At 37.8% G+C, this 72,089-nt stretch overlaps 2 protein-coding genes and 2 pseudogenes across 3 annotated transcripts in view; 2 read left to right on the top strand and 2 right to left on the bottom strand.

Annotated features, from left to right (window-relative positions):
- LOC143573948 (magnesium dechelatase SGRL, chloroplastic pseudogene) overlaps positions 1-931 on the top strand; it is a 1,033-nt pseudogene extending 102 nt beyond the window's left edge. The window contains exons 1-3 of the transcript XR_013142502.1: positions 1-157; positions 252-398; positions 508-931. The exon at positions 1-157 is cut by the window's left edge and continues 102 nt beyond it. The product of XR_013142502.1 is annotated as a magnesium dechelatase SGRL, chloroplastic pseudogene (transcript). The remainder of the gene's footprint in view (positions 158-251; positions 399-507) is intronic.
- Positions 932-19,011: 18,080 nt separating this feature from the next.
- LOC143573947 (secreted RxLR effector protein 161 pseudogene) lies at positions 19,012-19,734 on the bottom strand (annotated as a pseudogene).
- A 33,217-nt stretch (positions 19,735-52,951) lies between these two features.
- On the top strand, positions 52,952-54,119 carry LOC143573946 (uncharacterized). Its single transcript, XM_077058704.1, has 3 exons — positions 52,952-53,044; positions 53,180-53,592; positions 53,675-54,119. The coding sequence occupies exons 1-3, from the start codon at positions 52,952-52,954 to the stop codon at positions 54,117-54,119; spliced, it is 951 nt and encodes a 316-aa protein (XP_076914819.1).
- Positions 54,120-54,152: 33 nt separating this feature from the next.
- LOC143573949 (aldehyde dehydrogenase family 3 member H1-like) lies at positions 54,153-71,190 on the bottom strand. Its single transcript, XM_077058706.1, has 10 exons — positions 70,960-71,190; positions 57,106-57,174; positions 56,902-56,998; positions 56,599-56,805; positions 56,317-56,432; positions 55,798-55,902; positions 55,545-55,717; positions 54,737-54,827; positions 54,514-54,663; positions 54,153-54,430 (listed from the first exon to the last, which is right to left on the bottom strand). Exons 1-10 carry the CDS (start codon positions 71,173-71,175, stop codon positions 54,197-54,199), a joined length of 1,458 nt encoding a protein of 485 aa, XP_076914821.1. The 5' UTR covers positions 71,176-71,190; the 3' UTR covers positions 54,153-54,196.
- Positions 71,191-72,089: the final 899 nt, after the last annotated feature.

Below are 72,089 nucleotides of genomic sequence, written 5' to 3'. Positions count from 1 at the left end.
AAAGGGTGGTATAATAAGGATGATGTAGTGGGCTCAATGGGCTGAAGTAAAGGGCCACATGTGTCTTGATGTTCATTGTTATGTTAGTGGACCAAATTCATTGCTGGATATTGCTGCAGAGTTCAGATACTATATATTCTCAAAGGAGTTGCCTTTGGTAAATTAACTAACTCATTTCAATAACTATGCAAACATTAGTTTGATAACTTATAGCAGAAAAAATAATAATATTTTGGCCAATAATGGTGCAGGTGCTTGAAGCTGTCCTGTATGGAGATCGAATTCTGTTTAGTGAACGGAAAGAGCTGATGGATGCGTTTGTTCGGGTGTTTTTCCACTCTAGTTCAAGGAAATATAACCGCGTAGAGTGTTGGGGCCCGCTTAAAGATGCTGCTAAGGTATGATACACAATCTTGAACTTATGTATGAAAACAAGTTTCTTTTGTATGCAATTTGATGTTGAAATGCGAGCAACTGGTTTTAATATTTCTGAAATGAAATGTTTAGGGACGGTTCGGTGATCAGATACAAGGTTTATTGGCTGAAAATAGGGAACGGTCTGCGCCTCCAAAGAGCTGGGGAATACCGAAGTCTGTATTTCAAGTTCTTTGTACATTCCTTCTGTAATTAACCACACAAAGGTCCAGGGGCAATGATATAGTAAAGTCAACCTGTGGGAGTGTTGAAAGTCAACCGTTGACTTGCTGCGCCCGTAGAGGTTATGATTGAATTCATTTTGCTGTCTCATTGATTCTTTTTTGTACCATGTACTGCAAATCATGAATCACAAACCATGAGATCAAAATTCTTGATAATTGATAAAGATTTGCCTTTTGTTAATAAAATTTTTATTTTAAAAACTAAGAATGAACTTGGTTTTCAGAGAGCAGGATAAGGCTTGGTGAAAATTTGCTATAAGGTGCATTTTGTCAAATGAAGCTTTTTTTTATTTTTTTTAATTTTTTTTTTTATATATATAATGAAGCATGCTTAAAGTTTAATAAAGATAAAACAACGAGAAGATCAACTATGCAAAAGCACTACCTTTGTACAATGTACTTCCGCAAGCAATGAATAACACATATACAGTTGGTGGTAATACAATGATTGCGGGTAATTAGGTAAGGTCTCACCTAATAGTCTAATACCATACTCGGTCGGACATGTGAAATATATGCATGTTTAACCAAATTCATACCGAGTCTCATACCCAAATACCCATCCTGGATGTTTCCCATTGGGTTTAGGTGATTAAGAGGCTTTGTCTTTGTCATTGGACCACCATCCCCATAATTGTTAACAATTGTTTTGTGGAATATATGCGTAAAGGGGGTGAATACCTTGTTCATGTATAAATCTACGCATTAAAGATTATATTTTAATTAGAAAATAAATCTTTACAAACTAATCTTATTGTGTGGAATCCAACATGCCCATGGGATGACAAACTATTCTAAATTGATAAAATAAGAATAAATCAAATATTCCAAATTAGAACACTTATTACAAACACTACAAACAAAAAACTTGCAAAGAACTCTCCCGAACAATGTATATAAACTATATAATATGCTGCTTTGATGTATTCAGTAATGGTTGGTTAATATTGAAAAATCTTATTTGAAAATAAAATATCATAATTAAGGAAGGTCGATAGCTGTTTTTTTACCTTTTAGAGAACTAAGAAACCAAAATTATCTCTTTTGTATTTAAGGATTGCTTATTTTCACTAACTTATAACTTATAAATTTTTTGAAAAGTAATAAGATTTTTGGGATTGCTTATATTGTGAGGGAAAAAGTTTCATAAGTTACACTTTTGTAACTTATTAACTTAATGAAAAGTTTTAAGGAGACAAAACAAGGAATCCCAAACACCCCCTTAGTTATGTATCTGATTCGATAAGTTTTATGACTTTATCTTGACAGAATTACAAATTTTGTCATTTAGAAAAATCCAAATTATGGTTCATGTCATTTTTTTAGTTTTTTTGCAGGCGGTATCCTTTAAACATTTTTTTCCTACACGTTATGTCCTTTACGCTAACTGGGTTAGAAAATCTCAGTTAAATACCTTCACGTGAGACGCATGTGAGGGCATATTGGCCTTTTCAAAACAAATTTATATACTCATATTAATAATAATAACAATAAATTCACATACACAAAAACACACACACACACACACACACCACTCTCCCTATCCTTCTCTTCTTCACCCTTCTCTTCTTCACATCCAATCTACCAAACAACAACAACAACAATAATAATAATAATAGTAATCAACAGCAAGACAACAAGATGACCAGAAGAACAACAAAAATAATAATAATAATAATAATAATAATAATAATAATAATAATAATAATAATAATAATAATAATAATCGACCACCAATCGCCGGAGAAGATAACGCTAGAGAAGAACCCACAATCCCAGATCCAAACGGCTACGAACCCACAAACCCACAAACCCGGATCCGACGAACGGCTACGAACCCACAAACCTAGATCCAAACTCTGACGGCGGAATCCAGTTTTCCGGTCAAACTCGCCGGAGAAGACCGGGCAAAATCCGACGGCGGACACGATCGGCTGAAGAGTGGTGTGTGTGCGTGTGTGTGTTTGTGTATGGATAGGGAGAGTGGTGTTTGTGTGTGATGGAGTTAGGGTTTGGAAACCATAATTCGGAAACTGGTGGTGGACATTTTGGGGTTTTTGGTTTGGTCTGGAAGATGGAATTGGGTTTTGGAGGGGAGGTTGGTGGGCGGCGGTGGTGGTTGCTGGAGGTTGAATGGTGGTGTGAAGGTGGGTGTTGATGGTGGGTTTGGTGGTGGTGGATGAGTTCTGGAAGAAAGAGATAGTTTTATATAAAATTTTTGCAGGTGTAGACAAAAAGACCAATATGCCCTCACATGCGCCTCACGTGAGGGTATTTAACTGAGTTTTTCTAACCCAGTTAGCGTAAAGGACATAACGTGTAGGAAAAAAATGTTTTAAAGGACACCGCCTGCAAAGAAACTAAAAAAAGGACACGAACCGTAATTTGTTTTTTTTAAAGAACAAAATTTGTAATTCTATCCTTTATCTTTAATAATTGTAGAGGAATGGATTGGATCACCACGATAAAAGAAATATTTCGAATAAATAAATATAGACACACACGTGGGCGTGGTTCTCAAAGAGAAAAAAAATATTTATCATTATTAGCCAATAATAGAAGAGATGTCACAATCACAACCCGTTAGCGTTGTTACCACCCCGCCGGGGGGGGGGGGGGGGGAGGGGAGTCAAAGATGTCAACCCTATTCCATACCTCTGTATTAGTCTATAAATACCACAACAAGAAAATTAATGATAGGTATGGGATGCCACACCCCAACCTACGGTGAAAATGACGGGTGCGTGAGCTGATTGCTCACAGCTCTGAAGATACTATCATGCAATATTTAAAATGACCATGTCTGTTATTTAATTTCTAATAATCAACAAATTTCAAACAAACAAATTACATGATTCCATAAATAGAACAAATAAGGATAAAATAAAATTCAAGTTCTTGTTTCTTCTCTCTAGCATGCAATTCTAAGTTTCTTCAAACAAACTTGGTAATCATATCACACGATGACCTACACATGCGTTGAAAATACAAATAGGTTTTGTCAACACGAGGTTGAGTGAGAAAAACACCAGATTTTGTGAATATATAATAATAAATAAAAGTGCAAACTGTATCAAGTGAGATAAACAATTTAACCAAATAAGCAAGTATATAAGTTGTAGATACGTACGATGCCAGATGAACTAGGCGATGGCTACTACATAAAAAAGTAAATAAGTTGTAGATACGCACGATGCCAGATAAACTGGGTGATGGCTACTACATAAGCAAGTAAATAAGTTGTAGATACGCACGATGCCAGATAAACTGGGCGATGACTACTACATAAGCAAGTAAATAAGTTGTAGATACGTACGACGCCAGATAAACTGGGCGATGGCTACTACGACGATACAACCAAATAAGCAAATAAGGATATACCATGTTAGGCATATATTGTATACACACATGATTAACAGTTGCAGTTGAGTATTAAATAGTAATAAAATAATAAAAAATGCATATGTCCCCAAAATAGTAAAATTGAGTTAAACAGGGGGAACGAGATACTCAACTTAATAAATAAGCAAGAGATAAATGAACACGGTAGCAAAAAAGAGTCACACTCTTCGGGAAATTCAGATGAGATAGCCTAATTACAATACTTACGGAAATAAATATTGATTGATAACGAAGCTAAAACCAAATAGAGGTTTGGGATTTTATGATCGAGTGAAATCTTACAAAAGCTATTTATTTCATTAATTTAATATCAATTTTATTATCAAAGTGTTATGGTAATAATTATGATTTAATTATATAAAATACTTAAATAAATATTTATAAAACTTTATAGTTTATATAAAGAGATTTCAGGCTAAAAATACGTTAAATGTATTTATATACGTTCTTATTATAAATAAAGATTTTCTTTATGTTAATGTTGTAAATAATAGATAAAATATAATAAATAATAATATTTATACAAAATATGATCTTTTAATAAATACGTAAACTATTTTTTTTTAATACATGAATATACGAGATAAATTTTAAATATATATTTTAATTAAAACCCTTTAGCAATTTTAATAACTAAATATATATATACATATATATTGTTTTAACCAAACTTTGGGAAAAGTGATCGGTTAATAAGTCGGTTTATAAAAATATTGACTAGTTATTGTATTTATAATATTTATAATTTAGTTTAAATAATTAAATATATTAATAAAATTGGTTATGGGAATTAATACCAAAAACAACTAACCATTCCACCTTGGTGGAGTGGCTAGACTGATGAAGGATAAGAACCTAACCTCCTTGAGGTTTCAGGTTCGAATCTGGAGGCCGTCTCGAGTTTTCTATTACAATGTATTTACTCCAGAGGGCTTGCTCTTGTGGAGGGTACAAATCTGTAAAATGGCAGGTGGCTGGAAACTTTCTCAGGGAATGCCTAGCCAAACTCAGATGCCAAGCGTGGGCCGGTTAAGACAACATAGTCTTGGCCCGAGTGGGGCGGTTAGGGCTTCCTACTTGGGAGCTGCGGTCAACTTAACTGTGAAATTCGTTGTTCAAAAAAGAAAACCAAAAAACAACTAAAAAAACGTGTTGGCTGAGACTCGAACCCGCGCCAGTGGCCGGCTCAACGAAGAATACACACACACAGCAAAACATAATGATCTAAGATGATCAGTTGGTAAAACTCAAGAGCAAAAATATATACTCAGACAGATAAAGAACCAGACTAGCTCATGAACCCTAGAAATCCTAATCGGCCAATACGTTAAATGTTTGGCCGATTGAGCATAGGGCTATTGATCCTGGTATGACGAAGAGTTTAACCATATAATTTAATTACCTTAGCGAGGATTAAACGGGGGTTAGATTGGAACGAACACGACCGGCAAAGTAAGATGACGAACAGGGTGCCTCAAGATTGATTTAATCCAAATAATCATAGGGGTTAGATTGGCGCTACAATAAGGAGGGTGTGGGTAGGTTTAATTGTATTTTAATGATCTTTAGATGATCTAATTATAAACGGGTTGAAGACGGTGAGGTATATTAAGCAATTCGTATCGTCTATCATCGTTTTAGCTTAATTGCGAGCGTCGGTGAGCCGCGTATGGTAAGAACAACAAGATCCCTGATTCAATTTCCAAAATAACAATGAGAATTAAGGCACAAGTTATAATCGGGTTAAGGGTTCATGGCTTACGGATATAGGATATGGGTAAAAGGGTTAGGAATATAATATAAAATGCAGATTTTGCTAAATAGTCCCTGGAATTTAGAGATGGAAACAATAATAAGTTACATTATAGTTTAGGGTCAAAATGATATGTAAATCAAAGTTGTCTTACATATTAAATAAATATTTAAACAATATTAATAAAATAATATTATCTCGAATAACGCGCTATTTTCTTGGAAAAATTTCCCGAATATAAAAACAGGTCGGGTAATATATTTGGAAAAACTGAGTTGTTACAGTCTCCCATACTTTAGGGAATTTTGTCCCAAAATTAAATGATACCATAACAAAACCATCAGATTTTGAGGAAAGGAAAATTTTAAATATAAATTTTAAAATTAATCAAAATATAAAACTTTGAATAGTTAAAACAACGCTCCAAACAAAAATTCGATAAGGACACTTATACATAGGATGTACCAACGGCGTATTCACCATGTCCTTATCATCTTTACATTTGCACTGTTATCCTAACTACTTTCGATTTTATATTATGACATACAACTTTACACATCATGATTTCCATGCGAGGACTTCGATAATTATGTTCCGGACCATAATTAATTTTATGGTTGGATGGTCCACATGATTCGTTTAACCGTGTGGGTTTACAACCGTTTGAAATACATGATTTTGAAGAATCAAAAGTTTCAAGGAGTTTTAATTGTAAAACCAATGTATAAAACATTTCGAAAGTTGCGGTGGATTTTAATAAAGCAAAGAATTTTCTAAGACATTTTTTAACACAAAAGTATAAGTCGAGAAAGTTGAAAAAATGCAACTTATTAATAGTTGAGGTTAATAAAATGGGTTATAATGGATGAGGGTAGACAACTAAGATAAAGTAGATTTTAATAAACAATCTATTTAAATAAAAGAGACTTTATTCATGAGGTAAATCATGTAAAAGATAAATAGTTCAAATGAGAAATAATCCAAGGCCATAAAGAGGCGTTACAATTCATAATTATGAAAAAGACAAAATAGATTAAGATAAGATAAGGAAATCAACAAAAGTATTCGGGGTCCTTGAGTAACTTAATTGGCGTGACTTGAATCACCATGAGGAGTTGCATTCATAGAATTTGGAACAGTCAAGGTAGATTGGCTTGGCATTGCTTGAATAACTTGAGCTTGAACAATTTGCAAGAAGGTTGTTTGGTTGAAATATGTTCGGTAAACTTGAGCTTGCGGTTGTGGGGCTTAATAGAGTTGGGTTAAGTAAGGTTGACCTTGATTGATGGGAGGATCTTGAGGGATATAGGGTTGATGGGTTTGAGCTTGGTGAGTATGGGTTAAATAGTAGGGTGCAGTCATAGTTTGAGTTTTTTGAGCATGGATACGATGAGGACACGAATTACGGAGATGATTCGGGTCTCCACAAGGGTAGCAAACACGAGTATTAGGAACACCGGGTTGAGTAGATGGCATGGTACTGTTTCGAGAAATGGGCGCCTCAAATAGTTGTGGAGAAGTTGGTGCACTACGAACTTGACGACATAATTTAGCAAGGTGGCCATAACGGCTACAGTTGGTGCAAAGACGACAATTGGAGTTGATCGGGTGGTGACGGTTGCAGGTTTTGCAGATGGGGTTCTTACGTTTCTTGTAAGGTTTCTTTTTCGGAAAAGTTAAAGAGGCTGGTGGTTGGGTAGGATTGGTTGCATGGATGTTTTGAATTTGGGTCACTAACCTAGGGATCGCAACAGTTAACTCTCTAGCTATACACGCAACAGCTATACGGTGGTGATGAGAATCAGTTGATTGATGTCGAGGATGACAGTGGTTTCTTAGGGAAGACATTCTATTAAGATCAAAAATAAAGATTTATAAGAATAAGTTGAGGAAAATCATTTACACATAAAACGTTAATTGCTTAGATAACTTATAAAAATTTTGCTTTTAGAAGTGGGGAATTTGCGTCGTATCACGATGAATAAAAGTAAAAGATTACAAGATAAGGGGTACATTGCGTAAATAGTTATTAGATGATGTAGTCAATATGATTAATGTGTGATGACTAAACAAGGAGATGATGTCAGTTTAAAAGTTAATTTTTATTTGATTAAGTCAACTTAACAAACAACTAACGGAAAAAAGTTTGTGTGTTGGCCTCCTATGAGCTTTCCATGGCAGTTTGAATGGCTCAACGAAACTAACTAATAAAAGTAACTGAGTTGGACGACCCATGGGCGTTACATGACATTTTAACTGTCCCAACTAATTAACGATTAGCAATACAATAGAGTTTGTCAGCCCATGAGCGTTACATGGCGTTTTAACTGACCAAACTAAATAACGAATAAACGAGAGAAAACTATGAGTAGTTGGAGCATCCAGTGAACCACCACGTATGATGAACCCCAACAAAAACAACATTCAAAACAAGATGAGGAATGTATAGTAGGAGTGCCCATGGTGACCATGGATTTTTCACCCAACTAACCATTTAAATAACAAAACATAATAATCAGAATTTACCGAATTCAGCCACGAACCACCGTGAATTCGGTTTAAAGTCAATCTAAGGTGTCGGTCGCATGACACTTGTGTTCCACTTTGGCCTAGAGGAACTTGTCATACTACCTAGCCTTAAGGTTAATGAATAAAAACAAAACTAGGAAATTCTTAAGAAATTTACAAAAGATAAACGCAATCTACTTGATTTAAAATATTTAAGACAAATTTTCTTTGAAGGTTGAGGCATAGCCTCGGAGTTGTGTGTGTGTGTGTGTGTGCACAACAATATAATAGTAAACAATCATTAATTAATTATCTAATAAAGCTGTAAACAATTAATTTGAACACATAAGGCAAATATATAAGAACGTATGGGGCTCCTAAGCATGTTACTAAGGCACCACTAACGACCTATCTTAAACCTTAGGCTCTGATACCTATATGTCACACCCCAACCTACGACATTTCCACCGTAGGTTGGGGTGTGACAAGGGAGATCCACAAAACAGTTACCCCGTTTTTAAAATACTGGTTATTAACTGAACTGGTTTTCGTATCCTAAAAACCATAACCTATCAAACATATAAAAAACCCAAAAACCAGTAAAAACCGGTATTTTATTAACAAAAAATTTAAAAAACCTAAAAACCGGTTTTGATTAACCGGTTCAATTCTCAATACTCAAAACCAATTAGGAAATAGGAACCACCGGTTGAAACTGGTTTCAGTTAATAATAACCGGTTCCGGTTCGAAAATTGGTTTATTGTGCACCACTAGAGTTAGAGTAGGCTATCTCACTCATTCGTACGTAAGTCAATTGATCACCCTCTGAATTCTGGAGAACAGGGTGTACTGTGAGAGTATGCTAATCATGTCATCAAACCAATAATCATCGCAAATTGTCTAGGCCTGAAACAAACAGGGCTGTTCAAACCAATATCATAGCAAATATCATCAAATTCGGGATCGTTACTTGCATAGTTTTCGTTAATTAAAAAAGACGTGAATAAGACACGTATCTGGTTTAGTGTTCTCAACAAAAATCCATTGAGAAAAACACTATTGATTCCAAAGCTTTACCCTATCTTCGTTAACTTCTATTATTTTCCTCAATTCCTTCACACTTTTCCAATTAACTCTAGTGTGCAGATCAACCTAAATAGTTTTTAAAAACAACAATAAGTATAAATCAATAGTTTTAGAAACCCTATTACAAATCGACAAGTATAAATTGAATATGACAAATAGATTTAAGGGAGACTGAATACCAAGATCCACTAACCTTAAACAAAGCCATTGAAAAGGACAACAACATGTGCCTTCAGATCCGGTGGATAGTGGTCCCGACCAAGAACACTTTGGTCTCCTCCGGTTGAGACGAAACCTTTTACACGTGACTTTAGACTTGAAGGTAGGGTCCAATTGCGTCCCAAAATATATAAAGTCGGCCAGATGTTGAGAGAGAGAGAGAGAGAGAGAGAGAGAGAGAGAGAGAGAGAGAGAGAGAGAGAGAGAGAGAGAGAGAGAGAGAAGATGTTAGAGAGCCCATGGTTTTGGAACAATGTACTTTTCCCCAATTTTGAATTATAGAGTCTTCCATACTTTTATACAGGCTTCCTACTTTATTTAATTTAGAGACCATGGTTTTGGATAGTGTACTTTTCCCCAATTTTGAATTATAAAGTCTTCCATACTTTTATATAGGCTTCCTACTTTATTTAATATAGCACGTTTTAAATTTAAAGATTTTAAAATATATACTTTTCCTTCCTTTTAAACATGCATAGGTTAAAAACAAGGGAATCGAGGTGGCCTTTCGTGATGAACTTTTATTATTATTATTATCATTATTATTATTATTACATCAAAATATTTACCTATTATAAACAACTCAATACCAACTCATTTCACCTACAACCGACACACTCATTTACATGTAAAATGTATTCGGCCCCAAGTACTCCTTCGGAGGATGTGTTACAAATATATTGCTTTGCCATACCAAACAATCATCCGGTTGTAGGTCTTGCTAACCAGCCACCTGAACCTGCAAATCATCCGGTTGAAGTCCCTCATAACCAGTCACCTGAACCTGCTAATCGTATGGTTGAAGGTTCTGCTAACCAGCCACCTGAACCTGCTAATCATCCAATTGAAGGTCTTGCTAACCAGCCCCAGGAATCCACTACCCATTCGGCTGAAGTTCCTGCTAACCAACCATCCGACAACCATTTAATTGGAGCTCCTACAAAAAAGTCTCCAGTAGAGGAGTACCCATCAGAAGACGAGTATGATCCATGCAAAGATTATGACCCCGAGGTCTTAAAGAAGGCATGGGACTATGACACGCCCGAAGAGGACTGGTATGATGATCATGACCCGTACCCAGGCGAGCACAGTTCAGATTCCGAATGGTCAAACGATAATGCTCATTGGTAGTAATCGTGATGTAATTCTGGTTTTTTTTTATTATTGTACTTTTATTAACTAATTTAAGTAGACTTATTATTATGACTTTTTAGTTATGAATTTAGTTATTTTATATATTTGTTCTTGAGCTAACAAAATAAAGTAACCATATATATATACATATACATATATATATATATATATATATATATTTCGATAATAATTCGGCCTTCAATAATTTCAATACCAAAACACAAGCCGTTACACAACTAAAATAAGCATTACTACCATTCCACAACTAAAATATAATAAACACATACACCAAGAATAAAATCCCTAGTGCCAAATAGAGGAAGAAGATCAAGAAGTTCTTGTTGCGATTTTGAGCTTTCAATTTCTTAATTTCAGTTTGAAGCTTGTTTCTTGAGTTCAAAAGGCCTGGATAATAACTGTTGCTCGAGAACACATTGGTGGGTCGATCCATCCAAAAAATTGGCATTTGTTCCATAGGACAAGAAATTAGCTTTTAGTACAATGCGATCTATATTTTTCATTAATGAACAACTTACTTGTATAGGGCACGAGTAGAAGCGTCGACCGGGGTTTCGATCCGTCCATGTTGTTCGCACAACCGCGAATTTCCCGCAAAAGCAGACAACCATGGAGAAGAGGCTTTAAAGAACACGAATAAGGTAAAAAAGTGGTTTGTAGGGTTGGTCTCATTAAATAAAAGAGGCTTAAATAAAATGTATTTTTGAGATGAAAAGAAATATATTTATTTATATTTTAACTTAAACAAAAATATTAAATAGATGGATACATGTTATTTAGCTTATATATTGAATTAAGATAATATAGAATATATATAAAAACAAAATTTGATTACTTACAAAAGATTGGTCGCCGGAATATAAGGTTGGAAGCCGGAATATATAAGTTGCGACGCCGGAATATATGTTAGGACGCGGGAATAATATGTAGGGACGCCGGGATATATAAGCTGGGACGCCAGGATATATAAGCTAGGACACCGCAATATAAGTTGGATCGCCGGAATATATAAGGCAGGACGCCGGAATATAAGGTCGCCGGAATACATGAAAGGGGCGCTGGAAATACTGTTTTCGCTGGAATATCAAAACTTGCGGGTAGGTATTTATAAGCACGGTCGCCGAAAAACATGGAGGATCCGTGTCTTTTGCCATACCGTCGTTTCCGAAGCCGACACGAGCTCTGATCGTCGGAAACGACGGGAACATACGTATATAAATAAAGTCGCCGGCAAAATTATAGTTCAACTTACACTCGGATCCTCCTTTAAAAGTGACAGGTGGTGCTTGACAGTTGGTCGGAAAAAAGTTCGGGTGTCAGAGCATATGTAAGGATCCGCCGGTATTATGGATGGAAAATCTTGGAACTTTTCTTGGGTGTGGAAAAATCCTTGAGTTGAAGGAGATAAGTGGACATATTGAGGATTTTCCCTTTCCTTTTTCAGTAATTAATAATGTGACATATCTTCTTAGTTTTAGGTTTATCCTTCATATCTTTTTGAAATGTATATGGTTCTAAAATCTAACTTCGAATCTTTGTTGCGGTGACTATTTCCAAATAAAAATAAATTTCCACCGAGCTTGTTGTTGGAAATAGTGGACCGGTTCAGTTAATTTAACGCGGCCGACTGAGTTATGACCCGTAAGAGTTATACATTTGGTAACGAGCATAAAATCCTCTTAAATTGGTTAACCGGGCGAATAATCGGAATTATTATTTATACTAAATATAAAGAATAATATCTAAAAGTTTATTTATTAGACAAATAAAAGTTTATTTTTTTTGCTTAGTTGTTTGGTTTTTTATTTTGGCCATATGGATGGTTCAAAGTTGTATTTAATTTTCGGTTTTGTTTTATGGTTTTTGGCCACTTTGATAGTTCAAAAATGTAATAGATGGGGTTTGGTTATTCATTATATGTATTTTACAATATTGTAATGAAGAAGACCCGAAGTAAAACCGATAACGAGCTTAAGGAGTTCTTGAAGTCAGTGGGAGATGCCAAAAGATGACGGGATGCATCAAGAGTCCATCCTTGTGGTTGTTTTGTGTTGTGACCCCTTGACCCGATTGATCTTGCTAATAGGCTTTAGCAAGATCAATCACTTTCTTGGCCATTTAAGATTTACATATTCTTGTTTGCTACTATGGTTGCTTGCTTTATTATAATAGGTTATAATACCACCAACCTTATACCAAATATATTAAAATAAATTTTAAATTAACCAATTATGTTTTTACAAATTAAACGTTATTTAATTTCCAAAGACTTATAACTTAATAGATTTTCTAATTAACTTAAAATTGGTTAGATATATCGCGACAAACTTAGTTTTAATAGGTTATTTAAAACTAAGTGTCATGAGAGATGAAATGGTTCATCAAGTTGCCCCGATTAATACAGTAAAACTGGACCTTTATTCTATTCCATAAATTCTAAAATTAATCCCAATTTTAAAATCAATAGTCTATGACATCCTACTATAAGTCACACTTGAGGCATACTACAAAATTTCAAGTATTTGGAGCTACATCACCGCACTTGATTTTTAGCCTATCCCTTCAAGGTGAAAGGGTTTCGTTGACACATCTGGCCCTTTCACAAGTGACTGTACTAGGGAGACTATTACTTTACTCTTCTGTTACGTGCTACAACCGTATGAAGACTAAAGTGGTCATAGATGAGGCTAAATGTATCGTCTTTGGTAATTGTTGTCTTAATAGGCCTCATAACCGAGAGTTGTGCTTCATTCACAATTGGCAATCATTGCCAGTCTATCTAACCACTTACTAATGCTGTGTGCTACAACTGCCATTACTAATTGGAAGCCAGATTCTCAAGTTCCTATTTTATTAATGTTAATTGGGTCATTAATAATAGGATTAAAACATTGAATATACTAATTAAATTACTTTTGCTTATTTAACAGATGTCAACTGATAATAACTCCTCATTCACCCTTAAGACTATTCTTGAGAAAGAAAAACTGAATGTCACAAACTTTCTTGATTGGCACCGCAATTTAAGACTTGTTCTTATAATGGCGAAGAAGCACTATGTTCTCGATGGACCAGTTCCAACTGAGCCTGAAAAAATACTGCTGCTGTTAGAAAGGTTCTTGAAAAGCATAAGGATGAATCTACTGAATTCGCTTGCATTATGCTAGCCACCATGTCCTTCGAGCTTGCAAAGGGATTGGAAGATCTTGGTGCCTATGAAATTCTTGAGCAACTCAAGGGCATGTTCCAGAAGCAAGCCCGTCAAGAAGGTGTCGACACCATGAAACAGCTTATCAGCTGCAGAATGGAACAGGAATCTTCTGTAAGTGTGCATATCGTCAAAATGAAAGGGTTCATCGACTAGCTAAAGAAACTTGATTATCCTCTGTCGGATGAAATGGTAGCGCACTTCATTTTGAACTCTCTCCCCAGCTCTTATGACCAGTTCGTAATGAATTTCAATATGAATACCTGGGTGAAGACAGTGCCGGGGCTTCATGGTATGCTCAAAACGGCTGAGATGAATATTACAACTAAACAAATCAAGTTATGATGGTTCGATTTTCTAGTGTCAAGAAGCCTAAACCCAAGAACCGGGGTTATAATGGTAAAGGCAAGAAGAAGGCTGTTGTTGCTGCCAAACATGGCACCAACACTAACAAGGGTGTTGCAAATGTACGACCGCTGCCTCCAGAGGAGCGCCAATGCTACAAATGCAACAAGATGGGGAACTGGATGCGTAACTTCCCCGAGCATCTAGCTGAGCTGGCAAAGAAAGGGACAATGGTGAAGGCTCCTCTAAAAGTATTTCTATTTAAGTTATTGAACTTTTCACTATTTCCAGCAACACATGGGTATTTAATACCGGATGTGGTTACCACATCATTAATACCTAGCAGGAACCTGAAAACTGGAAGAAGCTGAAACAAGGCGACATGAAGCTACGTTAGTGATGGGAAGAGAGTCCCAGTTCTTGCAATTGGCAAATATTATTTTGCGTCTCCATCTGGCCTTGTAGTTACTTTAAATAACTGTTTGTTTGCACCTGGTTTGACCAGAAACAATATTTCAGTTTCTTTACTTTTTGAACAAGGATTTCAGTACGGTTTTAATGGTATTGCTATTTCTGCTTTCTTGAATGATGTATTTTATTTTGAGGCTAAATCTCTAAATGGTATTTATGAGATAAATGTTCATACATAGAATAATGTATATAATCTTTCTAAACGTACCAGATTTAGCATCAATGATACATTTCTATGGCATTGCCGACTTGGCTACATAAGTAAGGCACGAGTTAAAAGACTCCAATATGAAAGGATTCTCGAATCCACAGGTTCGGACTCCTTTGACGACTGCGAATCTTGCTTAGCTGGCGAACTCGCCAAGGACTCCTTCACCCATATTTGTAAACGAGCTAAGGATCTACTAGGACTCACACATACTGATGTTTGTGGCCCTTTTAGAACCATGTCTAGAAATCATGAAAGATACTTCGTTTCTTTTATTGATGATTATAGTCGATATGCGTATGTCTATCTTATGAAACACAAGCATGAAACTTTTGAAAAGTTAAAAGAGTTTCAAAACGAAGTGGAAAACCAACTAGGTAAAACGATTAAAACACTTCGATCAGATCGAAGTGGAGAATATCTCAGATTGGAATTCATCAATCATCTAAAAGAACGTGGAATTGTTTCACAACTCATTCCACCCGGCACACCCCAACATAATGGCATGAGCGAGAGGAGAAATCGAACCTTGCTGAACATGGCCCGATCGATGATGTGTAGAACTAACTTGCCTCACTCCTTTTGGAGTTTTGCCCTTATGACCGCAGCCCGCATTGTCAATTAGGCTTCAACTTAAAAAAGGTAAACAAAACCCCATTTGAGATATGGCATGGGCGTAAACCCAATTTGTCTTTCCTTAGAGTATGAGGATGCGATGCATGACAAAATCGATCCCCGCGGCGTAAAAGTTGTTTTCGTCGGGTACCATAACCAAAGTGGATATTATTTCTTCCACCTGATACAAATTTGATTTCTATTAAAAGGAAGGGCCACTTCCTCGAGAAAGAATTTTTCGATCGAGGAACTGGAAATAATATTGTCGATCTTGAAGAAATTCAAGAACCACAAACAACTGCTGAGGAAGTTGAAACGTCTGATCAACAAGATGTTGTTGCTGATACATCAGACATAAACACGAGTGTTCGCAAAAGTAGTAGGACTCTCGTACCAAATTCTAAATACCTATGACATCTAGATGGTCTCGAAGTCCTATTAGTAGCCGAGTCTAATGACAAACCTATTAACTACAAATCTGTTGTCTTAGATCCGAAATCTGAGAAATGGCAAGAAGCCAAGAATGCCGAGATGAAATCTATGCACGACAATCAGGTATGGAACTTGGTTGAGCTACCCCCGAAGGTCGGGCAGTAGGGAGCAAGTGGATTTTCAAAATAAAAACCGACATGCATGGAAATGTACAAACCTATAAAGCACGGCTAGTCGCGAAAGGTTTTACTCAAACTAAGGCTGTTGACTATGATGAAACCTTCTCGCCCGTTGCTATGACTATGTCAATAAGGATATTACTTGCTATAGCCGTGTATTATGACTACGAGATATGGCAGATGGATGTCAAAACCGCTTTTCTTAATGGACACCTTTCTGAAGATGTCTATATGGTACAGCTTGAAGGTTCTGTCGATCCAAATATCCTAATAGGGTGTGCAAACTGAATAAGTCTATTTATGGACTCAAACAAGCATCTCGTAGTCGGAATATTCACTTTGATGAGAAAAGTAAAGAGTTTGGTTTTATCAAAAACGAAGATGAGCCTTGTGTTTACATAAAGGCTAGTGGGAGCACTATATCATTCCTCATACTGTATGTGGATGATATACTGATCATTGGAAACGACATTCCTATTCTTAAGGATGTTAAGCACTGGTTGGGATCTTGTTTCGCAATGAAAGATCTTGGTGAAGCTGCTTATATTTTTGGAATCAAGATCTACCGAGATAGGTCTAAGCGGCTTCTAGGGCTAAGTCAAAGTACATACATAGACAAAGTCATGGAACGCTTCTCAATGGATAACTCCAAGAAAGGAGGTGTTCCCATTGCTAAAGGAACCGTGTTGAACAAATCGCAATCTCCGGCAACGGACATTGAAACTAACCACATGCAAGCAATTTCGTATGCTTCAGTTGGTTCTACCATGTACACTATGTTATGCACTAGACCTGACGTCTCGTATGTTTTAAGCATGACCAGTCGTTTTCAGCAAATTCCCGGCATTGCCCATTAGACTGTAGTAAAGAACATTCTAAGGTACCTGAAAGGACCAGGGATATGTTTTTAGTGTTTGTAGGAGTGGAAGAAGAGCTCACTGTAAGGTGTTACACTTATGCTAGCTTCCAAACTGACCGAGATGATTCTCGCTCACAATCAGGATTTGTATTCACTCTCAATGGAGGAGCTATTTACTGGAAAATCTCCAAGCAGAGTTTGGTGGAGGATTCCACCACTGAGGCTGAGTACATAGCTGCATCATATGCTGTTAAGGAAGCTACTTGGATGTAGAAGTTTATCACTGACCTCGATGTGGTTCCGAGTATTCATAAACTAATCGAGGTGTTCTGTGATAACACATGTGCTATTGCTCAGGCCAAAGAGCCCAGATCTCATCACAGAGCCAAATACATACTAAGGAAGTTCCACCATATAAGGGAAATACTGGAATAATGTGACATCATAATAAGCAAAGTAGACACAAATCAAAACCTAGTAGACCCGTTCACTAAGCCGATGACTCGGGACAAGCATGACCAACACAGGGATGCTATCGGTCTTAGATTAGCTAGTCAATTGTTTTGATTTAGTATTTGGATGTATGTTCATTTTAATATGTTTAATCCATGAATATTGTATTCTAAATTATCCTTAGTCGGTCAGACTTGTGGGAACGATTTTGAACTAGGACTATTCTGACTTTGGACTCAAGGACTTGACTTCCAAACTCACAGACCTCATTATGAATGACGTTGGATGTAACTCATGTTGGAGATTCTGCAATCGTAAATCTTTGGAAAATCTGAGAGTCATGAATCACTTTCAGATCAAACCTATTTGTTGGTTTCCAAATGTTTTGACCGGATAAAAATCAGATTGAGTGCAAGAATCAGTATGGAGAATGAGAGAGTTTATTGAACTAGTGAACGTATCATATGATCAAACTACGTCATATTAGGGTTTGAAAAACAGGGATGATAACAGTTATCTAACTAATAACTGAAAATATGCTCCTTTATTTTATTAAAGTTTGTAAAGAAAACTAATTAATTAATTAGTTAATTTTCTAATACGTTTCTAATAAAGAAACGTATGCCCGAAATAAAAATTTCCAAGCTGACCTGGCAGCTCGACCTAAGCCAGGGGTTCTGCCCTTTTGACCCTGCCAGGGGCTGCCGCCCCTCACACTCCGCTACCAGGGGCGCTGCCCCCTGACCCCCTCCAAAGGGGCGTTGCCCCCTTGGAACCCCCATGACTTAGGGGCTTATCCCCTAAGTACCAATAGGATAATCAATTATAATAAGATCAAATAAGTGTACACCCCGCACCCGACTTATTTAGATTCGTATTACAGTTAATTTGATCAACACGTTAATCCTTAATTACACTAAAATCACTAATAATCCTCCCCCATTTTGGTGTAATCCATGATTAACTTGTACAAACTCAAACAAACAACAAACTTATGCATAAATGAAATGTCCTGACGATTGAATTTCACATTAGCATATTACACATTCCAAATATTCGAATATAGGGGTATCGCTACGATTGAACCCTTTCTATTCATAATGAATAATCGAAGATAATATACACACAAGTTCACATACTCATATATACTCTTACATGACATTATATTACTAGCCTATGTCCTATACTTCAATGAACATATCAAAGCCAAGTCCCAGCTTCTTGAAGCGGCTAAACTTCATGCTCATATAGGTAGTTCTTTTACTCTCGCCCCTGCATATGCAATTTTTCGAAAGAACTATTAAGAAGTATAACTTCAACCTCCATAACTTGAAGGTCTAAACACATACCTTGGGACGTTGTAACTGATATGTTCCAATTTCTAGAGGTTAAGCTTTCCACATTGAATTCAGCACCTAATATCAAATTAGATAGGAACTGGGTATCTCAACATGAGAAATTTCAGGTGGACTTTAAACCCATCCCTACAGCAGACATGTGCACAAGATCTTTACTTAACGCTTTCGTTAAATGATCGGCTAAAGTCTGTTGATTTTTTACATACTCCACTGATATCACACCATTCACGATGAGCTCACGAATCATGCTGTGTCTAACACCTAAGTGTCTAGACTTCCCATTATCCATTTGACTATAAGCTTTAGCCAAAGTAGCGGTACTATCACACCTGATAGATATGGGTGATATCGGTTTAGGCCACAATGGAATCTCATAAATCAAGTTTCTTAGCCATTCAGCTTCTTTACCAGCTGCTGCTAATGCTACAAACTCAGATTCCATAGCCAAGTTAAAGATGCAAGTCTGTTTCTTAGATGCCCATGATACAGGACCTCCTCCAAGTAGAAAAGTCCATCCACTTGTAGAAGAATGATCTTCCATATTATTAATCCAACTTGCATCTGAATAACCTTCTATAGCCGAAGGAAATCCATTATAATTCAAACCATAATCCATGGTTCCTTTCAAGTACCTAAATAATCGATTTATAGCTTGCCAATGATTTGAACTTGGATTACTTGTATATCTACTAAGCTTTCCAACAACATAAGCTATATCCGGTCGAGTACTTATCATTGCATACATAAGAGATCCTATAGCTCTTGAATATTCAAGTTGATTCACTGCGTTACCTTTATTAGGTAAGAGCTTATAAGCAAGATCCATAAAAGTACTAACAGGAGAACAATTAAGAAAATTATTTTTTTTAAAATTTTTTTCAATATAGTGAGATTGAGTTTTCGAAATACCATTGTTCTCACCTTGATCCAAACCAAGGATCACTTCAGCCTCCCCCATATCTTTCATATCAAAACAAGATGATAAAAATTTCTTTGTTTTATCAACCTGATCTTGGTTTGTACCAAATATCAACATGTCATCTACGTATAAACAAATTATGACTCCTTTACCAGAAGCATCAAATTTTCTATATAAACACACTAGTCTGATTGGTTTAATAGAAAACCATTAGACAACACCATATCATCAAATTTTTGATGCCATTGTTTTGGTGCTTGCTTTAAACCATAAAGTGATTTATCAAGGTTACACACCTTATGCTCATTACCGGGCATAACAAAACCCTCTGGTTGTTTCATATATATCTCCTCATCCAATTCACCATTCAAGAATGCAGTTTTCACATCCATTTGATGAATCACAAGATTATGTATTGCTGCTAAAGCAATCAACAATCTTATTGTAGATATTCTTGCTACAGGAGCATATGTATCAACGTAGTCTATTCCTTCCTTTTGTCTAAAGCCTTGGACAACCAATCTGGCTTTAAATTTATCAATAGAACTATCAACTTTCATCTTCTTTTTGAAGATCCATTTACAACCAAGAGGTTTACAACCAAGGGGTAAGTCAGATAATTTCCAAGTGTTATTTTGCGTAATAGAATCCATATCATCATTAATTGCTTCTTTCCAGAAAGCAATATCCCGAGATGCCATAGCCTCACTATAGGTTTTAGGATCTTCCTCTATATTAAAACAATATTCATATTTCTTTTGAATCTCATTTCTAGATCCTTCAACCAAATATAGTTGAAAATCAGAACCATAGTTCTTAGGCTTTCTAACCCTATTACTTTTTCTTGGCTCAGTTGAAGTTGATGGAACATCATTTTCATGAATTGATTGAGAATTACTTGCACTCGAATCCCGTGAACATATAAAACATTCTTGTCAGGTCCCCGATTTGAGATAGATCTTTACAAAATCAAGTCATAACTCACACAGATAAATGTGTCGACAAGGGAGTTAATGACGGGTTGCTAATTTTAGAAAGATAACGGTTTGTTAAAGGCGGAATCAATAACAAACAGGGTAGTTGCTGAACAATAAATCAAAAGGTAACTAACACAATCAAGATTAACTCAAAAGATTTCCAATAGTATAATATAAAATCATACAAACGTTAATCGATTTAGGGTTTCTTGAAGGGAAAGCTATTTCCGTACAATTGTAAGAACGGCCGTCACTTGACAAATATTCTTTCTACTATCGTATTCAGCCGCCCTCCTTAGGTGTGCCATAAATATTCCTTTTATAGACCTTGCACCCAAGGATAGCTGTCATTCCCTCTAGAAACCCTAAATATATCATACATATCCAAATTACATATTCAAAATAATCCTAAGTGTAAAACAAGTCTTCCGGGTAGGCTTTATAGAAGTAAACTTCTCCGAGTAGACTTTGTGCTCTTCCTGCCTTGTTTAGACTTGGTAACCTTGAAGTGTGCCCGGGAACATTTTTTCGGGTATGTTTTACTTAGAGTATTTTCCAAGAGAAAATACTCACCGGGTAGACTTCAATCTTCCTGATTGTATCAGACTTTGCCTGACATAACCTTACTAGAAACCTTGTTCTTCAATGATCCTTTCAACTCTTTGCTTGGAAATAGCTTATTAGCAAAGTGTGCTTGGTAGCACTTTACCCTGCTTGAGTTGAATCTTGCCCGATGATACTTAAGATAATTCATTATACATCAAAGCATACTTGGACCACTGTATTATTAATGAATACCTTGCCCGGTCTTCCAATCACTTGGCTTCATGAGCTTGGTTAGCCAAGAGTTTACTCTGAAGTAAACCTTACTCGGCTATGAAGAACAAACCTGCTTGAAATAGTGTACCTTGCCCGTGTATGCACAAAGAGTGAACCCTGCCCGGCTATCCACTAAAGAAGACTTCTTGAAGATAACCTTGCCCGGAAGGCAAGATATCATGCCCGGCTAAGTAAAAGCTTGCTCGGAAGTCTAAGGTGTGCCCGTTTCCATACTTAGTCATTTCTGAGGTGGTTGAGAAGATTCCAATCTTCCATATGATCAGTTTTGTGTCAAATCTTCACTCAACAATCTCCCATAGATTGGAACACCTCAGCTGTCCCAAAACACCTCTACAGTTACTTACACAGGATTAAAATATATATTAAATTCAAAGTCAAATTACATAAACAAAAACATTATCAAATTACATATTCAAATGCTGTCCAAAGACATTACAAAGTAAAACCTAAGCTAAAAATTCTTCTGTAAGGCCCTAAACCCGGTAGCCCTACTTTAGCGTCGGATTTACTCATAAACACAGTTCTTACAAATCAGAGTTAATTAAAACTTTCGCGGAATATAAAAACTTTCATAAAACATTACAGAAATCCAAAACTTGCATTCATTAAACATTCTTGTCTTTCAAAATAAACGTCAATTAACATTAAAACATTTTGAGTCTTCAGATGCCAGTCTCCTATTCGCCCACCATGTGACCGCTCAAGCTAGCTGTCTCATTCCACTCACCTGCGTGCATACTAAAAGTCAGCTACGCTGAGTGAGTTCTAGTTAATCGGACGCCACACAATACATACACATACATACATATCCGAAGATACATAGCCATACTCAATCCGTTACCCTACTACCATACATACATACATATCCACAATCACTAACCTCAGTCTACCGAGAGTACATTCATAGTCCGCCGTCTATACCTGTACTCAGGGTCGTGAACACGTAAAAGGTCCGCAATCCTTACCTATGTTCACCATTCATGGTACGTGCAAGGTCCGCAGTCCTTCCCTATACCATCCTACATCCACAACACGTACAAGGTCCACAGTCCTTCCCTATGTTGCAACCTAATTCATAGCACGTACGAGGTCCACAGTCCTCCCCTATGCTACCACAATACAATTACAGCACGTATAAGGTCCGCGGTCCTTTCCTATGCTGATGCCTATCTATATACGTATAAGGTCCGCAGTCCTTAACTACGTTGTCGTCTATTATCTGTAACACGTATAAGGCCCACCGTCCCTATCTACGTTTACATCTATCACTTATATCATGTATAAGGCCCGCAGTCCTTAACTACGCCTTCACCTGCCAAGTCTATGTCCAACAGAAGCTAGAGGGATTTGCCATCCTAACTTACTATGTCGAACGTAGAACTCACATACCATTCGTGTACATGTATACACATACTTCATATATACAATAATTACATTATAACATAAGAACACTCTAGCCGTTCTTCACCTCATTCATTTATCGTACTTCTTGTCGGTCCGTGCAATATCCGAAGATCGTTCACGTCCCGACAAGCATTCTTTCAAAACGATCATACATCATCCATTTATAACATTCATATCTTTGTTTACAACCTGACAGTACGCGCAATATCCGAAGATCGTTCGCGTACCGACAATCAATCATTCATGTCTATCACATATATCATATATGGCATACACTTACCACTTAAGGTAAGTGTATTAACTAATCACATCGAGTATGCACACAGCCCCGAAAAACATAACAAGGAATGGGGCTAGAAACTCACCTGAATGCGGTTCCTTTCTCCGTTTATCGTGGTTCCTCTCTTTAACTGTGTTCTGCTAACTGTATATAGGTTACACGTATCAATTAACTACTACTACTCATGTTGTATTTCTATCTTTATATAACCCACAACGAACGAGGGTCTGGGGGCAGCGCCCCTGGCAGCGGGGTTCTAGGGGCGGCAGCCCCTAGCAGGGTCCAAGGGGCAGAGCCCCTGGCTGGGGTCGAGCACATTTTTCCATTAGGTTTTTAATTTATTTTCCAATTTGCTAACTCCAGCGAACTTATCATTAAGCGAACTTAACAGTAAGCGAACTTAACATTAAGCGAACTTACTGTAAGCGAACTTAGTGTTAAGCGAACTTAACATCAAGCGAACTTAAGCATAGGCGAAGTTCTCATCAGGCGAACTTAAGCATAGGCGAAGTTCTCATCAAGCGAACTTAAGCATAGGCGAAGTTCTCATCAGGCGAACTTAAGCATAGGCGAAGTTCTCATCAGGCGAACTTAGCATAGGCGAAGTTCTCATCAGGCGAACTTAGCTTAGGCGAAGTTCTCATCAGGCGAACTTAGCTTAGGCGAAGTTCTCATCAGGCGAACTTAGCTTAGGCGAAGTTCTCACAGCCGCCGCTGCTCGTCCTTAATCCCCAAAATCATCATCGTTTCTTAACCAAACAAATCGATTTAGGTATCAACGGAATCGTCTAAGCAGCGCCTACAAACCCTAACCATTCAATCGTTCAAAACATCGGGTTTACAGGCTGCGATTCATGTATATACATACGGGTTTTTCATGCTAACGATTAACCTATCAATCTGTAATCAATTTCAGTAAGTTTGGCCTCGTTGGATTCGTTTTTACCATACTAAGACAGATCTATGATTTCAAGATGAATCCGAACCTAATTAAATGATTTCCGATCCTAAACGTACCTTAAACGAGTCAAACACGAACACGAGCTGGTCTTTGATGTTGCTTTGGTCCGTCATGACGATCTAGCACCAACAAGCTCGGGTTCTCGTCTCCGGATCTTGGTTCGGGTTGTGTGTGTTTTGGGTGTGTGTAGGGATTATGGAAAGATGGAATGGGAAGTTAGGGTTTTAGGATGGTTTAAGGGGTATTTATGTCCCTTAAAGCCCATGGACCTAAGGCCCATCCCACCATCTTAATCCATGTAATTACCCAAGTCCATGATTCTTTCTATATTTAATATTAATTAAATATTAACACTCGTTTTTAAATCATGGACTTCTTTTATTTATTAATATAAAATTCGGGATGTTACATCTTCATTTTAGCCAGAGGTTCTTGTTTAGGCATGGAAAGTCCAACTTTTCTTGCTCTCTCAAGAATCTTAACAGTTCTGATTGCTTAGCACTTGTAGGCCTTTGCCTTTCTTTATAATCAGAGAGATGCAGTGCTGCAATCACCGTCAATTGCCATAGATTGAATTTTCTGAAGTCATTTTAGAGAAGATCTTCACAATCTCTCCATTTTTCATCATAACATTCAGATGTTCAGTCCTGGAGTCATAAAATACCCCATTTGGCATAACATTGTAGTTGACTGAAGGATTTTTGGCTTTTACTTCAGCCTTGATGAAAGGTTTATCCATCTTCAATTGTATATGCTTTGTTTTCTCTTGAGAAATTACTGACATTTTCCTTTTCTTTGTTAAGTTCTGTTTCAAAACAAAGGATGCTGTCATGTTGCAGATTGGCTTTACTTTGGATTTCCCTTTCATTGTCATTTTAGAAAGATCAATCATCTTTCTTGATATTCCCTTGTTCTTGCCATTTAGAGACTGAGCAGCTCCATTCTTTTTGTTCAACTGTAGTCCTTTCATTTTCTTGAAGTTACTCAAAATCTCTTTTCTTGTCATGACTTTGACTGAGTCAAAGGGAATTCCATTCTTCACTAAAAATTTTGGTTTTCCACCATAGTTGCTCAAGAACTTTTGAACTTTCATTTCTTGTTCCAAATCATCTTTCAATTTCAAACCTTTCAATTCATTTTCTTGAGCAATCTTTTCTTCACTTAAAGTTTTTGAGATTATGTCAATGATAGTATCTAGTTTCTTCTTTACCTCTGCCTCTGGTTCTTCTTGCTTAATCAAATTGAGGAGAGATTCCAGCACTTCATTTGGAATTTCTTTATCATTTAAGCACTTATCAATTACTTCTTGTGGGACTTCCTTCAGATTTTCATTTTTTATTTCATCCCTTGCCCTTTTCTCATCTTCAAACAGTTTCACCAAGCTTACATGTTCTTCAAAATCTTTATCAGTCAGTGTTTGGCTTAGAAATTGTCTGTCTTGAATTTCTGTCATTCTTTGCACATAGACCCTTTTGGCTTCTACTTCAGATTCATCAATTTCTAAGATTGTTGACTTTTCTTTTGGTGAATTGACAATTTGATATTCATCACCTTCTATAGCAATTTCCTTCCCTTTTAGTTTCTTTCTTTTTTTAAGATGTTTCTTTCATCTTCTGGAACTTTGTCAGTTTCAGCATTTGACCTAGCTTCTTCATAGATTGAGAGCAGCTTCAATGAATTCTCCCCCTGATTCAATGATTACTCCCCCTATTTTGGGGCAGCTGAGGTCTTCTCAACCTCATTCATTAGGGTTTGAACTCTTTGTAATGCCCTCTTTAGTTCTTCAAAAAGATGATGCTTGTAGGAATTGAGATTGCCTAGAGTTGGATCCATTTCTGATTTTCTGTTAACAGATGAACACACAATTGTCAGTTAGATCTAAAACGATGCATATATTTATGAGAAGAGTAAAATTAAGGGATAAAGAATATTTCAATTCAAACCGTTGTCTTGAATGATATTGAAACCTTCACACAAAGCAAATGTAAGTAATAGGAAGTTTCAATAACTGAAATATATAAAGACAAACTCTTTAATGAGAGTTAAGACAGACTTGAAGTACATATCTGCAGCTTTATCAGAAAAGAATTGTGAATAAAGGTCAGCTTAGTTTGCTTTTCTTTTGCATGTCATATAAAGGAAGAATCTTTAAAAGTGTTTTGTCTTTTATCTCATAAATTCTTTATCTGTTTCAGGAATGGTGTCCTTATCTATTTAAAAGTGTGTCAAAAAATGGTAAAGTATGTAAAGATAAAGTTATTTAGAAATAAATTTAAGTAAAATGAAGACAGCTTATTTGAAATACCAGATTTCTTGAGAACTTAATCACAAGCAACATTAATCAAGTATAACACATCAAGCAAGCAACCTTACTAGGAATCAGTTAAGATCCCCAAAGTAATTTTCATCTAATTTAACTACCTTACTCATTAAAACAATTAATCACAAACTTTACCCGTAGTACTAAACATTCACAATAATCAGTCAAGTATACTTTGAAGCAAAGTATGCTCGACAATATTTCAAGAGTACAAAAAACTAGAATTGAATTCATAGCACACAATGTACTTGGAAAGTTAAATTGAAATTACCGAAGTATTTTAAGGGAACATTTGAAAATTCAAAGTGCCCAAAGTATAGTGTGCCCGGAAACACTTGTAATTTCAAAGAAAAACATATTCACACAAATCACAAAGCTTACTTGGTGTACCAAAGAAGTTCACAAAGTTTGCTTGGTATAATATTCAGCATATAGGATGCAAAGCTTGCTCGGAACAGATAACTATTAAAATCTAGCTAGAACACATATTCATTTCAAGACTTCAAGCTTGCTCGGGAAATTAGTACAGTAGTGTACTCTGCCCGTAAAGTGTAAACACTTCAAAGCATGCCCGAAAATCATAAACTTTGTCCAAAATGACCAAGCTTACCCGGAAAGGTCATAAAGCATCAAACCTTACCCGAAAATGCATATTCAACCATATTCAACTGTTTTGTGCCCGGAAAGGTTAGAAAACATCAAACCTTACTCGAACTTACATATTCAACTGTTTTGTGCTCGGAAAGGTTAGAAAACATCAAACCTTACCCGAACTTAAATATTCAACTTATTAAAGGCAAAATGCAACACTTTTTGACTTAAACCACTTGTCAAAGATCACTTGTCAATTAATTTTAACAATACAAATCATGTCAAGGACATTTGTCAATTATATATCATTAAAGATCATAGTTTAAGAGCAAATGGTGCATTTAGAGATCAAATTTTAGTTGTATTTCTCTTCAAAAAAATTTCTTTTATAAACTGAAAAGATCTCAGGAATGGGATCATATTGACTAAGTAGCTTTCTCAATACTTCATTCTCAGCATTATTATGGCAACATAGATAGGTTAACAACAGGTCTAGACTTAGCATGAATTTCATCTCTTTGGTGATATGATTAAAGTTCAATTAGTAGCATAATACATTAATGGTCAACACTGTGCTATGATGCCTCATATCTCTTCTCAAAGCTTATTTGGTTTTCCCCAGATCAACCCAATTTGACTCCAACCTCCTGTATTTAGTAAAACTTTTGTTTTTGTATGACAGTACTTATTGGATCTTTTTGTATTTTTGAGAATCAAACATATATAGAGGTTGAACGTTGGACTTACTGTTAACAAACAGGCCTTTCATTCAAGATGAGATAGATTTTGTCAACATCTCTGTAGTTCTGATTATAACCCTCTTGTTTGATAAAATATTTAAAAACACTTATCAACTTTTGGTTGATTTATTCTTCTCCTTGTTTTTGATATTTTCTCAATTTTTCTGAAGCATGTTCTGTGTCATATTTAAAGATGTTTCATTTTTTGTTGACCAAATAACAACAGGCTTGTGTATGACTGGGTAATCACTTTTCTACCTATCATTTGGAGAGATTTATCTTGAGACATGCAAAGACAACTATGTATCTCCACATAAAGATTAGCATATTCATTATGTTTATATCACCTTAGTTTTTACACATCATGAGAAAGCAACCATACATGTTAATGACTATACTAAGTGATCTTTCAGCCTATTAAATCCATATGATTGGCTAAGTAGTCAATGTACTATCATTTCCCAAAAAATATTCAGTTTAATATTCAATCACCCCAATGTCTCTTAATTGGCAGGTAAATGGCTATTCTGTTTGACCACAAGTGGTCAACAGGACCAAACATACATTATGAATATATGTCATTTCAAAGTCAGAGCTATTGACACAGTTTTAAGTAAATGAATAGAAAACAAGTTACAGATTGCCCCAAATGCCTTCAGTTTTCCAGGTTAATGGCTATCCTATCTGTCTGAAAACAGATGACAGGACCAACATATACAAGTATATGCCTTTCCAACTTGAGCAAATGACATAATTTTCAGCAAAAGTAACTTTTGAGACTTTTCATTGAAAATCCTTTAAAGATTCTTTAAAGCTTGAACTGAATAGTATTATCATATCTCTACACCATTAACAACTTGCTCATGTTTTGATCAAAATTTTGTGATTATGCAAAAATTCATTTGAAAATTCATTTGAAAACTTTAATTTTGACATAAAGACATATTTTGACATAAACATTTGTAACATATTCAAATCTTAATCATTCTCAATATCATCAAAACAAGTAGACATTCTTAACATTCATAGTCTAACCTATCCTAATAACATCAAGATGATCAAATAACACACATATTCAAGTAATTATTTACAAATAATCACCCATGACATCAGATAAGTATTTAATCAACTCAGACATTTCAAACTACTTATAATAACATCAGATTTGTTAACTGACAATTAATCATTTGCATTAATGACACATAGGTAGCACAGATAATCACTTAAGCACTAATCAGTAAATATTAAATAAGTAACATATTCATTCAACATTCAAAGTATGTGTACTCTATCAAGAATAGTCAATTACCACATAGAGACACACATTAAGCACATATCCTCAATCAGACCTCATCTAAGTTGATCATACCCAGAGCTTTCAAAAGAAAGTTGAATCTAGTTCTGTCAAGTGGCTTGGTGAATAGGTCAGCCAAGTTGTCACTTGTGTCAACTCTATGCATTTCAATCAAACCTTTTTCATTACAATCTCTAATGAAGTGATGTCTGATTTCAATATGCTTAGTCTTTGAATGTTGGATTGGATTCTTAACAGTAAAGTATGCAGCAGTATTGTCTATAAGAATAGGAGTGTTTAGAAAATTCAAACCATAGTCCAGCATCTGATTCTGAATCAAGAGAACTTGTGCACAGCAAGCAGATGCAGCAATGTATTCGGCTTCTGCAGTTGATATGGATACAATAGTCTACTTCTTGCACTGCCATGACACCAGCCTGTCTCCCAAAAATTGACATCCACCTGAAGTTGACTTCCTGCTCATGTTGCATCCATCATAATCACTGTCTGTGTAGGCAATAAGGTCAAAAGATTGGTTCTTTGGATACCAAATTCCTAAGTCTGGTCTACCCTTCAAGTATCTAAAAATTCTTTTAACAGCATTCATGTGGGAGACTTTTGTACTTGCTTGGAATCTTGCACAGACACATACAACAAACATGATATCTGGTCTTGAAGCAGTAAGATACATCAGAGACCCAATCTTTGCTCTGTATTCATGTTCATCTACTGGCTCCCCCTTTTCATCAGCTACCATCTTTTCTTTTGTATCCATAGGAGTTGAAGCAATCTTCAAATCATTGCATTTGAATTTGTCTAGGATGTCCTGTACATACTTAGATTGGTAGATGAAAATCCCATCAGCTTTCTGTTGAACTTGCAATCCAAGAAAGAAGTTGTAACGATTCCGACGAAACCCGGTATACCCTAACCGGTAGACGATAGTTACGTCATATTTAATGTCGGGTACATGAATTACCATAGTAGTTATACGAGAATACATGGTTTATATAATTCATCGTATTGAATATGCGATTATTCGATCGATAGTTATTGAAACCCGAACGAATCGAGGGTTCAATTATAGACGATATCTATAATATTTAGTGATTATACAAAGCATTAATGCTTCGGCACAGAAAAAGAATTTTGATTTAATGGTACGTCGGTACATTAAACGAAACCTTTAATACCAAACCGAGCAAGAGATGATCGATCAAGCCGAAAAAGATGCGCAATAATTAATAATATGATGTTTTAAGTTAATGAAAGTCATGGTTTAAGTTTTTAAAGTTTTTAAATCGGTTTTATATAAATTTCATTTTTAAGCCGAAAAATGACCGTTTTAACCTCGTTTTAAGCCGAATTAGACATTTAACCGAAAAACAAACTGAACCAGATTATCCAAAACGTTATCCGGATATCCGAAATCCAAACATGTGGCCTAGAATGGAGAGGTGGGTCCCACCCCACCCCCTAAGAGTCCTATCGGAATGGGGAAAACCCCATAACCCTTTATTTCTTTTTTTTTCATCCAACAAATCAACATCCATCTCTTCCTCTCAAGATCATGATCCAAAACCGAGATTTTGTAGCAAGAAAACAAGGTAAAGAATCGAGTTAATCACGTTTCCATCTTCGTTTCTTGAGTTTATTTGCAAGAAAATGAGGTTTCAAAGATGAAAACCGATTCTTGCATGATCAAGTGATGTATACGGATTATACAAGGGATCTTGGTCCAAGAAAGGAGTTAAACGAAGCAAAAACGAATTTTTACGGTTAAAACTTTAGTTTTGAAACAATAACCGAAACTATAGTGTAAGAGCCATGATCTTGAGTGTAACTTGCTTGGTATTGTGGTATGTTGTTTGTAGGCTCTGTGTTTAGTGGTAGATAAGGCGGAAAGACGAGTTTGTAGCTTGCAGTGGCGGAAAACGAAAGGTATATTCGGTTATGTTCGGTTTTGGAGTTTTTGGACAGATTGTTGATTGTTTAGAGTTAGGTCATGAAATTTTACAAGGATGTTCTACACATGAAAATAAGAGTTCTGTGAAGTTTTGGTAATTTTTGGATAAAGGATGAATATTTGGTGAATTTAATGCTCGGTTTTGGCTAAAAATGGTGAAAAATAGTTAAATATCATGAAAAATTCTGGAAAATTACAGATAAGCTTTTTATTTCATGTATAAGTCACACACAAAATTTTAGGTCATTTGGAGAAGTCTAAGTAGGCTTTTCGGTTAAACGAGTTCTAGGGTTTTCTAGCTTGGTTTTAGTGAAAATAGCATGTAAAAGAAGATTTTGGTTCTGGAAAAATTACAGGGGACTATGTGGATGGCAGGGGACATCCAGGAAAAATTTGGGATTTTTCTAAAGTCGTTTGGTATTTACGACATATTTAGTGTTTAAATGGTGTTTAAAAATAGATAAATAAATTTTAAATATAAAATTTAATTCTGGAAATATTGCTATAAATTTCCCCACTGTCAAAATGTTATTTGTGCAAAATTTCAAGATCCGAGGTTAAACGGATAATTATTTGTGCTAATTATCAAACTTTTAAAGTTAAAACGCGGAAACCGGTGAAGTTCGCTTAAGCGAGCTGACTGGTGTATAAAAACCCTAAAAATGAACTATTTTCATATAATTGAGTTAAACAAGTAAAAATGAATCATCCGAAAATAATTCGGATGATTTGGGTATTTTTAACCGATTTAACAGTTTCCGGTACGCCAAATACGGAAACGGGCCCCGCAGCCAATCGGGGCGTCTAAACCGAGCTCTAATTTCACATCTTTAATTAAATTATCAGTCAACCACTACTCTCGGGTCGTGTGTGACCAAACTCATTTTTGAAACGTAAAAACGGATAACCGTGCTAGGCACGCAAAACGAGAAAAACGACTAATAGTAATTGTGACCATGAAACTCTAAACGACATCACAATCTGAGTCCGGAGAAGTGTTTCTGGGTTAACCTTGCCCCCAGAACGGGTACAGTGCTGGGTTAACAGTGTCCCCAGATGTACCGGTTAACTTGGTTAAAGTTATATTAATATGAGTGTATAGTAACGATCGTAGGGATCATATTACAGATTGGACGTGTTAACTGATAATGATTGTTGTTACCTGCTTGCATGTGCTAAGGTGAGTTTCACGAGCCCCTTTTTCTGAACTGTTTTCGAATATTTTCTCGGGGCGGAAGCATGTTTTTTTACTGAGATGTTTAAATACATACTGAACGCATGGATTTGCGTGTATTTATAAATATTTGATTGTACGGGAATCGTACGGAATGGGTACAGTACTGGGTTAACAGTGTCTCCAGATGTCTTTGGAAGTGTTACTGGGTTAACTGTGTCCCCAGATGTCTTTGGAAGTGTTACTGGGTTAACTGTGTCCCCAGATGTCTTTGGAAGTGTTTCTGGGTTAACGTTGCCCCCAGAATGAGTACAGTACTGGGATTAACAGTGTCCCCAGATAATATTATATTTTGATAATGATTTATCATGGTTTACTCGAATTGTGAAACTCACCAACTATTCGTAGTTGACCCGTTTTCACACATTCTTTTCAGGTACAACTAAGATGAAGTGATTGCTTACGTGCTAAGTGCTTGATGTGTGTAAGATTTGCGTGCAGGATGTTAGGATACATTATAATAAATAGAATTATGTATCGTATTGTATGATGTGTGTATCACCTAGACGGTAATGAATTACGAGATAATGTAATTTTGAAGTATATTAATGCATTCAGTTTTCTTTATAAACAATGTGGTTGATATCAGAGGCGTCTGTTGCATATCGTTTACTTTTCCGCTGCGGTTACGGGGTGTTACAGAACTTGGTATCAGAGCCATTGGTTATAAAAGAATTAGGATGTCTTTAAAAGATACCTAAAATATAACCAGTAGCTCAAGTATTATAGGATCTGAATATCAACTAATAATTTATAGTGACGAGATCTGGATGAACTTGGATGGACAAGTGAGTTATTATGGTCCGGAACATAATAACAGACTTGTCCGCATGAGGGAATTCAGGGGAAGTCACGGGGTACATTAATAGGTAAAAATGGCAACATATGTGTAAAGTATATAATATTATTTATACGTGCTAATGTGTATATATATATGTACATATCTTGTGGGTACATGAATTGAGAAATAAGACCCGGATAAGGAACCGGGGGATGAAATAATAAAAGTACCGAGGATGCTGAAATTTCTAGAGCATCGGTTGATGATAAGTCTGATTTATTGGGCCATAGTTATGGTAGTACCAAGTTAGATCTCCCGTTTGATATTAACCAGAAATATCTAGTAACCGTCACTCCCAACCAAAATTGATAAATCCCTTACCCTACCAACACCGGTACCGTATATCTTAATAACTCCCTATGTTCACCCGAACTACCGACCCTCACGTAAGGACGGACCTGTACGTGAACCCATTCTTATTCCGATAAAAAAAAAATTTGATAATAAATGAGCAGATAAAAATAATATATAGAAATATATATATGTATTTCTCACTCTCAAACATATGAGTCATACAACCTCCAGATCGAGAATTACCGATTTTTACGAACCTAGAACGCCTGAGGACATTGACTGAGAAAGTGATAGAGTTTCCCATAATAGTAATTAATAATATTTGAAGGCAACCCATGTTGCGCGATTACCTTGAACCTTGCAACTCCCTATGTTAACCTTACATCCGTTAGATGCCTATACCCATGTATACTCGAATAGAATGATTACCCATACACAAAGAGGTGTTGAAATCATTATAGCATAGTTGGTTATTCGTTCGTAGGTGGTATACCGTGTATGCCAGATATAAGAATAGACACGGATATTATAACTCCGTGGTACGTAATCGTTTGGTGCTCACGGTGAGCATGTATCGGTTATGCTGACATGCAGAAGGATATTGAAATCAAGCATAGTAAACGTTAATCTTTGTTGAGAAAGAACTATATGTCAGTTGGTGACAAGAGTATGAAAAATGTTTAAACGTTAACTGACGTCAGGTTAAGTCCTTATGATATTATATTTGTGGGACATATATATTAGATACTGGTATGTGTAATATGTATGATAATATTTGGTGTGTATGTGTACCTGCTGTTATGATTGAACTGGTAACGAGTTATACAGTGAGATTAGTATTGATTACTGCGTACGGGATGAGTATGGCAGAATGCCATAAAAAGAGTAACTCCAATGATGGAGATTGATATGATTCAGTTGATTGCTCAAAGATAGCAGATGATGATACCGAATGTCGTATCACAGATCACTGCTAGTGTTGATGCAAATGTGATCGCAGAATTATAGATCGAGCAATCACATGATTATGAATATTTCAATTCTTAGTGTTATTACTAAGAGTGTTAATGTCCCACCGAATACTATTATGACTGCAAGTATTAGCTATAAACTAAACATGAATGGTAGTCGTAATGAATTAGATCCGGTATGAAGGATATGTTTGTTGTTTGTGGTAAGGAAATTATTAATAGTTTACTGATGGTAAAGGGAGGAATAGACTAGCGAGTGGATAGAAAAGATCGTAATGGTTAAGGATATTGGTAAGAGTCTAGAACATTGTGTAGTGAAATATGCTACAGATATGTTGGTAGATTATGTTGTATCGTGATGGAACACGATGGTACAAAATTATAGTTAGAAAATTTTTGCTCAGATGATATGGTCAGGATTTAAAATTCTTGTGCTAGAGCACCTTTATTCGAATAATTAAGTTCAGAGACTGGAAACTGAGCTATGGAAGATAGAAATGTTGTGTGCTGATCACTTAGAACGCGCTAATCGTTTAAAGGAATTGTCATGGCTGGTAACATGGCTAATTACTCCTGAAACTAAGCGAAGTGAGCGCTATATTGGGGACTAACTCCATCGATAAGGAGTATAGTCAATCCTGTAAAATATACAACCTTTGGAAGGGTTGTGTCACAAGCCAGCATTGATATATTTGACGCTATGGGAAGTGGACTTGAAGGACGTTAGGTGAGACGTCGAGTGTTGAAGAAGAGAAATGATAAAGGTATAATGCAAGATAGACTTTTGAATAAGTAGGTATGTCCTACAACCCAGAATCATACTAAAGACTAGTTCTGGTGTGAAACATGAACCGCATGAAGGGTCCTTCCCTAAATGTGGAAAATATGGTTATCGGCAGGAAGAAGAATGTCGAGTGATAATAGGCCACAGGTGTGGTAAAGATGGACGTAATGCCCCAATTGTAGAACCAATTGAAGCCATGTGAATCGGCAACCCCAACCCATCCGTGTTCAACCACTCCGAACCCAACAGCTTCAATAACCATCCATCCAAAGAAATCAAATTATGCCAAACAGTTGTACTTGCTATGAATGTGGCAGTACAGAACGTTTCAAGAGAAATTGCCCAAAATTGAACCAAAGTGTCGTTGGAAGACGAACCTCATGACAAGCATCAACCTCTGATCAAGAAAGGAGCCGTGCTTTTGTGAGTAATTTGAATAAAGCACGTCATGATCCAAAGGTGGTATTAAATATGTTGTGGTTTTAAATCAATAGGCACCAGTGATATTTTTACGGTCGTCGATAGTAGTTAATTCCTGTTAATCTCCTACCCTTTGGAAAGATACCGATTAGTGAAACTATAGAACCCTATACTGTAGAATCGCTAACGGTAAATCCCTAATGGTTAACTAAATTGTTCGGAATTGTCCTATTATTCTGAACGATTAACCTTTCCTTATTGACCTACGACCAGTAAAGTAAAGAAGTTTTGACGTAATAGTTAGCATGGATTGGCTAACTCAACAGGAAGCTGAAATCAAATATGAAAAGAAGATGATTAGATGATCTCCTTCGAACGATGAAGCGATTTGATACAGAGAAAAGTGTACGGTATTATGTTACCACTCTAATCTCATCTTGAGATGTTATAATATTTACGACAAGAAGACGTGGTGTATTTAACAAACGCGATTGCCAAAGTATTTAAAAGAAAACATATAGAAGATATCCCGATGGTACGCGAATTTCCACAAGTTTTCCCAGAAGAACTTCCTGGATTACCGCCAACCCGACAGGTCGAATTTAGAATCGATTTAATACCTCAAGCTGGCCCTGTTGCTAAAGCATCTTACCGACTTGCACCAACTGAAATGCAAGAATTATTGGATAAGGTTTCATACGACCTAGTTAGTCACCATGGGGTGCACCAGTGTTATTTGGGAAATGAAGGACTGAAGTGTTAGGATATGTATTGGTTAGAGAGAATTGCATAAAGTGACGATCAAGAATAGGTATTCACTTCTTCGAAGTGAATGATCTGTTTAACCAACTGCAAGGGGCGATTTATTTTAGAAAAATTGATCTTAGAAATAGTTATCACCAAATGAAAAATCCAAGAGGAGGACGTTGCAACAACAGCGTTTCGAACTCGTTACGGCCATTATGAATTCTTAGTTATGCCTTTCGGGCTAACAAATACGCAGGCAGTATTCATGGACCTCATGAACCGAGTCTGTAAACTTTATTTTGACAAACGTGTCATGGCATTCATTGATGATATTTTGATATATTTGCAACGTAAAGAAGAGCACGAACGACGGTTAAGAAAATTGTGGAAGTGTTAAAGCAAGAGGAGCTATACGCGAATTTTTCGAAATGTGATTTTGAATAAAGAAGGCATAATCCCTTGGTCATGTTGTAAAGCAACAAAGATTTCACAAAGATCCAAATAAGATAGAAACCATTAAAATTGTGCCAAGCGCCGATTTTAAGTCTCCCCGATGGAGACGATGGTTTTGTCGCGTATTGTGACGCATCGCGTAAAGGGTTAGGATGCGTGTTGACGCAGTATAATAAGGTTATAGCCTATGCTTCCCGACAGTTAAAAGTACACGAGAAAAATTACACTACTCACGACTTAGAACTGGGAGCGGTTATCTTCGCACTTAAAATGTGGAGACATTATCTCTACGATACGAAGTGCACCATCTTCATCGATCATAAAAGTTTGCAGCACATATTCGATCAGGAAGAACTGAATATGAGGCAACGAAGATGGGTCGAGTTGTTAAGCGATTATGACTGTGACATCCGTTATCACCCCGACAAGGCTAACGTCGTAGCCGATGCTTTGAGTAGGAAAGGTTGGGTTAAGCCATTGCGAGTGCGAGCGCTAGGGATGATAGTCCAGTCGAACTTTTCGGACCTGATTCGAGTCGCCCAACGTGAGGCGTTGAAAGAGGAACAGCGAAAAGGAGGAACTTTACGGCAATGAGAAGAATTTTGAACAGCGCGTGGACGAAATTCTCTACTTCAAAAATCGGGTTTGGATCCCGACCCTCCATGACCTTCGTGAATTAATCATGGACAAAGCGCATAGATCGAAATATTCCATACATCCGGGATCGGAATAGACTATTGATGATACGAATATCTGAAAGGATTGTATTAATGGCCGAGTTTGGAGAAAGATATGGTTACGTATGTTGGTGAATATTTAAGTTATGCAAGAGATAAGGCTGCACGCCGAAAACCCTAGGGAACGCTACAACGACAGAAAAATTCGCCAATGATAGTGGGAATAAATTACAAAGGATTTCGGGACGCAAATTCCCAAGATATATCAAAGGCATGATGTAAATTGGGTAATCGCAGATCGATTAACCAATCCTCGCATTTCATCCCAATCTATGATGATTACCACAATGAATTCTCGCCCAAATTCATGATGGTGAAATGGTATCTCATCGTGGAATACCATTTTCAATTATCTCAGATCGAAATGGGCATCCAACTTCCATTATTGGAAGGCGGGGAAGGAAGCATCGAGAGCTTGAAGCTTTCTATGGGTGAAGTATTTATCACCAATTTGTTAAATTGAAAATGGGCGTGGATCAAGCCATAAGATTTGAATTGATTCGAGAAACAACCAATCGGATTTATAATATTTAAGATAAGCTGAAAGCAGCGCGAGAGTGGCAAAGGATGTATGCCAATATTCAAAGGAAACCATTGTCACTGGAAAGAGGTGACAATGCATTTTAAGGCATCACCTTAGAGAGGTGATATGAGGTTTGGCAATACCGAAAATAGCTCCTTAATATATTGGATCTCATGAGACTATCTCCATGATTGGTCATTTAGTTTATCGATTAAAGTACGGCAGTGGCTAAGTACTATACATGATGTTTTGCCATGTATACGGATTGAAAAGTACCTAAGCAATGAGGCAACGAGAGTACTAGTAATGGAGGTACTCATAGAAGATATACTTGATATCATAAATAATTCCGTAGAGATAGTAGACGGGAAAGCTAAACAGTTTTGACATACCAAGCTTTATTGATTAAGATTAAGTGGAATTCACAGCGAGGACCAGATTATACCTGGTAACGCGAGGGTGAATTCTGAAGGAAAAACCCCCACCTTTCTCTCGGAAAGGGATAGTGAGCGTGCAAAATTTCGAGGACGAAATTTCTTAACGGGGGGAGAATGTAACGATTCCGACGAAACACGGTATACCCTAACCGGTAGACGATAGTTACGTCATATTTAATGTCGGGTACATGAATTACCATAGTAGTTATACGAGAATACATGGTTCATTGTATTGATTGTACGTGAATATATAATTCATCGTATTGAATATGCGATTATTCGATCGATAGTTATTGAAACCCGAACGAATCGAGGGTTCAATTATAGACGATATCGATAATATTTAGTGATTATACGAAGCATTAATGCTTCGGGATAAGTAAAGTTCGGCACAGAAAAAGAATTTCGATTTAATGGTACGTCGGTACATTAAACGAAACCTTTAATACCAAACCGAGCAAGAGATGATCGATCAAGCCGAAAAAGATGCGCAATAATTAATAATATGATGTTTTAAGTTAATGAAAGTCATGGTTTAAGTTTTTAAAATTTTTAAATAGGTTTTATATAAATTTCATTTTTAAGCCGAAAAAACGACCGTTTTAACCTCGTTTTAAGCCGAATTAGACATTTAACTGAAAAACGAACTGAACCAGATTATCCAAAACATTATCCGGATACTTGAAATCCAAACATGTGGCCTAAAATGGAGAGGTGGGTCCCACCCCACCCCCCTAAGAGTCCGATCGGATTAGGGAAAACCCATAACCCTTTATTTCTTTTTTTTCATCCAACAAATCAACATCCATCTCTTCCTCTCAAGATCATGATCCAAAACCGAGATTTTGTAGCAAGAAAACAAGGTAAAGAATCGAGTTAATCACGTTTCCATCTTCGTTTCTTGAGTTTATTTGCAAGAAAATGAGGTTTCAAAGATGAAAACCGATTCTTGCATGATCAAGTGATGTATACGGGTTATACAAGGGATCTTGGTCCAAGAAAGGAGTTAAACGAAGCAAAAACGAATTTTTACGGTTAAAACTTTAGTTTTGAAACAATAACCGAAACTATAGTGTAAGAGGCTTGATCTTGAGTGTAACTTGCTTGGTATTGTGGTATGTTTTTTGTAGGCTCTGTGTTTAGTGGTAGATAAGGCGGAAAGACGAGTTTGTAGCTTGTAGTGGCGGAAAACGAAAGGTATATTCGGTTATGTTCGGTTTTGGAGTTTTTGGACAGATAGTTGATTGTTTAGAGTTAGGTCATGAAATTTTACAAGGATGTTCTACACATGAAAATAAGAGTTCTGTGAAGTTTTGGAAATTTTTGGATAAAGGATGAATATTTGGTGAATTTAATGCTCGGTTTTGGCTAAAAATGGTGAAAAATAGTTAAATATCATGAAAAATTCTGGAAAATTACAGATAAGCTTTTTATATCATGTATAAGTAACAAAAAAAATTTGAGGTCATTTGGAGAAGTCTAAGTAGGCTTTTCGGTTAAACGAGTTCTAGGGTTTTCTAGCTTGGTTTTAGTGAAAATGGCATGTAAAAGAAGATTTTGGTTCTGGAAAAATTACAGGGGACTATGTGGATGGCAGGGGACATCCAGAAAAAATTTGGGATTTTTCTAAGGTCGTTTGGTATTTACGACATATTTAGTGTTTAAATGGTGTTTAAAAATAGATAAATAAATTTTAAATATAAAATTTAATTCTGGAAATATTGCTATAAATTTCCCCACTGTCAAAATGTTATTTGTGCAAAATTTCAAGATCCGAGGTTAAACGGATAATTATTTGTGCTAATTATCAAACTTTTAAAGTTAAAACGCGTAAACCGGTGAAGTTCGCTTAAGCGAGCTGACTGGTGTATAAAAACCCTAAAAATGAACTATTTTCATATAATTGAGTTAAACAAGTAAAAATGAATCATCCGAAAATAATTCGGATGATTTGGGTATTTTTAACCGATTTAACAGTTTCCGGTACGCCAAATACGGAAACGGGTCCCGCGGCCAATCGGGGCGTCTAAACCGAGCTCTAATTTCACATCTTTAATTAAATTATCAGTCAACCACTACTCTCGGGTCGTGTGTGACCAAACTCATTTTTGAAACGTAAAAACGGATAACCGTGCTAGGCACGCAAAACGAGAAAAACGACTAATAGTAATTGTGACCATGAAACTCTAAACGACATCACAATCTGAGTCCGGAGAAGTGTTTCTGGGTTAACCTTGCCCCCAGAACGGGTACAGTGCTGGGTTAACAGTGTCCCCAGATGTACCGGTTAACTTGGTTAAAGTTATATTAATATGAGTGTATAGTAACGATCGTAGGGATCATATTACAGATTGGACGTGTTAACTGATAATGATTGTTGTTACCTGCTTGCATGTGCTAAGGTGAGTTTCACGAGCCCCTTTTTCTGAACTGTTTTCGAATATTTTCTCGGGGCGGAAGCATGTTTTTTTACTGAGATGTTTAAGTACATACTGAACGCATGGATTTGCGTGTATTTATAAATATTTGATTGTACGGGAATAGTACGGAATGGGTACAGTACTGGGTTAACAGTGTCCCCAGATGTCTTTGGAAGTGTTACTGGGTTAACTGTGTCCCCAGATGTGTTTGGAAGTGTTTCTGGGTTAACGTTGCCCCCAGAATGAGTACAGTATTGGGATTAACAGTGTCCCCAGATAATATTATATTTTGATAATGATTTATCATGGTTTACTCGAATTGTGAAACTCACCAACTATTCGTAGTTGACCCGTTTTCTCACATGCTTTTCAGGTACAACTAAGATGAAGTGATTGCTTACGTGCTAAGTGCTTGATGTGTGTAAGATTTGCGTGCAGGATGTTAGGATACATTATAATAAATAGAATTATGTATCGTATTGTATGATGTGTGTATCACCTAGACGGTAATGAATTACGAGATAATGTAATTTTGAAGTATATTAATGCATTCAGTTTTCTTTATAAACAATGTGGTTGATATCAGAGGCGTCTGTTGCATCCCGTTTACGTTTCCGCTGCGTTTACGGGGTGTTACAGAAGTTCATTTCTCCCATTGAACTCATGCTGTATTTGGATTTCATTACCCCTTCAAACTCCATGCGCATTTGTTCATTTGTTGAACCAAAAATGATATCATCAACATAGACTTGTAATAGCAACAAGTCTGATCCCTTTCTTTTGTAGAAGAGGGTCTTGTTAATGGCTCTTCTTTTGAAACTATTTTCAAGAAGATGATTTGACAGCTCATCATACCATGCTCTAGGAGCCTGATGCAATCCATAAAGGGCTTTATTTAGTTTATACACCTTGTTTGGATACACTGGATCCTCAAAGCCTGGAGGTTGAGCAACATACACCTATTCATCAATCTTTCCATTTAGGAATGTAGACTTTACATCAAGCTAGAACACCTTAATGTTCTTTGAGGCAGCATATGCAAGAAAGATTCTGATTGCCTCAAGTCTTGCAACTGGTGCAAAGACTTCCTCAAAGTCTATTCCTTCTTTTTAAAGGCATACCAATGCCACAAGTCTGGCCTTGTTCTTAATCACAATACCACTCTCATCCCTTTTGTTTCTGAAAACCCATTTTATGCCAATTGCAGATCTGTTCCTTGGCCTGTCAACAAGATTCCAAACATGTAGATCTCTGAACTGTGCTAGTTCCTCCTGCGTTGCCTCCACCCAACTATTGTCCTTTAGTGCTTGAACAATGTTCTTTGGTTCTATTTGGGATAGAAAGCAGGAGTATAAACAGATGTTTGCCGATTCAGAATGACTTCTTGTAACTCTTTCATGTATATTACCAATGATGTTTTCAGAAGGATGATTCTTTTCAACATAAGGGGTTTGAATTATCATATCTGCAGACATATTTGTGTCAAGATTTGATTCATTGATTTCTGGTTCTTCAATGATCAAATCTGTTTCAGCATCATGAAACTCTGGTGCTTCTTCAATGTTTTGTCTTGAGGTAGATGCACCATTGTTTCCAATATTCAAGCTTTCAAACAAATATTGAAATCTTGCAGTAGTCACATCTTCTTAATTTGATTGGTTGCTTGGGTTCTCCTAAGTCTGAACTTGATCATTCTCTACTTCTTGATTGTCTAGATTGAGATCTGCATGATCTTGTTCTTGGTCAACAATGTCACTTGAGATACCCTTAACAAATGTATACTCCTTTTCTTTGCTAGCAACCTTCTTCCATAACTCTTCTAAGTCCAATGTTTTCTCCTTTTTCTCTTCAAATACACTGTTCTTATAGAATGAGTCATCAAAGTCTTCAGGATAAATCTTGAAAGACCTTATCAACTTTTCATGATCAAACAGCCATGCTGCACCATCAACTGTATTGAATTGATTCTCATTAAAGATGATGTCAGATGATTCAATAACACTCATATGGTCTTTCACATATACTCTGTAAGATTTTGAGTGTGTTGAATATCCAACAAAGAAGCAATCCAAGGATTTAGTTTGAAACTTGTTCAAGTAATCCCTGGTGTTCAGAAGAAAACATTTGCATCCAAAGGGCTTGAAAAACTTGATATAAGGCTTTCTATTGTTAAAAATTTCATATGGTGTCTTATTATGCCTTTTGTTAACAAGTACCCTGTTCTGAACATAGCAGGCAGTATTGATGGCTTCAGCCCATAATGTAACTGGTAGATTGCATTTGTTATCATGGTTCTTGCAGCTTCAATAAGTATCATGTTTCTTCTTTCTGCAACACCATTTTGTTCTGGAGTTCTAGGAGCTGCGAATTGCTGAAATATTCCCTTTGCTGTGCAAAATTCTTCCATGACTCCATTTTTGAACTCTGTACCATTGTCATTTCTCATTGTTTTAACTTTCTTATTCCGTTTGTTTTCAATCATTGTCACACAGCTCTTTATCAATTCTGCAGTCTCATCCTTTGTACTTAGGAAGTAAACCCAAGTATATCTTGAATAATCATCAATGATCACAAGACAATATCTTTTCTTCCCTATACTTGGTACACTTACAGGACCAAAGAGATCCATGTGAAGTAATTCAAGTACTTGATCAATTGAGTTGATGAGCTTTGACTTATGAGTTGACTTGTGCTGTTTGACCTTTTGGCATGAACTGCAATGTTCTTCCAGTTTGAACTCTCTTGTAGGTAAGCCAATGACATGCTCACCCTTAACAAGTTTGTTCATATTCTTCAGATTCACATGACATAATTTCCTATGCCACAATTTGACTCATTTTCAGTGGCTTTGGAAACAAAACATGTACCACCTCTTGAAACAGCTTCCTTCATGTTGAGCTCATATAGGTTGTCATTTCTAGGTGCCATCATCATAATCATTTCAGGTGGGATTACAAATTCAGGTTTTAAGATGAAACAGTGTGAGTCATCAAAACCAACTTTGTATCCCTTATCACACATTTGTGATATGCTTAGAAGATTGTATTGTAAACCTTCAACATGAAGCACATTATCAAATGAAACCTTTCCATTTGTCAAAATTCCTTTACCAAAAATCTTTTCTCCATTCTCATCACTTCCAAATGCCACAGGACCTTCAAACTTTTCTTCATAGTTAACCAGTGACCTCCTGTCACAAGTCATGTGCCTAGAACATCCACTATCCATATACCATATGTCATTCAATGGAATGGACTGTTCCTGAGGTGATGATCCAGCTTCTTTCTCAATCAAAGCCATAAATGCCGCATTTTCCTTCTTGATGTCATCTGCAATGTCTTCTTCATGATTGCTCCAATCAAAATTACCCTCATGCTGTGAAGTTACAGCCAAATTTCCTTGATTTCTGGGTTGATTTTGGTTGGTTGGAACTGAATTGTTTGGAACAGTTTGAAGATTCTGATTGTTGTTTCTTTGAAACCCTTGATTTTGTGGTACAACTTGTTGATTATTGTTCATTGGAGGCTGTTGGAAGTTGTTGAATTTGGGGTTATAATTGTTGGAGTTGTTATTGAAGTTGTTGTTCCTTGGTTGAGTCTGTTGAAACTGTTGATATTGATGCTGCTGATTTCTTGGTTGATTCTGGTATTGGTTCATCTGAAAGTTTCTTGGCATGTTGCATTCTCTGGCAAAGAGACCAGGTTATTGGCAGTTGTAGCAAATGGCTTTAGACTTATCAAAACCAATTCTTTCATTAGGTCCTGATAGAAGAGATCTACCAGTCCTGTTATATAGCCTTTTGCTTCTAAGAGCCAACATAGCTTCTTGCCATTTCAAATCCATGTCTTCCAAATCATCAGCATCTATCTGCTCTAGATCATCTTGCACAATGCTTGTATGAACCATGTTCTTTGTAACAAAAGCATTATAAGAATCAATGAAAAATGAGAGCAAACCATGATAATCTGATCCATGACTTCCATTACCACCAACATAGGGTCCATGTCCACTAGCCATTGAGGCTGAATCATTCTCTTCCAAGAGTTGGACATTAAACCTCTGCTGGTTTTGTGAGTTGCTTGAACTACCACCAACAAAAGCCTTAGGTGTATCAACACCATGCTCAGTTGGTTCTTCAATGATGAGAATCTGTTGTTGGCTTTTTGGTTGACAAGTTCCCCATAGGTGCAATGAGAGTATTGGTTACTTGAAAGCTGGCTTCTCTTCTTTGATCATTTCATTTTCAATCATTTCTATCTCTGCAGCCTGAAGGAAACATACTATATCATCTACCTTCAAATCATTGAAATTCGGCTTTTGGAGGATGAATTTGCAGGCATTGTACCACTCCTTAGGCATAGAGTTCAACAACTTGGTATTCAAGTCAAAGTCAGTCATGACATAATCAGTGGTTCTTAGCTCATTTACAATAGCTAAGAATCTTTCCAGAATTGACTTCAGTCTTTCTCCTTCCTTATATTTGAACCTCTCTAGCTGTTGTTTGAGTCTTTGCTTCTTGATGTTCTTCAATTCAGTGTTTCCCTCAAACATTTCAAGGATTGCATCATACATAGCCTTTTCTGTGGTGTGATGTGCAACCTTGGTCAATATTTCCCATGACAGACCTAGCTTTATCATGGCTAAGGCCCTGTCATCTACTTTTCTCATTCTGTCTCTCACAACAGCAGTTGCATTGGCACCATCAGTAGTGTCTTGTGGACCATTCTTGATTGAATTCCACATATCCACATCATTATAGCAAACGCCTGCCTCAAATAAGACCTTCCATTTTGTGAAGTTTTCCTGTCCATAGAGTCTAGGAATCTTATTAGTAGAGACTTCTTGTTCTTCATAACCAAACATTTTGAAAAACTAAATCAGTAGATTTGTAAAAGGTCAATTTTAAAAATACTCAGATCTGAAAACCGATTGTTCAGATCTGATGAATCTGGTGCAAACAGAACAAGAATAAGAGGTAAAGATTTAAACTTTAATTGAAATAAGGAAGGGAAAACACCGGAAAGATGTAGATCTTGACAGAAAAATGAAGAACAGAGCAGCTGACGTCACCCTTTAATGGAACAGTGTTCTGCTGACGTCATTGTTCTTCAAATCTTCAAACAGCAACGTATTCTTACCAAAAATAGCAGTGACCAGCTCTGATACCACTTGTCAGGTCCCCGATTTGAGATAGATCTTTACAAAATCAAGTCATAACTCACACAGATAAATGTGTCGACAAGGGAGTTAATGACGGGTTGCTATTTTTAGAAAGATAACGGTTTGTTAAAGGCGGAATCAATAACAAAGAGGGTAGTTGCTGAACAATAAATCAAAAGGTAACTAACACAATCAAGATTCACTCAAAAGATTTCCATTAGTATAATATAAAATCATACAAACGTTAATCGATTTAGGGTTTCTTGAAGGGAAAGCTATTTCCGTACAATTCTAAGAACGGCCGTCACTTGACAAATATTCTTTCTACGATCGTATTCAGCCGCCCTCCTTAGGTGTGCCATAAATATTCCTTTTATAGGCCTTGCACCCAAGGATAGCTGTCATTCCCTCTAGAAACCCTAAATATATAATACATATCCAAATTACATATTCAAAATAATCCTAAGTGTAAAACAAGTCTTCCGGGTAGGCTTTGTAGAAGTAAACTTCTCCGAGTAGACTTTGTGCTCTTCTTGCCTTGTTTAGACTTGGTAACCTTGAAGTGTGTCCGGGAACATTTTTCCGGGTATGTTTTACTTAGAGTATTTTCCAAGAGAAAATACTCACCGGGTAGACTTCAATCTTCCTGATTGTATCAGACTTTGCCCGACATAACCTTACTAGCAACCTTGTTCTTCAATGATCCTTTCAACTCTTTGCTTGGAAATAGCTTATTAGCAAAGTGTGCTTGGTAGCACTATACCCTGCTTGAGTTGAACCTTGCCCGATGATACTTAAGATAATTCGTTATACATCAAAGCATACTTGGACCACTGTATTATTAATGAATACTTTGCCCGGTCTTCCAATCACTTGGCTTCATGAGCTTGGTTAGCCAAGAGTTTACTCTGAAGTAAACCTTACTCGGCTATGAAGAACAAACCTGCTTGATATAGTGTACCTTGCCCGGGTATGCACAAAGAGTGAACCCTGCCCGGCTATCCACTAAAGAAGACTTCTTGAAGATAACCTTGCTCGGAAGGCAAGATATCATGCCCGGCTAAGTAAAAGCTTGCTCGGAAGTCTAAGGTGTGCCCGGTTCCATACTTAGTCATTTCTGAGGAGGTTGAGAAGATTTCAATCTTCCATATGATCAGTTTTGGGTCAAATCTTGACTCAACAACATTGTCTAAACGCAAACTATTCTGCCCTTTGTTTAAACGGATTCAATCTTTAAAAGAGAACCTTTGTTTCTCTTTTAACAATCTTTAAACGGATTAGGCAAAGTCAAGTACACAATTTTACTTGAGCTCGAATCCCGGGAACATATAAAACATTGTCTAAATATAAACAATTTCCAGAAGTAAAAACTAGCTTGACTTTGCCTAAACCCTTGATCGGTTCGGTTGCAACATTTCCCATTTTTAAAATAGATCCATCTTCAAAGTTTTGAATTTCTTCAAGACATTGAAAATTTTTGCATACATGGCTAGTTGCACTCGAATCAACCCACCAAGCAGCATTATAATCCTGCATAAAACATGTTTCAGAAATCAGTGAAACATAATTCTCAACCGAATTAAAATTGTGTACTAAATTATTCTAACCTTGTTGCTTTCCTTGGTCCTTAGACCCACTTGGACCTGCACAATGCTTGTTTTTTGGACCATTATTGTTCAATTTTCCAACCCGGCAATCCCTCTTAAAGTGACCCGGTTTGCCACATTTCCAACAACCCTCTTTTGCCTTCTTGTTTGGACCCGTGTTGTTGATCCTTGAAACTTACGTTTCCCTTTGTACTTATTCTTACCCTTGGATGTTCCAACATCCTCAACCATGTTAACAGATTGACCAGTCTGTTTTTTGACATCATTGCCATCAACAGTTTCAAATGTTCTCAAGCCCTCTTCAATTGTGAAGTGACCTCAAAGTTCAACCAAACTTAATTCACCCTTCATGTGTTTCAGTTTGTGTTTGAAATCTTTCCATGAAGGGGGTAACTTGTCTATTATTGATGAAACAGAAATGGATTCATCCATGTTCATGTTGTGTTGGGAAAACTGCCCTAAAATTCGACACAATTCATGGTAGTGTTCCACAACAGGCCTGGACTCAACCATCTTGTAATTGTTAAAATTACTCACAAGAAACTTCTTACTCGAATAATCTTCTGCCATATACTTGGCTTCAAGTATATCCCACAGTTCCTTAGCGGTTTCAATGTTTTGGTACAAATCAAATAACGTATCACACATACCGTTCAAAATAAGTCCGAGGCAGATGTAGTTATCATTCTCCCATTTCGATTTCCCCCTAATCTGTTCCAGATTTCCTTCTTCTTCAACCATTGGCATGGGCGTACTTAACACGTGCCACTTTCATGGTAGTCAGAATGAGGTGCATCTACTTTTGCCATCTGCGAAAGTCCCGGCCTTCGAATTTCTCCAGTTTGTCAAACTTTCCCGTCATCTCCTTCAACGATTGTCCAATATTCTTCATCTTCACATAATTAGTTTTGATCTTTTGTTGGGGATTTCTTCAATCGTATATCTTAGGAAAATCTGAGATTCGTGAATCATTTTAAGATCAAAACTATTTGTTGGTTCCCAAATGTTTTGACCGGATAAAACTCAGATTGAGTGCAAGAATCAGTATGGAGAATGAGATAGTTTATTGAACCAGTGAACGTATCATATGATCAAACTACGTTATATTAGGGTTTGAAAAACAGGGATGATGATAACTGCTTTGCAGTTATCATAACAGTTATCTAACTAATAATTGAAAATATGTTCCTTTATTTTATTAAAGTTTGTAAAGAAAATTAAGTAATTTTCTAATACGTTTATAATAAAGAAACGTATGTACGAAATAAAAAAATTTCGAAGCTGACCTGGCAGCTCGACCTAAGCCAGGGGTGTTACCTCTTTGACCCTGCCAGGGGCTGCCGTCTCTCGCACCCCGCTACCAGGGGCGCTGCCCCCGGACCCCCACCAAGGGGGGCGTTGCCCCCTTGGAACCCCCATGACTTAGGGGCTTCGCCGCTAAGTACCAATAGGATAATCAATTATAATAAGATCAATTAAGTGTGCACCTCGCACCCGACTTATTTAGATTCGTATTACAGTTAACTTGATCAACAAGTTAATCCTTAATTACACTAAAATCACTAACAACTCGCATCAAATCATCTTCATGGATCTTAATCATAAGATGTTTTGATATTGGTATACTCATTTAGTATCTTTAGACCTGGTATACATATTAGAACTTTCGTTTACTAAAGGTTATTATTTGATTAATGACAACCGCTGTCGCGCAACTGCCAGCTATAAAGGCATTGGTTTGGAATATTCTGAACTTTAGTGGGAGTTGTATGTAATCAAGATGGGATTCTGTACTCTTACATGATATGCAACGGTTAGGCATCTTGGCGCCCTCGTTGATTCAAACTGGTGAAGTGTGAGACCTCACCCAAACTTATCATGTGTTTGATTGGACCACTTTGATTCTATATCGAGAACTATAATAAGTGAACGCCATGTGAGATTGAATATGATCCATGTCTCATTGTTCAATTGATGTATTATACAAAAAGGATAGATGACAACGTTTACCATAAGCTCATTATCTTGCAATAGTGTAATTCAAGATGTTTTGGTTAATGACTTTAAAGTGTCATAACTTGTTGTGTGTGTGTGTGGGGGGGGGGGGGGGCATGTGTAGCTAGAGCACCGCTGACTGCCTGTGTTAAGGATATTAATAGAAAGTTGCCCAAGTGCGAGACTGTTGGAAATAGTGGACCGGTTAGGTTAATTTAATGCGGGCCGACCGAGTTATGACCCGTAAGAGTTACACATTGGGTAACGAGCATAAAATCCGCTTGAATTGGTTAACCGGTATTGACGAATAATCAGGATTATTATTTATACTAAATATAAATAATAATATCTAAAATTTTATTTATCAGATAAATAAACTGGTTCAGACTTTAACCAAGTTGGACTTTAACCTAGTTAATATTTAATTATGATAACTATAAGATTATTGAGATTATCTTATTTAAAAATCAAAACTAAATATGATAATGTTTTTTTCTTGCTTGGAGAATAATCTTATGATGATTTATATTAATATATACTATATCATAACAACTTCATGCAACAAAAAGGAATAAGAAACTCCAACAAAAGAGAGCACGTCTAGTCACTTTTGACATACCCAGTTCATGCACAAAAGAAGGGTGACAACTTCTCTTTTTATTTTCTAGCCACTATGCCGTATTGGTTCACCGCAAGTCCGTTCAATGCCATTGCTAGCCGCTGACGTTACACGCCACTGGTTTCTGTCGCCGCTCCTGTTCCGCCGTTGCTGTTTCCAAACAACAATGTCGCTGCCAGGTTGTCTCGTTTTGTCACCTAACGTCGCTCGTGAACCCTTGGTGTCTCAACCGGTTATTCATTAACCGAGGTAAAATTAAATATTGTCGGTGTTTGATTTATATTTAATTTGGTTGTTTAAACTCGTACTCGTATTGTTTGTAACCAGATCCTGTGCGGTTCCTAAAAGTGTTGATTATTGGTTTTAATATTCCGTTGCGTAATCGTTTATTAACATGACTAATAAACTATGAAACCTTTTTAATTAAAACCTTAATTGTTAAACCGTTGACTGATCACCACTGAAATTCAACACTTGACAAGTTACTGACCAATCATTTAGTGTAATTGTAATTAGCAAACTTAAATAGACGGAATCTTAAGTCTTAATTCTCAATTTATGATGCATATAGAATATTATATACATGCAATTTCTAACACACAACCTTGAGACACACACGAGTAAAACATAGATACTTTAAAAAGTGCAGTCATCAAGTAATAATTAAGTAAGATTTTTTTAACTATTAAGTTACTATTTTTAAGACCAACTAGATATCTTTTACAAATAGTGGAGAACACAATATCGGGTCTACTTTATTACTTTTAGCATGTTATATAGTTTTCTGCTTTTATATTTACACTAATTTGGAATATTGTAATTAGTGAAGCACGAAATATATTCGATCTTTATCTCGGTTTTATCAGTTAGTCCTTTGATTAATTATCTTTCACTAGTTAATTAGAACAAATGTTAATACTTACTATTGAACAATAATTATCTAGTGATTTGAGTTATTTAATGTTGTATAACTATAGAATGACAAAATTCAAAAAAATTCACTTCTTCATATCACTTAGTCATTTATGAAACGTTTGCTAAATCTCACAAACTGTAAACATGATATATTGTTCGAATTTGCTCTTCAGTTTTCTATTTGCCTTGATTGAAATGCTTGGTACATCTTGAAAGAAGTTCACAACGTCAGCTTTGACAAGGTGATCAACATATAAGCTCACTTAATAATACTTAGACGTCGACTAAGTACAAGTTGCCTACGCTAAGTTGCTAACCAACGTATACCCAACACTTAAAAAACTCAATAAATTTATATACTAAGTCTGTGAAATGGATAACTTCTATGTTAGACTATGTGAAGGACGTATATATAAGCTGTTGATCGATGAACAACTTTACATTACAAATGACTTCACTAATTTGCTCATGCATGCATGCACCAGTTAAGTTGGGTTCAATCAATGTATATGACCACGTACTTTTAAGTAAACAATTAAGCATTTTCTCATTATCAAATCACTATGCACTATACATTAATTGGTACATACAATAGCTAAAATGGGGTGGTTTAGGTTTATCTATAATATAAAATATAAAAATTAAAACATGCATTATTATAGAAACCCTATAAATACCACCACGCAACTTTAATTAAATAAATATACTTTGTTATTTTTTATTCTATTAAAAATATAAGAAGTATTAATTTCAAATTTGGATGAGAATGATTAGTGATAGAAAGTATGTATGAAATGGAAAGAGAGTAGAAATAGAGAATTGAGAGTGTGCAGATTTACTATGAATAGAAGAAGAAAAAAAAAAGAATTTTGGTATATTTTTTTATGTTATTCTCAATAAGATGATGATGTTACATTTTTAAGATGATAAGTTTTATTTAAGAAAAAGTGATGAAGCAATGAGAGGTAACGGATCATGTTAAAGATAATTACGAAAACAACAAACCATACCCAACCAAAGTTGTGTTGGTTGGCGTCTTAATTGTTAATTCCATTTCTTTAATCTTGTTGCACAATCGACCGACCCAAAGTACTTCGATGGGAGCAGTCTAAGGTGGCGGCTGTTACGCCATTGACAAATCTCATATTGACCGTGAATATGAAAGATGCAAGTTCATATGAAATACCAAACCTTAAATAATAAATACCACTAACCAGCTAGTACTAGATTGGATGATCTTAAAGTCTCCACCCGGTAATCACAAAGAGACAACTTTATACGATGCTTCAATAAGAAACAAATAATGTGTTGTGTTAACCGATATAATGCAATATAGATGACATGATATTTTTTCCACATCACCATCATTGATCGTCGCATTATTAAATATAAATTATGTAACTTTTGATACACCAAGCACACAATATACTTCAAGATCATATGGTTATAAGATTCCGTTATTCCGGGTAAACAACCAACAATGGCAACCACATTAACCTGGATCCCTAAATTTTCTCTATATTTTTCTTTTTGATTTTTTGTTTATGTTCATGTTATGAACGTTGTCTTGCATGGGATTTGCTTTTATACAAGGATGGGAGGCATTCGAAAAGCATGCAAATCATTTTTCTCCAAACACCATTTTGGCAAGAGATCACACCGCAAAGACCAAAAGAAACACCTACAGGTTCCATTTCCATTCGGCTTTCGTTTCTTGCCGAACAAGAAACAACCTTTTACGCGTTTATCTTTTAAGTTTATAATCAATTACAAAACCGGTTGCCACTGTAAATCGTTTTATGTGCCATTTCCCTTTTGTTAGGTTGATGCAAATGACAACAGAGATGGAGATGATGATGATGATGATGAAACACAAGATGTTACTTCCCCTAAAGTCACGATGCCACGACTTTCGAGAACCGCAAGCTCGGGTTGTCTGCCGATGTGTCGGTCCAAATCAACGAGCCAATGCCAAAGAAGAAGCAAGACCCCAGGCCGTCTCCGGCCCGTGAATAGTTTGCTAAGAAGCTTTAGCAGGAAGAACATGGAGTCAAACTCCTTCCACACTGCCCCTTCTTTTTCCAAAAGAAGCAACTCAACTATTATCTATACCAATGCTAACGGACTCCGAAAACCACCAGATACGGTTAAACGCCTAGAGTGCACCCTCGAAGAATTGTGCTTCGGGTGTATAAAGAAGGTTAATATCCGACGTGACGTGCTTACAACTGAGGGGTATGCATTTACATGCCTGCTGCTATTAAGCAAACCCAAACATATGAATAAACAAAGTTTATTTTTATTTTTACTTTTGAAGGCAAATAATACAAGAAGAGGAAGTGCTAACGATAAAAGTGAAGCCGGGATGGAAGAAAGGAACAAAAATCACGTTCGAGGGAATGGGAAACGAGACACCGGGAGCAAGTGCAGCTGATATTACTTTCGTAGTAGACGAGAAACAGCACCCGGTTTTTAAACGAAACGGTGACGATTTGGAAGTAAACATGGACCTTCCTTTAGTAGACGCGTTGACCAGGTGTACCCTCACCGTCCCTTCTCTAGGCGAGCAAGAATCATATATAACTATCAATGAAATAATTACCCCTGGCTACAGAAAAACCATTCCGGGACAAGGCATGCCTTTACCAAAACAAGAAGACACAAGAGGAAACTTAAACATAATATTCTCAGTTCAGTTTCCACAACATTTGACACAAGAACAAAGATCCGAATGCTTTAATATCTTGCAAGATGCATGTTGATTTCAAACAGTTTTAAGGAGGAATTATAAAAGTGTAGTACACTTGTACATTCAGAGTTTTTGAAACTTTTTTCACATCTATGAAAAGCCGAAAAGAGCACGAATGATGCCAAATAGACTACCATCAAAAATTGCCTTGAGGAGTCTAAGTTTACCAGGTGTATACGGTGGGTACCTTGTGGGTGCGTCTCCAAAAAAGGCTCTGTATAGAACGGCTTTCTTGTGACTAAAAGCATCAAATGAGAATTTACCATGGTATGCCCCCATTCCACTCTCACCGACTCCACCAAATGGTAATGTGTCAACCATAAGCTGCACATTAAACCACGAGACGTTAAACATAAGTTATTAAATGAGTTACATATAATGGTAGTTTAGTATAATTTGAGTCATACGTGTAAGGTGACATCATTAATAACTACACCCCCCGCAGAGACGTCGTTAACAAAGTTTTCTTTGAGCTGCTTGTTGGTGGTAAATAGGTATGCAGCAAGCGGTTTTGGTCTTGATCTGATAAACTCAATGCCATCTTCAATTTTTTCAACCTATATAAACCAAAAGAAAGATTAATAACCTATAATTATTTTATAATCTGAGCACAATATTAAATTCTTTTACCGTTACGATAGGAAGTAAAGGACCAAATATCTCGTCACTCATAATCAGCGAGTCTTCTGGGGCATCCAGTACAATAGTCGGAGCAATCTTTCTGTAACAGAAGTAGGATTAATTATAGTACAGGTGGCAATTGGGCCGGGTTGGGTAACAAGTAAAATTAGGTAAGTTTTACATACAAGTCAAAATGAATCCGGTCGTGTTGACTCGGATCACTTCTTATACAAAACTAGTGAGTCAGATAAGATTACAAAAAGTATATTATTCTAATAATAATATAAACTTTTTAATAAGTAAGATTTAGATGGTTTTATCACACTATGCCTATGAAATACACTTTCAGTGATTTTTACCCATTTGTCATGTTTCATTTGACCACTTTTTTAACTATGAAACTAACAAGCTGGTACTAGTAGGCCTGTAAGCAAATCGAAAGAACACACACAGGGCATGTTTGTGTCCGTTTGTTTAACTTTAAGCGAATAAACGATTAGACATGAATAGCATAAACAAACGGTTCACGAACATAAACGAACGAATATAGCTGAACATAGATGCACGCATATAAACATGAAACACCAATCAAAAACGTGAATATCAATTTGTTTGGCCTAAAAAATTAATAAAACAAGATAATAGTAATGAGCCTAACAATTTAAATGTATACATAAAAGAACAAACTTAAATAAACATAAAAGAACGAACGAGCGAGCATGTGTTCATGCCCGTCTGTTTATTAAATAAACGAACATAAACAAAACTCCCGCAGGTTCGTTTACAAGCCCAGGTAGCAGGAATAAACAAATCTCACCGGTTGTTTTTGTCTATTTGACCTCCAAGAATGATCTTTCCAGAAATCTTATCATCATCCAACATCTTTTTCAACCGGGCAAAGTGATTTTCGTGCCCAACTCGAGATATATCTGGTGAGTTCAAAGGATCATCCCCAAAAAACTTTTTCACATTATGTTTGAAAGCGTCTATCTGCAGAATGACATTATCAGACAGATTAACTAAGATTTTTTTCTAAATGATAATTTGAATCGTTAAAGAAAGGTATGTACCAACACAGGAGCATATTGTTTTGTTGTTATTATGTAATCAGGACCGACACAAGCTTGTCCATTGTTGCATCCCCACTTACCTGCAACTATACGCTTCACTGTCACCTATATTATGCAGATAACAAGTCAAGACAGAAGAAAGTAGATGTCATGTGGGATAGAACTGTATAGGAGGTGGCAAAATGGCTCACTTGTCAAAAGGGGTGTTTTCGTTACGGGTCAAAAGATTGGGTTTACCTAAAATACCCATGTCCAAATTTTTTTATAGATACTTACAGTCTCATATATAATTACTAAGATTATATTATTCCAATAATAATCTAACTTTGAATGATATGATCTAGGACTTTTATATGCACATAATACACTTTGGGGGACTTTAAACACATTTGACCTCTTTGATTACTTGTTTGACCTGATAAAATAAAACATAACCTGGATCAACCCGTTCACAAGTTAACAGGTCCAAATTGCCAGCTGGACTATACAAGCATGCACGTAAAGAGGAAAGCTCCTTACTGCTAAGTCAATGTTTGAATCAACCAAAACGGGAGATTTGCCTCCAAGTTCTAAAACGACAGGTGTCAGATTCTTGGCAGCAGCAGCCATGACAACTCGTGCCACTCGCCCATTTCCTACAAGGTCGCATTTATTTGCTTATTTAAATATAATCATGGTTTTAACAGCAATTGTCATTGATTAAAATGTATTGAGATCAGTGCATTTCAGTAAACGGCAAAATAACAAGAAAAACATAAGAAAATCTAGTCTATATTTAAAATCTAAGAAACAAAGAAAGACCTGTGTAGAATATCTTATCCCACTTTTGCTCCAAAAGCGCAGTTGTTTCAGGGACAGCACCTTCAACAACTTTTATCGCTGACTTGTCCAGATATTTTCCTAAAAGTTTTGCCAGCAATGATGACATGGCAGGAGCAAGTTCAGAAGGCTTCAAAACAACAGCATTCCCAGCTGCAATTGCTCCAATCACTGGATCCACAGATAACACTGTTTTTTTTGGTGGTTTTTTTTGGGGGGGGGGGAGTAAATGATCAGTAAACGAACATTGATATATATATTACCTCAGATATATTATTAACATACATAATGGATAGTTCCATGCTGAGATGACCAATACAACACCGAACGGTTCTGGAACTATTTCTGCCGAGGAAGGAAAAGTGCCTAAATTGGTTTTCACCTGCAAAGAATCGTCAATAAATGTGCATTACGTATTTTCTTTTATCCATTTCATTTTAAGCCTACATGGAAAGTATTATGTCCCACTTAAATTGTAAACACAATTACCTTTTCTGGTTTCATCCAATGTTTTAATTCCTTCAGGGACAACTTGCATGAATTCTTTATCATAGCAATCTGCATTATAAAGCAATGGATGCAATTCAGTAGGATAAAATGACCCGTCCAATAATATTCAGTTAGCAATAATCAAAGAGCTATGAGACCAAGGGTATGGGTTCAAAAAGAGACTAAAATTATATCTGATTGTTACAATTACAATGAAGGGGGCAACCTCAATATATAGAAAGAGAACCCATAAACCATAGAAAACCTAACTTGGGCATACGGGTCATATACTAATACCTTAATAATAACGCATTAATAACTATAATTAACATGGGTGAGGAAAAAGTTGCATAACAATGAAGAAGCAATAAGCATTATAAAAAGCAACATATTAATGATCTTGGAAAAAATTCAACTTCATAAGTTTACGACTAAAATAATTACTCTAAAAGTAATCACGTAATCTTTTTTAAAATACATGCCCAGGCACAAGTCAAATGAACTTTTATAGCCAACATAATTCAAAAATAAATTATGATTAATGCATGTTTTCCACCATTATACTTCTAGAACGAACGATTTTCAAAAGGTCCCCCTTAATGATGTAGACTGATAAGATATAGAACAGATTGCATAATATGCTTAAATAAGGCTAGTTATCATCACAGAATTGGGACTGAATATATTCAACAATGCAACGGTTAATGTAACTATTCCAACTATAATTGGTAGCCTCAATAACTTAAATGAGATCCTTCCTCTTTCTTCAACAAATGCGCACTAGCTAATTCGAAAACAATAAATTACTTCTGTTCAATAAAGAATTTTGAACATAAATGTTGCATCATAAATTCATAATCTCACAATTTTATTAATTTTGCTAAAACTGGATGGTTCGTGTCAATTCAAAAAACCTGGCAGTTAAATCACAAACATTCTGCAAATTTTTGCGATACTAGCTAATTCGAAAACAAAAAATTACTTCTGTTCAATAAAGAATTTAAAACATTGCATCATAAATTCACAATTACAACAAACTTATTAACCTTGCTAAAATTAGATGTTTCGCGTCAATTCAAAAAACCTGATAATTTTTTAAATCACAAACAATCTGCAAATTTTGGCTATACTTACTAATTTGAAAAATAGAAATTACTTCTGTTCAATATAGAATTTTGAACATAATTATAATAAATTCATAGTCTCAACAAACTTATTAACTTTGCTAAAATTAGACGTTTTGTGTCAACTCAAAAAACCTCACCGTTTGTTAAATCACAAACAATCTGCAAATTCTGGCTGCACAAAAGTACTACCACAAAAGGAAGACAAAAGCATTCATCACTATAGAAAACTTTAAAAAAAGAAAAAAAAGCATTTAATACATTCTCAACATAAAAAAATCAAACAACTAATATCTTAAAAGGAAAACACAACATCAGTGTTGTGACGTTGTCGTACATCATTTCCCCTCACAACATTCTGTCAACGCCATTTTTATACACCTGAATAAAACTGAGTTCAGGAAATTAGGTAGAACAGAAATTTAGGTCAAACTTTGATAATCTAAAGCCTGTGTCCGCCTGTACGGACGGATCATCAAAACAAATTGATCACACAAAACAGATTATTAGTGAAGGGGTATGCACCCGCCTTAACATCGAGCGGGGCGGGTCAACCCACAAGATATAGACAAGAGGCTTGAAATCAGGATGTCATGAAGACACAAAGCCAAAACCTATGTGCAAGCGCATGAAACATCTGCGCGTGGCGCATATCACATACGCGCAAGCGCATGAAACATCTGTGAGAATAAAGAGAAGACCTTGCGCATCCCCGGGATAGGCGCATAAAGGCCGCGCGTAAGCAACACACAACAAATGAGACAATAGTCTAATCCAAATCAGGATAAGGACAACCATGATTGTACTCATCAGGCAACCTTCCAGAAGGTATCTTTTAAGGAATAAAGAATGTGCTGATGTTGACAGCTGCCAATGAAGGGTGTACAACTCAGCAAAGCCCATGTGCCACCACGTGATGGCACATGGGTCAGGTGAAATACCTTGGTCAGAGAATAAATCAATAAAAAAGCACCAGGTGTCCTAAGTACACGTGGCGCGAAGCAATAGGAGGAGGCCAAAAAGGCCCTAATTGGGTCTGAGTCCAATCATTGGAAACCCTAATACTATAAATACCACACCACCTCCACAGTTGGAGGCAGGCAAGAAAATATATTCTTAGTCCTTTACTCATTTTTACATCCTGATTATCTTCTCCTACAATACCTGATTCTCACACCGGAGGGTTACCCCAAAGAGGACCCCTCTGTCCCTTTCTGAGGGGTAAGCTCACGGTGCTGTTCGTTTTGTAGGTGGAAGAACTCGTATCTCGGAAAACCATCAGTGATATAGCACACTCGTACCCGAGGAACGTTGATCGTATACAAGTAAGTCGATACACGCTTCTTCATTGGCGCCATCATCTGTTACAACGGCAACAAAACTACTATTTCATCAATTTTCTCTTCACCATGGTTTCCGGTGTTCGAAACAATGATCAAGTTCTGGAGGATAATGAGCTTGAGGATGTTAATGAGGGACATCAGGTTCTGAGGGCGCCGCGTGACACTGCGCGCACCACCAGTAACCATCCCTTCAACACAACACCTCATAGTCAAACTGAAACTCCCCCAGACGATCTCACGTTCCAAAATCTGACTGGTGCAAAACAAAAAGGACCAATGGGCCCGGAAGTTGAAACCAATGACCCTAAAGAATGGCTCATAAACGAATAACGGCGTTTAATGGACAAATACAATGAGTTGGTAAAACACAAAAAGTTAGCCGATTTAACACAAAGGCTCGCATTTGATAAACAAACCATTCAGGGAACAACAAAAAAGACGCGCGCGCTGGAAGACGGTCATTCTGTTCACACCGAACAAGCTGATATTAGTGATGAGGAAGAGGTGCACAGCATGAAGAAGACGCGAGATACTCATGCAGGAGGTTCACAGCTTCGCGCACACATGCACATAGCACCTGGAGCCAAAGCTGATATGGATTTATACACACCATACAACCCACAAGCGAAAGAGCAAGTGGACGTAACCACACCATATAGGCCAGCCATCTTGGTAAAACATTCAAAGTTCGCTGAGCGCATTGCGAAGGCTCCCATTCAACACAAAACCAAGATGCCAAGTGGTTTAGGCAAGTACGATGGTACAACAGATCCAGATGATTTCTTACAAGGTTTTTATAACACTGGAAACTTAGAAAGCTGGACGATGCCAACATGGTGTCACATGTTTGCTCGCTGCCTCACGGGCGCAGCGCGTGTCTGGTTCGAAAGCTTGCCGACAGGACAAATCGATGGGTTCGAAGAGCTATTGGAAAAGTTCCAGGCTCACTTTGTACAGCAGCGCAGACACACGCACGACCCCGATGACATCATGCACTGCGTACGCAGGAATGATGAAACCAATGAAGACTACATAACTCGTTTCAATCAGGAATCTCTTGCAATTGGAGGCATCACTGAACAACTCTTGCGCGTGGCCTTTATACAAGGTGCGCGCAGTGATCAACTCCGCAGAGCTCTCGTGAGCAGAGAAGGCATGCCAACCACTTGGGCTAAGCTTATGGAAGCATCGTGAGTCTTCGCGCGAAATGAAAAACAAATTGCCCAAGACAAAGCAAGAGATAAAGGGCATCAAACAGAAGCACCACGCAACAATGAAACGAGGCGCAAACAGAACTCCGTATGGTCCAGGTTGCAACAAACCAATTATTCTCCTACAGAAAAGCAAGCGCAACAAAGTTCACCCCAACCCCAAAAAGACATTCTTAATCGCGGAGAAGGTGACAAGAAGGAAGGCGGCAGAGAGCCTAACAGACCTCTACCAAGAATATGGACTCCCATCACCAAAACGCCTTCGCAAGTGTTAAGCACAGAGAATGTCCAGTTTAAAAACCCCAGGCCATTACTCCATAAGGGACCACCGAACAGTGGCAAATATTGTGAGTTTCACAAACCCACAGGGCACAACACTGATGCATGCCATCATTTGAAGGATGCGATCGAAAAAGATGTGAAATCAGGCAAGTTGGCTCACCTGGTGAAAAATCCAAGACCAGAGAACGAACAACCAGACGGAGCCTCAGCCAGTAAAAAATTCAAAAGAATCTGTGTAGCTGAAGGAAGAAGGCAAGGGCAAAAATCGAGGAAGAGAAGCGCGCAAATCCAAGGGGATTGGCGCGAGCAACAAGTAATCTTTCCAAGAATCAGAGGAGGCCCGTCTATCAGCAGCCCTCTAGTCATCACTGCACACATCGCTCATTATGAGGTGTCAAGAGTCCTGGTGGACACCGGTAGTGAGTCAGACATCTTGTATGAGCAATGTTTCAGGAAGTTGGATCCAGCAGACCAAGCAAGGCTTGAAGTTGTGAGTGCACCAATCTCGGGTGTCTCAAACGAAATTATTCACCCCCTAGGTCAGATACAATTCGAACTAACTATGGGGGATGAGAAGCACAAGCGAGCTGAAATTGTCAACTTCCTGGTCTTGCCCACCACTTCATGCCATAGTATGATCTTGGGTAGAGGAACGATTGCCCAATTCAACGCCATACCGTCACCAGCGCATGGCGCGTTGGGGTTCCCAACACCAACAGGAGTAACATTTGTGTACCGAGATCACCTATGCGCTGTAATAAGTATACCTCGAGAGGGGAGAATGAAGCTTCCAGTGGCAAACAACGCGCCAGAGGAATGGATTCTCAACCCAAAATTCCCAGAACAAACAATCACAATCGGAGCTACGATATCAGATGACACAAGAGTGAGAATGAAAAGATTGCTCACAACGTATATGTCAGTCTTCGCGTGGCAACATTCTGATATGACTGGGGTTCCGCGAGACCTGGCGCAGCACTCTCTCAACACATTCAAGTCCGTGGAGCCAATTGCTCAAAAGAAAAGAGTCATGGGAGACGAGAAGACAAAGGCCATGAATAAGCAAGTAGAAGATCTACTGCGCGCGAATATCATTCGCCCAATACAATATCAAACATGGGTAGCCAACCCTGTGATGGTAAAGAAGAGCAATGGGTCATGGAGAATGTGCATTGATTTCAAAGACCTCAACAAGGCGTGTCCAAAAGATTGTTACCCCCTCCCAAACATTGACATGAAGGTGGACTCTGTGGTGCCATTTAAGCTCAAATGTTTCCTGGATGCCTATAAGGGCTATCACCAAATTCAAATGGCACCACAGGATGAAGACAAGACTGCTTTCAGAACTGACAAGGGTGTTTTCTGTTACACAAAAATGCCCTTTGGTTTGAAGAATGCAGGAGCCACTTACCAAAGACTCATGGATGCAATTTTCAACGAGCAGATTGGAAAAAACTTAGAAGTCTACGTGGATGATTTGGTGATTAAAAGCAGGGAGGAAAAACAAATGCTCAAAGACATCGAAGAAACCCTTCGGCGCCTAAAGGAAGTAAACATGAAGCTCAACCCGAGCAAATGCACATTCGGTGTTGAAGAAGGGAAATTTCTCGGCGTAATGGTCACCAAGGATGGTTTCAAGGTGAACCCAGAGAAGGTGGAGGCTATCCTCGGCATGCCCTCACCATCCACCATGAAGGAAGTTCAAAAGTTGAATGGTAGATTGGTATCAATTAACAGGTTCCTAGCAAACCATGCAAGCAAATCTACCCCATTCATTAACACACTGAGAAACTGCTTAAAGAAAAGCCAATTCAAGTGGACGCCTGAGGCCGAACAAGCTTTCAGTGAGATAAAAGAATGTCTGATAAATCTGCCTGCGCTCACAGCTCCACTACCTGGTGAAACTTTAACGTTGTACCTGTCAGCAGGAGAGCGCGCCATTGGCGCAGTATTATTGGTGGATCGCAAGGGAATCCAAACACCAATTTATTATGTAAGTCGGGTGCTGACAGATCCTGAGACGCGCTACACCATCATAGAAAAGTTAGTTTTATCACTAACGCATGCGTCGCGCAAGCTTCACAGATATTTCAATGGTCATCCTATTGAAGTCCTGACTGATTACAACATCCAGCAAGTCTTGCGACGTCCTGCGCTCTCAGGAAGGCTGACAAAATGGGTGCTGGAATTAGGGGAGCACACGATCACCTATAAGCCTCGTCCAGCAATCAAGGGACAAGTCTTAACTGATTTCATCGCATAAATCCCTGAAGGAAAAGTCGAAGAGGCTCAGCGCGAAGTAGACCCTCCGCAGGCCAATAATGAAGAAAACGTTTGGAGATTATTCACTGATGGAGCTTCAAACAACGAAGGGTCTGGCGCAGGCCTCAAATTGGTGGATCCAGAAAATCATGAGTATACTTACGCAATCAGGTTGGATTTCAAGAGCACCAACAATGAAGCTGAGTATGAAGCCCTGCTGGCTGGTTTGCGCATCGCGCACAAGTTCGGAGTTAAAAAGCTAGAGGCTCATGTAGATTCATACCTGGTAGCAGCACAAGTCAATGGCCTTTATGATGCCAAGGAGAACACCATGCCTCTGTATCTAGAGCAGGCGAAGAAACTCACCGAACAATTTGACTTTTTCAGAATCATACACATTCCGCGCAGTGAAAATAAGTCTGCCGACGCGCTAAGCAAGATGGCATCAACCAGTTTCGATCATTTTGGCAAAGATGTCAGGGTGGAAGTAATGAGCAACCCGTCGGTGGGAGCGAAGTCCGTTCTTGTAATTCATACAACACCTTCATCATGAATAACTCCAATAATGGAATTTTTGAAGGAGGGAAAGTTACCAGACGATCGCGCACAGGCGAGGAAGATAAGACACAAGTCGCAGAACTACGAAATGCTCGATGGTACGTTATATCGACGCTCTTATCTTGGACCACTCATGAAATGCCTAGACGCTGAGGAAGCAAGCTATGTGATCAGAGAGATACACGAAGGAATCTGTGGAATACACGCTGGCCCGCGCATGGTGATCGCCAAGGCAATGAACGCAGGTTATTATTGGCCAGGCATGTACTTGGACGCGTTAAAAGAGATCCAAAAATGCAAAGCGTGTCAGAGCTATGCGCCATATACCATGCGGCCAAAGAACAACTTGATTCCGGTGACCTCTGCATGGCCTTTCCACAAGTGGGCAATCGATATTGTGGGTCCCTTACCACAAGCGCCAGGGCGAGTAAAGTTTTTGGTAGTGGCAGTAGACTATTTCACAAAATGGGTTGAAGCCAAGCCACTGGCAAAAATTACAGCCGAGGCAATGAAGCAATTTATTTGGAGCCACATCGTATGCCGTTTTGGCCTGCCCATGGAAATCGTGAGCGACAATGGCAAACAATTCACTGACAGAAAGATATCCAGTTGGTTCAAGGAATTGCACATCAATCAGGTCTTCACTTCAGTATACCACCCTCAAGGGAATGGTCAAGTGGAACGCGCGAACCAAAGCTTGCTGAATGGGCTGAAGAAAAGGTTGGAGGGGGAGTCCCATGCATGGGTCGAGGAGTTACCTAATGTCCTGTGGGCGCACAGGACATTAAGCAAAACCAGTAATGGCGAGTCCCCGTTCAGCCTAACCTATGGAACGGAGGCTATGATTCCAGCAGAGATTGGATGCCCATCCTATAGAGTGCTCATGATGAGTAAGACGGATAACGAGCAAGAAAGGAGGTTGGATCTCAATTTGCTTGAAGGACGCAGAGAGGCGGCTATCATCAGTGAAGCCAAATACAAGAAAAAGCTAGAAAAATACTACAATCAGCGCGTGAAAGAATGCCACTTCAAGAAGAATGATTTTGTCCTTCGGAACAATGAAGCTAGTCGCGCAATACCCCCAGGAAAGATGTCTCCCAACTGGGAGGGACCTTATCAAGTCTCGGAAGAATTGGGAAAAGGCGCATACGCTTTAAAAGATTTAAATGGAAAGAAGATCCCGCGCACATGGAACGCAGCACAACTTAGAAAATGTTTCATGTGAAAGTTGTCAAGTTTGTAATCAAGGCTTTTTAAGCCATTATGAATAATGATGCGCTCTATATGCGTTCTATTACCTTTTGCATACATGTTTCACACTTCCCTTTATTAATTTTGAGCAATATGACAACATTGTATTGACATCAAACTAAAAATAAAACGAAGTAAAACACACATGCGCGAGCTTCAAGCTCAGACGCGTTAACGAGTTTTAACTCTAAAACGTCAGGGCCTTAGCCCAATAATATGAGCCTTAGCTCAAATTACTCATAGCATCCATCCTACGTATTGCGCATGGGATATAAGCAGAGCATAAAAATACCTAAGCACAACTAAGGCAAAGCACATACCAAAGCATAGTTGTTAAGGTCTCAGGTCGGGGCCGCGCATGGGATTATAATGGATATAAGCAGAGTAACACATACTGACACGTAAAGGCCAAAAAACTCATTCATAATTCCCTATAATAAATGCACGATAACGTCGCGCAAAAGAGGAATAATGAAATGCCAAGGCACGTGTCAGCATATTCAGAATATCGCAAAAAAAAAAAAAAAACTTGAAATATGACAACTGTTAAGGATTAAGTAAAAATAATTTCCTTACAACCTTGTTCAAGTTTCAATGTGTAAGCGTACCTTATATTCAACAAGCACACACATGCAATATAAAGAGATGAATTGGGAATGCGCAAGATGCGAATAAGGGAAAAACAAAATTTCATTCCGAAACATAGAAGTTTACAAATTTACAAATGATGAGGTAAAAACTACAAACACAAAAAAAAAAAAAAAACAAGAAGGGCTTTTCAAGTCTCTATGTTAATATCAGCCTCTTCATCTTCCTCATCATTATTTCCTCCCTCAGCATCTGGCGCAGCCTGCTACTCGTCATCTCCAAACTTACCATAATCAAGCTGTTCGTCTTGAATATAGTCGTCTTCTGTCATGATAGCGTCAGGAGTAGGTCCTTTGGCCACGCCAGAGCCGCTGGCAGAGGTAGCGTTGCCCGCGCCATCATCATTGCCACCAATCCCTTCACATTCATCAAGTAATTTCTTTAAAGCGCCAAGATCGGGCTGGTCAGCAAGCGCGGCTATCTGCAAGTCACAAGGAACAGTATAAGTACAAAAGATTATGAAAATAAGTCAAGTAAACTCATTAAGGTGAAAATACCTGCTCAAGGATGAGAATTGGAGTATTCAAGTACTTCTCCCCCGCCTCAGCCATGTCAGCACAGACAGCGTCGAGCTGATAAGGGTAGTCGGATGGATTCTTCTTTAGCATGCCATATTCATAACCATCCTTAAACCCCTTAGCCCGACCCACTAAGCGCGACGCCGCATTACAGTCCATCACAAGGGTCTGAAACTCGTCTGAGTATTTCATGGCATAAGCGCAACGAGTCACACCCTGTGAAATCAGCCATTGACGGTCCTGCGCGAGGGAAGAAACAGACGTCTCAAGAGCAGGGATTTGAGAGTTTAATAACTTAACAGTTTCCTTGACTTGTTCTAGCTCTTCTTTGTCAGACGCTGCTGCCGCCAAGGCTTCATTCTTTTCCGCTCGCGTAGCATCGAGCTCTTTCTTCAGGCGCGCAACCTCAGTCTCCAATAAAGATTTTTCAGTATTAACCTGCGCAATAGTTTGGTCACGCGCCTCCACTGCCAACTCCAGGTCACGCGCTTGACGCGCGTACTTGGCCGCATCTGCCTCTGCCACTTGCAGTTTCTCCCGCGCAGCTTGCAGCTCAAGCCCGCGCTTCACAAAAGCAGCGTTGGAACTTGCCCGGTTCTCGCTAAGTTCTGCTTGGAGTTTCTCAGCTTTCTCTCGGGCATCAGAAAGATTCCAAGCAGAAATCTTAGCCTCTTGCTTGGCCTCCGCAAGGGCGTCACGTACCTTTATATAATCATTGCGAAGCTCTTGGGAGGCAGCAAAAAACGCAGACCCAGCAAAAAGGTGGTCATTAAGCAAATCCACGCGAGCGCGGTCCTCTTGAAACCTCCTTTCAGCTGGAGGAACAGAGTGAGCCCAAAAGTCTTCACATACGCCCAAGGATTGGAATGAGCTCTCTTCAGTGATACTCCAGCTCGGGCGGTATATGTGATCGGCTCCCTACAAACACAAAGCAACGCAAAGAAACGTTTTAGTTATCTAAACACTAACTCGGAAGTCTGCACAGCGGAGCAAAATAAACTTATACCTGAGGAGAACCGGCAGAAAGATTAACGCCAGCTGATGAGCTCCTGCCTGCCCCATGAGAAAAAGGCTGCGCCACGAAATCTCGTGGCGCTATAGGGCTTACGCAGCCACCATCAGAATTTTCAAAATTAACCTCCTCGTCATCCTCTATAACAGGTCTCTTCTCCTGCGACTTGGAAGAATCAAAAATAGTCTCGCGAGGAGGGCTGCGCGCAGGAGGAGGTGAGGGAGGTCTTGACGCTGTTAGAGTAGCGCGAAATATAGTCTTCTGCTCCTTAGTGATCCCAATGAGGGGCGATTCAGTACTTGTTGGAGCAGGAGCAGAACTAACGGCGCCAGCGCTAGCAGTGCCACCAGCAGCTTGTGTGCCAGCTATAATTCCTATGAAAAACCAACAAGGAGAAATGATTCATGACTTGAACTAAAGGAAAAAATCAGACAATCAAAGTGCAATAAATACCTTGGCGCACCGCAGTTCGCGAATTAAGCATCGCCATGAAGTCCATTTTCCCCCTTTTTGAGGGCAAAGCAGAGGACTTCAAAACAATTTTTGGCATAGCCTTGGCACCTTGCTGTGCCTGAGGTTGAGCCACCAACGTTGCCGGCTCTACAAACATTTGAGTGAACAAAGCTTTATTAATAACTCTATCGGAATCACGCTCATAAAACCACAAAATATAAACAAAGTATACCTGTTGGAGAAGACGAAACAGCAGGCGCAGCACCGCTTCCCTTGTCTGCCGCGCGCAGAGATGAGGTGGCAGCACCATACCTCGTGTGGACTGGAGGACTGCCCACACCTTGAGGCAAAGAAGACGAGGAAAACTTGGAAGTAAAACCCTTGGTTTTCTCAAGTCCTTTCACTTGAGTAGGGGGAAGATTCTGGGCAACAGAGGCATCATCTTTTTTTTGTTTTTTACTGGCCCCTGCGCCAGTCTTGCCTTTAGCCTTGCGCTTGAGTTTTCGCGCTTCAGCTTCTTCCTCCTCCCTTTCCTCTTCCACAGGCTCCAACTCATAATTAGCGAGCGCATCTACAATACGCGCAACAGAAATGTTAAAACCAAATTTGGTATTCTAAGGGCCTAAACACAAATACAAGGGCTTACCAGGCGCATCGCTGTCAAAGCAAAATTCTAAGTCGACAAGGATGAACATATCATCGAAGCGATCAGGGAAAGCAACTTCCCCAGCGTTCAGGGCGACAGAGCCACCTTCTGTATGCTCGTCATAGGCGGCGTGGATGTATTCCTTGCTTTCTGCATAAAACAAGACAAGTGATATCAGCAAAACGAATTATACTCGCGCAAAATTAATGCAATGAACAAACAACCCACCTGAGCCATCAACATGGATGACAGGCTCAGTCTCGCTGTCAGTCCACCTCTTGCTCATACCAACCCCCACCAAAGCTTCCTCGCAAATATTCTTGGCGGGGGATGGTTCAGCAGTTAATTTTTTAACCCACGCGCCAGATGGATTCTTAAGAACGTCATCATACGCGGGGCGGAAGTAATCGCGCGCATGGTCATACGAATGGGAATAACACCAGCCTTGATATAAAAGAATTTTTCAGCCCAGTCATGAAGGCTTTTGAAGGTAACAGTGCAGCACTTAACCTTCTGACTGCGCGATGTGAATGAGAACCAAGAATCTTGGATTTTCGGCTTATAAAAAAATTGAAAGCGCCGAGGGGTGGGCTCATCGCGCTGAGCTTTGCACATGAACTCAAAATGAGTCATGCGCACTAATCCACAGGGATGGACTTGAGATATATGAATCCCGTAAAATTGGAGGAGCGCACCTATAAACCTCGTCATCGGAAGACGAAGATTACAGCGGGTGAAAAAGTGAGAATATAAAGAGATATAGCCGGCGGGAGGATTCGCCGCCGTCTGCCTGGCTGCCGGGAGCAGACAACCATACTCAGGGAGAAAACCCTGTGAAGCAATGAGACTATCAAGCTCAGGCTGTTTCAACTTGCAGGGGATCTCGTCCCATCTTTTCGCCGTTTTATTCTTTCCCCCCTCCTCTGACGAAGTCTCGGCAACCCGAATACCCTTGCCGGTTTTCTTCAAAGTAGACATAACCACTGATTTTACACGGCCTTTACTAGGGGAAATTGTGGTGTCTGGGTTATCAGACATACAATTGCGAATCGAACAATATGGTTACTTTAAGCACGGATTTCAGGGACGAAGACGAAAACTCTTAATTGGAATGTAAATGATAAGCAAAAGCTCTGAAAATGACAGTGGAGATGAAGAAAAAACCGTTCAAAAGGTTTGGTTTTATAGGCCCAGGGGAGAGAAAGAGAAACAAGTAATAATCAGATCTACTCTCACGCGCCCCCACTCGCAGGCGTAGGCCAACATAAGCGCGACACGTGTTCCTGACACTGCATGAGGAGACGTGAAAGGCCACTGTAGCACCTCGAGCACACGAAAGGTCTGACACATAACGTCTCTATTTCTGATGCATGTCAACACCAACCAACCACGTGCATTGACTATTCGTTTTAACCAAAGGGATGGAATTTCGCGCAACGCGCGTACAAGAAAAGAAAAAGAAAAAACAAGCCCTATTGAAAAAGCAAACTATTAAGTCTAATATCTATCTTACCTCGCTCGCGCGAGACAAGACACACATTAGACTGGGGGGGATTGAAGGGGTATGCACCCGCCTTAACATCGAGCGGGGCGGGTCAACCCACAAGATATAGACAAGAGGCTTGAAATCAGGATGTCATGAAGACACAAAGCCAAAACCTATGCGCAAGCGCATGAAACATCTGCGCGTGGCGCATATCACATACGCGCAAGCGCATGAAACATCTGTGAGAATAAAGAGAAGACCTTGCGCATCCCCGGGATAGGCGCATAAAGGCCGCGCGTAAGCAACACACAACAAATGAGACAATAGTCTAATCCAAATCAGGATAAGGACAACCATGATTGTACTCATCAGGCAACCTTCCAGAAGGTATCTTTTAAGGAATAAAGAATGTGCTGATGTTGACAGCTGCCAATGAAGGGTGGACAACTCAGCAAAGCCCATGTGCCACCACGTGATGACACATGGGTCAGGTGAAATACCTTGGTCAGAGAATAAATCAATAAAAAAGCACCAGGTGTCCTAAGTACACGTGGCGCGAAGCAATAGGAGGAGGCCAAAAGGGCCCTAATTGGGTCTGAGCCCAATCATTGGAAACCCTAATACTATAAATACCACACCACCTCCACAGTTGGAGGCAGGCAAGAAAATATATTCTAAGTCCTTTACTCATTTTTACATCCTGATTATCTTCTCCTACAATACCTGATTCTCACACCGGAGGGTTACCCCAAAGAGGACCCATCTGTCCCTTTCTGAGGGGTAAGCTCACGGTGCTGTTCGTTTTGTAGGTGGAAGAACTCGTATATCGGAAAACCATCGGTGATATAGCACACTCGTACCCGAGGAACGTTGATCGTATACAAGTAAGTCGATACACGCTTCTTCAATTAGTTATATAACATATGAACAAGTTCACAACAACATATAATTACTAAATCAAAACTAATCAATAATTATTATATACATGCTATATCTAATCTAATGAATAATTAATATGAAATTAAGTATCAAATATAATCTAATTGAATAGAAAGTGAACCTCATGAATGTAAGCCTCCATCGCATGCTTGCCTAGGTCAGAAAACAGAGCATCGCATATCTGCTTATCACTCTCGTCCAACATCTTCAACAAGCTCTTCAACTGCGACAATCTCCAATCGTAGCTCTTCGTTTTTCCGGCGAGAAACGTGCTTCGCAAGTCATTAACCAAACAGTTTGCCGTTGAATCCTTGACTTGTTGTTCGTCGGACGCCATTGTAATTGTAATCGGCGGTGATATCAATCAATCTGTAAAGTAAATAATAATAATAATCGGAAATCGGATATTATGTTATTATATAGGAAGGAGAGTGACATGACGTGATGACTGTATAGTAGTTTTAGTTTTAGTTTGTTTACCTGTAAATGGAAGTGAATAGGAAGATAACGTCTACGGACTTTATCGTGGACTAACCAGCATCGGATAATTCTAATAATAAAAGTTGTTTTTCTATATATATTATAACGCCTGCTTACCATATTTGTGGATTTTAGTGGTGAGATAGTCAAAAGTAAATGTGAATGGGTTCTTTTGTATTATAGGAAAAAAAACCAAACGGTCAAACTTTTTATCAGATAATTTTCTTTTGATTTGATATTTCTTCTAACTTAGGAATTCTTTTAATAAGAAAAAGTTTTTAATGTAAATAAAAAAGCAACTTTACTAAGAAAACAATTTATATTCAAGAATAAAAGTTTGGTCAAAATGTTTTTTTTTTAAATCTTTTATAAAAGCGGTCATGTTGAAAAATGATAACGCGTAGCCTTAGACCATTTTAAAATAAGTTTATATTTTAAATGTCTCAATGTCCATACCAAAAATAATAATAATAATAATAATAATAATAATAATAAAAATGTGGTATGCCAAAATTATATTGAAGCGAGGTTTATATTAATTGAAATCATAAAAACGGGTATCGATATATGTATTGTTAATACCGGTAGTGGCACTGATACTGTTCGGTTGGTACCGAACCTCGTACAACTTATATTATAAAGAAAACTCTAGTTTGAATACATCTTTTTTTTCAATAAAATTTACACCGTATCCTAACGGCCTCTTCTTTTAATATACATAATAACAATACTTTAACGTTTATATACTCGATTGCAAAATTAATGATAAAA

The sequence above is a fragment of the Bidens hawaiensis genome, unplaced genomic scaffold (assembly GCF_021521415.1).
Source record: "Bidens hawaiensis isolate Kalapana, Puna unplaced genomic scaffold, B.hawaiensis_p1.1 tig00026755_1, whole genome shotgun sequence".
In the NCBI taxonomy this organism is placed as follows: domain Eukaryota; kingdom Viridiplantae; phylum Streptophyta; class Magnoliopsida; order Asterales; family Asteraceae; genus Bidens; species Bidens hawaiensis.
The sequence above is the reverse complement of the archived record's forward strand: the minus strand, read 5'-3'. Positions and strand labels throughout refer to the sequence as shown.

What these genes read in the sequence shown, in the direction of transcription:
- LOC143573946 (XM_077058704.1), top strand. Translation starts at nt 52,952, where the DNA reads ATGGGAGGCATTCGAAAAGCATGCAAATCATTTTTCTCCAAACACCAT. An exon ending in ACCAAAAGAAACACCTACAG is followed by an intron (nt 53,045 to 53,179) that starts GTTCCATTTCCA and finishes CCCTTTTGTTAG; the next exon opens with GTTGATGCAAATGACAACAG. An exon ending in GACGTGCTTACAACTGAGGG is followed by an intron (nt 53,593 to 53,674) that starts GTATGCATTTAC and finishes TTACTTTTGAAG; the next exon opens with GCAAATAATACAAGAAGAGG.
- LOC143573949 (XM_077058706.1), bottom strand. Translation starts at nt 71,175, where the DNA reads ATGGCGTCCGACGAACAACAAGTCAAGGATTCAACGGCAAACTGTTTG. An exon ending in TGGAGGCTTACATTCATGAG is followed by an intron (nt 57,175 to 70,959) that starts GTTCACTTTCTA and finishes TTTATAATGCAG; the next exon opens with ATTGCTATGATAAAGAATTC. An exon ending in ATTGGATGAAACCAGAAAAG is followed by an intron (nt 56,999 to 57,105) that starts GTAATTGTGTTT and finishes GATTCTTTGCAG; the next exon opens with GTGAAAACCAATTTAGGCAC.